This window comes from Staurois parvus, unplaced genomic scaffold (genome assembly GCF_062004578.1).
Source record: "Staurois parvus isolate SC_StPar_1 unplaced genomic scaffold, SC_StPar_1.0 ptg000390l, whole genome shotgun sequence".
In the NCBI taxonomy this organism is placed as follows: domain Eukaryota; kingdom Metazoa; phylum Chordata; class Amphibia; order Anura; family Ranidae; genus Staurois; species Staurois parvus.
Window position 1 is genome coordinate 5,130,827 of NW_028318186.1, and position 60,948 is coordinate 5,191,774.

Here is a 60,948-nt window from a genome sequence, read left to right on the forward strand (position 1 = left end):
CATGCCAACAATTCTGTGTTGCCAAAATTGCAGTTGGAAGATGCTGTGCAAAAAAAGCAGCTGAAGATGGACCATCTGACCATCAGATGTGAGATAGAGAAATAGAAAGGAAAACTAGTATTTTTGTATCTACTCTGCTTCATTTGTTTGCAGATAAAACAGATAAACCTCAATAACTGAACCGGATATCGTATGTACTCTCCAGCGCCTCAGGATATGCATAGCCAAAAGGGAAGCCAAGGGTACCAGGACAGCGACAACCAAAGGAAATGTTCCAGGGGTGCAGCCCACCTCAGATGGCGAAATCAGCCACTGGATAAAGAGAAAACAGTTGGCGCAAACACCTAGTGCATTATCCAAGGTTTATTGTAAGGAGTGAAAAATAAAAACATACTCACAGACGAAGCATGTATCTAAAAAGCATAGAAAAATGAGGATGGCCACAACGCAGGCAAGGTGTTCTCACTGTCAGTGCGTTCAAATTTCTGACGCGTTTCGGGGACAAATCCCTTTCCTCAGAGCTAATGATCAGCCTCTGATGCAGATGTGTAATGAAAGGAAAGTGGGAGCCTTGCTGGGGATGCCTCTCCAGCAAGGCTCCCACTTTCCATTCATTACACATCTGCATCAGAGGCTGGTCATTAGCTCTGAGGAAAGGAATTCGTCCCCGAAACGCGTCAACCATTTGACCGCACTGACAGTGAGAACAACTTGCCTGCCGTTGTGGCCATCGTCATTTTTCTATGCTTTTTAGATACATGCTTCGTCTGTGAGTATGTTTTTATTTTTCACTCCTTACAATAAACCTTGGATAATGCACTAGGTGTGTACGCCACCTGTTTTCTCTTTATTAGATAAACCTCAATATGTGATTCCAGTTGAAGCAATCTGACGAGCAAAAGCAAAAAAATTAAAACTTAATTTTTTTTTTTTATTTTACAGCTATTGACCCTTAGATTACCCTAATCAGCTCTAATTAAAGTGGAAGTAAAGGTTCATATAATTTATGATGCAAATGTTGCTTCCCCCTCCTCGTACCCATTGCTCTACAATGGGATGTCACCTGGCAGATTTCATTGCACTCCCCCCATCCTCTGCAACAGCCGATCACTGACACAGAGCTGGAGCTTACAGATCGCATGACTGCACCAAAGTTGATTTAAAAAAAATATTTACAGTGAACTCTTTTACAAACAGTATGTGGCATGGGTATGAGGAAGGGAATGTAACATTTTTACTAGACTTATATTAGTCATTGCTCTTTGTAAACTGCCAGAAAAAAAAGGACCCATGCAAGCTTAGGTCATAATGTTGTAGTATGTACCACCCACTAGTACATTATGACAGACTTACCTTTGCACGGAGACCTCCAGTGCAGAGCTGTCATGGCTGCCATCTTCACTCGGTCTTCCTTCTGGGTTCACAGTCTCCAGCTGCATGAATGGCAGATCTGGAGCCGCAATTATGTCTCTCTCATGCATGCTCACAGGAGCCCTCGACTTCGGCAAGGGCTCTGAAGGTCCGGCACGGCTAGGCTGTTCCTTCAGAGTACATGCACCTGTGACATCACCAGCTGCATCCAGTGTGAATATCTCCTAAACAGTGCAGGTTTAGGAGATATTCACAGTACCTACAGGTAAGTGTTATTATCGACTTACCTGTAGCTACAATTTAAACAAAAGACTTTGCTACCACTTTAACTCATTCTTCCCCTTCTCTCCTTAACCATTCTTTTCTTGATTTTTTTTGTCTTTCTAACCAATATTTATACTTTTTTTCAGTTCATTTTGTTCATTATTTTGTCAGTGTCACATTAAAAATAAATTAATAAAACAAAAAATACCCCTTTATTTCATTTGTAAATAACGTTTCAATGCTTTGTAGGAGAATCATAATTTTCATGTTGTTTTAAGTGGGAGAAGTTATAGAATAACAGTTATAATTTCTTTCTATAGTAAGACTATTTTTCAAACTAAAACTGATCAAAATAGGAAATAGTGTTTTTTCTCTTTTTAGTATTGTACTTTTTTGTCTGTCGGTTACATACTGTATTAAAAAATAAATTTTAATAATTTTTTTATTAAGACAAGATCACCAAAATTTGACCTAAAAAATATGCAGTGCTTTGTTATTTTAACTAATGACAAAGTTATTGCCAGATCAACAGGTTCATAGCAGAAATGTAAAAATTGCTCTAGTCCATAGGAGGTGTACAGATGTGGGAGCTAAAGTGTTTAACAATTTCACATTGGCAGAAATGGTTACTTCTCCCATTGTTATAGTGCATAACGCAAGAGCTTCCACATGAATAAAAATAATAATAATAAATTGTACCTTCAGAATTTATTAATTTACTGCCTGGCTATACAATGTGAAATTTGGAAGTTAGGCTGCCTTCTACATTAATAAAAAAAAAACACAATGAATAATATTCCAAGATCTAGAAAGTCAATATATTGCATCTCATCTAATTTCTCAAAACAGATATACAGTATAATTTGTTTTATTTTCAAAACTGTTGAACCAATAAAATATTTTGTAAAAAAAACATAAAACTACAGCTGGTGTCTGGCGTCTGTTTTCTGAGACATTTGTAAAAGGTGTCAAAAATGTTTGTTTTGCTCTTACAGGAAAACAATTATTTTCTTATCCACAAACACAATCTGATACTAGATCAAAACGTTATTGAGGTATTTTTTATAAATATTAATAGCCAATTATATTTTGAATTGTAAGAGAGACATCTAGCCCTTTTTTGAAGCAATCTACTGAGCTGGCTTCCAGCAGCTTCTATGGAGGATAGGAGCACATTTTCACAGCATTGGCCTTAGAATATGCAGAGGTTAAACCTCTTTTTCTTCAGCTGAAAAGAATGTCTTTGTGCCTGCTATTGAGCCGCTAGGGAGCTTAGTCCTATTCTCCCAGCTAGTGCACTTACTGCCAGCACACAGCATATTCTTTACTTTTACAATGGCTCAAAGGAACATTCTAGGGGTGTCTTATTAGGGTTTTATTGGAATGTAGAACTTGGACAGGTAGGGGGCATGGGATACCTCAATAAACTGCAGAACTGAATATCTTGGACTGCTTAACTTTCTTTCTGAACTGAGCAAAAGGAATGTCCCACAGAATCTCTATGCTGATGGTGACTAGTACTCTTTCCAAAGATAGTCACTGACTTTCCAAGACTGGGGCCATTTACTCACACAGGCACAAGATAATTGGTTGAATTAATCTGATATCCACCAGGCTCTTCTCAGCAAGGGAGATGAGGACTTACACCACCATAGGATAGCTGGATTCTTTCCCACAACTTCCTCCTGGCTCTCTCTAGTGAGCTTATCCAGACCCAACTTGATTCCAGGTACCAGGAGCAGATCCTCTGCACAGGGTTCTCTTCAAGCCAGACTGAACCCAGGAACTATGCACCTGCTGCCTCAGGCCCCAGACTATTTAATGTCTCTCCAGCCTCCTACTGAGCACACCTCCCCAGGAATTGACTGAAGTCCCATAAAATTCAGACTTCTCACTCTGTTCTTCCTCCCACAATAATTCTAGAATCCTCTAGAATACAGAGGGAAGTGATCAGAGCAGAAGTCTGTGAGACACTGAGCAGACCTAAAATTCAACACCTGCTCTTCAGATTACAGTGGGGCCAACTAAATTTACCTACCAGCCTACACTACACTAAGAGGGTGCTACATGTCTTTTTTACTGAATTTTGAGCAACTTTGCAACATAAGAAGGTATAAACTCTCACCATTATAGGTTATATTATTTGAGTACTGAATTCTCAAAATGTCTTTAAGTCCAATATTTTCATCCTGATCAGCAATGACAAAGGGAATATTCTAAAACCCCTGAATAATGTTGGATTCAGGAATTAAAACCATTGGTGTTCTGCTCATACTGTCTCCAACATCTAGATATTGCTCAAGAAGCTTCTCATGGTACTTCGATGTTTAAGAGCTGTCCAACCACAGCATAGAATCCACTCCAAATTGAACCAACAGTTGATCCTGCACTTCATGTGCACCTGTAGCCAGGGGCGGACTGACAACTCATGGAGCCCCCAGGCAATAGGGGATCATGGGGCCCCTGTGTCCTTGCCCAAACTCAAAAAAACCTATGAAAAAGATACCAGGGGCATCTCATGGGGCCCCCGACTGACCCCGGGCCCTCGGGCAGTGCCCTAGGGAATCATGGGGCCCCTGTGTCCTTGCCCAAACTAAAAAAAGCCTATGAAAAAGGTACCAGGGGCATCTCATGGGGCCCCCTACTGACCCCGGGCCCTCGGGCAGTGCCTGAGTTTCCAAATGGTCAGTCTGCCGCTGCCCGTAGCACACCTTCTTACTTGGTTACTCTATTAGGGATAATGGATGGGGAGAGTAAGTGGGACAAATGGGCATAGTTCAGCTAAATCTTTATTTATTCTAACCCTGCATTGGAGCCCAGCAGTTACAGTAGAATGTGATTTGCTCTCAATCCTTGATAGTTGTTTCTAAGAGACATTCAGGGGATGTAGGGAGTTGCTTTACTTATTCATTTACCAGTGTGTAAACATCAGCTTCAGCTATGGAAGCTATGACACAGCAAGCTTTTTTTTTATAAAAAAAGCAGATAAAAAAGATGTAAAATGTGAGCAGCAGGAAAATAATCTCTCTACTGGCTCCAAAGGAAATGACAAAATATTAACCCCTTCACGCCTACGTAACACAAATATGTGGCCTCACAGAACTGTTTTTTTTTCCATGGGGCAGCATATTTGGGTACCTGTCTTTGTGCTGGGAGCACAAAGATTGGGGTGTCACTGAGAGCCCCGGGTCCTGTTCTAACAATTGGGACCTGGGACTACTGATTCAGTTTCACATGATCGCTGTGATAGCCTCTGATTGGCTATCACAATGATCAGTCACTGTACAGCCCGCCCTCATTGTTTTTTTTCTCTATCTGAATGGAGAAGAGAGATACATTGTATCTATCTATCTCCTTGCATAGAGGTAAAAAACGGTTTGGTAAAAAAAAAGGATAAATAAAAATTTAAAAAAAAATTAAAAATAAAGAAAAAATACCTAGATTAAAGTTTGATCTAGTTCAGTGTCAGGGCTATTGTTTGGGTCAAGGTCATGGTCAAAGATCGTTTTTTTTTGTTTTTTTTAATTGGTGTCAGTATCAGTGTGTTTTAGGTAAAAAAAAAAACAAAAAAAACAAAACAAAATGCGCACTATTGTTTATGGGCTGTACTGTGGGTACAAACAACAAATAACATACACATATATGGTATCGCTGCGATCGTCAAGAGGTGGAAAATATATTTTGGGTTGCTCTTTGGTGGTAGGTTATGGTAGTAACAAGAAACACACAGCTAAATTAAAAAAAAGACTGTTTTTTTTTTTTTTAACTATTTTGGGCCAGTTTTCCTTTGATAAAAAAATCACGAGATATCCATTACTATTTACCACCAAATGAAATCCCAATTTGTCCTAAAAAAAGACAAGGTATAATTCACCTGGATGTACAAAGTAGTTGTGATGATATGTACGGTTTTACTAACACATGCCAATATTGCAAAATTGTGCTTAGGCGTTAAAATTTGTTTTACCGTTGGCGTGAACGGGTTCATCTGCAATATTTAATATTTACTGAGCTAAAAACACTTTTCAGTTCTGATCATAAAAAATAAAGAAAATATTCATAAAACCTCCTTGTTTAAAGTATAAATATAGACAAAACTTTTTTTTTATTTTGGATAGAGTAAAAAAGGGTTATAACCCATCAGACTTTTTTTCACCATCTGTGTCCCATTGTAGAGATTTCCCTTTATGTCCTGTCCCATAGCCAAACAGGAAGTAGGAATAAATTCCCACAAATTAAGGGAATTCCTTGGGAACCCCCAGGTCACTAGAACTAGTGTCCCCATTGGAAGATTTCCTGTTTGGACTTGTGTCATCACTTGGGTCACCTGCTTCCCGGAGTCAAAGGGCGCAGTCCCAGTGGTGACCGGCGAGTATCTCCCAGCAGCCGGGCTGTCCGAGTAATTAATTTGCACCTGACATGGGCTGCTGGAAGGTATATAAACCCGCCCATAACTGAGGTTCAGTGCTTCAGTATTCTTCCTGCAAGCCGTGTCCCTGCCTGAGCCTGATCTTTGTTCATGTACCATACCTGACCTTGAGACCTGTTCCTGTGACCTGGTCTCTGTACTCTGCATCTAGCTCTCCTAGTACCTTGCTCTCCACTCCTCTTCTTTCTTGTCTTAGTCCTGACCTTGCCCTGCTTGTGCGTGCTCCCTCCATTTGTATATACACTGCTCAAAAAAATTAAAGGAACACTTTTTAATCACAGTATAGCATCGAGTCAATTAAACTCCTGGGATATCTATCTGGTCAGTTAAGTAACAGAGGGGGTTGTTAATCAGTTTCAGTGCTTAATGAAATTAACAACAGGTACACTAGATGGGCATCAATGAGACAACCCCCCAAAACATGAATGGTTTTACAGTGGAGGCCACTGACATTTTTTTTTCCAAACTCATCTTTTCTGAGACATTTTCACTAGTTTTGCATTTGGCTAGGGTCAGTGTCACTACTAGTAGCATAGCATGAGTCGATACCTGGACCTTACAGAGGTTGCACAGACAGTCAAACTCCTCCAGGATGGTGCATCAATACATGCCATTGCCAGAAGGTTTTCTAACCCATTGTCACTACTTTTGCATTTGGCTAGGGTAAGTGTCACTACTGGTAGCATGAGTCGATACTTGGACCCTATAGGGGGTCGCACAGACAGTCAAACTCCTCCATGATGACACATCAATACGCCAGAAGGTTTGCTGTATCTCCCAGCACAGTCTCAAGAGCATGGAGGAGATTCCAGGAGACAGGCAGTTACTTACTGGGTAGGGCTGTAGAAGGTCCTTAACCCATCAGCAGGACTGCTTTCTGCTCCTTTGTGGATCACCCCTTGTGTATATATGTGTATATGAAACACATTAAGGAGGAGCCCCACCACCCAGAGACGCCAAGCTGCCGGATCACGGAGGTCCGGCGGTCATTACAACTATAGTACTGGTTAGTAACATTGCCAGGACAGGTCTTTTGCTTTTTAACATTTTCTCCAAATGTGACCACCCTTCACCACATGTATGTGCTTACTTTTTATGCATTCACTTTTTAACTTTAATAAAATCTTCTATCATACTACACTATGAGACCCCCCTTTTTTTCTGGCTCTACTATGAGCACCTAACCCGCAGGATCCAGGTTTCATCCAGCACGGAGGATGGAACATATTGTATGACCAGACCTTTCTTATGATCCTGGAGAGGGACTTTGGGTATTTTATTGCATGATAAAGATTTTCCAGAGCAACTTAGTTGTCTATATTTTTTAATACAGTTTTCAGAGACATTAACTTCTATATATAAATTTTTTCAGCATAGTTCAGTTCCATTTGTTCAAGGGAGCTGCAGGTTTACATTAATCCAATCTTTCCCAGCATACATTTCCATTTTCTCTGCTCCTTCACTGCTCCATCTAGTAGCAGAACCTGCAATAAATACCCAGCACTTTCAGGCATGAAATAGCATATGACTCACTCCGTGTGACAGTGCGGGGCCAATCAATGCTCTCATATGGTGAGTCCATTGCTTCATAAAATCTACGACCCCAGTGATTTAAAATTTACACATGATTTTTATTCCTCCCATGGAGTGGTGTTGGAGTAAAAGGAAAATGTGTGGGCAAATAACAGTTTCACTTTAATCACTTGTCTACCAGCACTTTTACCCCCTTCCTGCCCAGGCCAATTTTCAGCTTTCAGTGCTGTTGCACTTTGAATGACAATTGAGCGGTCATGCAACACTGTACACATATGAAATGTTTATCATTTTTTTTAAAACATATAGAGCTTTCTTTTGGTGGTATTTAATAACCACTGTTTTTTTTTGCTGCTAAACAAATGAAAAAGAACAAACATTTTGAAAAAAATATTTTTTTCATAGTTTCTGTTATATAATTTAGCAAACATGTATTTTTTCTCCTTCACTGATGTGCACTAATGAGGCATTACTGATAGGCTGCACTGATGGGAACTGACGATGAGGCACTGATAGGCAGCACTGGTAGGCAGTCCTTAAAGTCACTGATAGGTGGCACTGACTGGCAGCACTGATGGGCACTGATTGGTGGCACTGATAGAAACTGACTGGCAGGACTGACGATCACTTATTTTTGGCATTAACAATGACTGGTGGCACTGATGGACACTGGCAGCACTGATGGATACCGGCAGCACTGATGAACACTGATGGACACTGACTGGCAGCACTGATGGACATTTTTGGAACTACACTGATAGACACTGTTGCAGCTGGGGGCTACACTGGACTGCCTCTGATTTTTTAAATACACTTGCCGATGACCGTCTCTCCTCTTTCCTCATACTGTGACAGAATGAGGAAAGTGCAGCCGATAAACAGCAAGTGTATTTACATTGTGATCAGCTGTGTCATTTTTACCATGTGGTCAGCTGTGTCCAGATTGCTGTGACTGTCCCTTTATCATGTCATGTGATCAGCTGTATCCGATGAACACAGCGATCACAGAACTCGCCGGGTGCGCAATTGGAGAACGTCATATTACACCCTCCCAGAACTAGACGACCGCGCTGTAGTCGTCATTCGGCTATAGCCCAGTTATCAAGTGGTTAAACTGTCTTTTGGGTGTTATTGATACCATCAGATGAGAGCAGACATCAATATAAAGGAAACATTTAAGGGTAATATTTCCTCATTTTATCTTTTGTCCTCCTACTATAAGGTGTGGATTTAACGTTGGGTGTCTGCTTGCTGCATTGAGGAGGAACATGAATTTATTTCATAGAGAAGAGGTCAGAAGAGTTTTAGTTAATGATTATGTTCTGTAACATTATACGAGTTAAACAAGTTTCCTTTCTGGCTGAGGTGAAGCGAGTTTTCTTGTTGTCAGAGACGAAGTGAGTTTTCTGTCTGACCTCTGTGAAACAATTTTTTTTTTTTTTGGACAGAGGTGAACCAAGTTTTCTGGCTGACTTAGGTGAAGCAAGTTTTTTTCTAGGCAGAGGTGAAGGGAGGTTCTTGGTTTAAAAGAAGGTTGATGGAGTTTATTACAGAAAGGTGATGTTGCTTTGTAACTTTTTTCTACATTAGTTAGGAATGTGACTAAACACATTTTTAGATTAAGCCAGTTTACTCTACATAGCAAAAAGTGTCCACCGGATCAACATATCTACAGTATGTGAACTTGTTGGATATCCTATTCCAAAGCCACAAACATTAAAATAGAGTTACACCCCCTCCCTCTTTGCAGCCTTCACTTTTCTGTGAATAATTTTGCATTGTACCCATTCAGCCAAAAGAGCATTTGAGAGTTCAGGTACTGATGTTAGAGGAATAGACCTTGCCCACAATTGGTGTCCCAGTTCATTCCAAAGAAGTTTAGTAGGGTTGAGAACAAGTATCTATGCAGGCTACTCAAGTTCCCGCACACTAAATTTGTTACAAAATGTCATTATGGAGCTGACTTTTATGCATAGGGGCACAGGAATGCTAAAACAAAAAGAGCCTTCACCAAACCGTTGACACCAGAGTGAAAGCGCAGAAATGGCGAAAATAACATTATATACTGTAGCCATTAGCTAAACTGTTCTGGAGAACAGGTATCAGAGGAAAAAAAACAATATATTGGACTCCTTCACAGGTGAAACAGGAAGTGGCCAAACTACAAAGGTATATCCAATCCTTTCTAAACCACCAAACAAAAAACAGCAAAAAGAAAAAGGTCTGGATGTGACATCACCACGCATGACGGGGAGTGAGCTTAAGGCTTGGAGAAAGTGGATGGAGACAACCCAGCTTTGATGATTATACCTGTTGTGATATTCTGGGGGATTACATTCACACTGGTGCTATGTAAAATGAAAGTCTGTCTTTATATTTACATATAACGATAACAAAAAACAGCTTCCTAGCAGCAAAAAGAAATAAAACTGTCCCAACAGCTCGGTAATAGTCCTCCAGCCTCTACAGGAGCTCAAACACAAGTCTGGAGCAGACAAAAAAAGCAGTCCTTAATCCAAAACAATCTTTGGGGCTTACTGCCATCCACAGAATAGGTCCCTCCATGGAACTATCATTCCATGGCTGTATCGTCGCCTTTCTCTGAAGGTCAAACACAGCGCATAGCAACTCCAGCAAAATGGCTCAGCAGTTTAGGAGCAGACACTGTTTTTCAGCTATATGTCTTCCCACACACAGCTCACACAGCCCCCCTGATAGGTGAGGGCTACAGCCTTAACACACCTCTCCTCCCAGATGAGGCCATTACTCCTTCAGCTCCCGAGGGTTAGAGGTTGGAGACTCACCCCACCTATTAACTCTTATAGTTTTCAGGCTCCAGGGACCCATAACAAACTATAGAAATACAGGGGAAACTGTTAACCAATTTCCCCTCTTGTTAGAATTTCCCTGAAATCTTTCAGCTAGGGCTGAGAACCTCTCCAAAGGAACAAAAATAACACCCGGTCCATGACATATCCTTGGCGCATTCTACACTGTATACCTGTGTCAGTGGCAACACATGCAAATGTATGTTTAACATTTCTTTTATGTAATAAAGATTTTAAATAGTTTTACACTATGGGAGCTTCCCTCTCCCGCCCATGTGATTGATTGAGCTTAAGTAGATACCTATTTAGAGGGTTCTTTTGTGAGGAGGATCTGTGAAGCTGCAGATCATTGCTCCCAGAGTTCATGCGTTATCAGCTGGTTTATAACATTAGCAGCCCGGAGCTCTGGTGAGTTTATTTAATACATTTGGTGGTAGAAGAGCACTTCATGATGAATATTAGGAAGATACATGGATTAATTGATTTTTATGGTGGACATTATTAATGGATTAATTCTGATATGGACGGTGAACATTATATGCACAGGGGATGTACATACTGTATATGTATTTTTTTTTACAGGTATCACATATTATTGGATCACCATTATATGAATTTGATATTTATTTGGAAGTTTTGTATATTGCATTCGGCACTTTGTTACTGTATTGATTTCTGCATGAGATTTTTGTTGTTTTAGAAATTTTTGCACATAGCACTTTCATTATACTTTTAAAAGAAATGGACATAAAACTGGCTAAAAGATTATTTAGAGAGTAGTGGTTAATGATTCATACTCTGAATGGTCTAAGGTAGTTAGTGGTGTACCCCAAGGTTACTTTTTATTATATTTATAAATGATATAGGGTCCAGGATTTAAAGTACCATTTCAGTCTTTGCAGATGACACCAAGCTGTGCAATGGAATAACGTCCTTTCAGGATGTCTCCAACTTACAAGCTGACCTCAATGCACTGTTTATTTGGACAATTATATGAAGTACTTCCATCCTCACCCAGTCTTCCTTCTGGGTTCATGTGCTCCTGCCATCTGAGAGGCCGAGCCGCAATTACATAATTCCTGTGCAATGGAGTTTTGGCGGCAGCATGGAGCTCTGAAGGGATGTCACCAGCTGCATGCAGTGTGAATATCTCATGAACAGTGCAAGTTTAGGAGATATTCACTGTACCTAGAGGTAAGCTTTATTATAGGTTTACCATTTACCTGTAGGTACAAGTTATAAAAAAGATTTTACTTCCACTTTAAGGGGGGCTATGATCAGGTCGACATCGGTGGTCCATACAGTGAACTCGGTGTAGAGTTATTCACTTTAAGGTAATCATAGAGGGCAAGGTGGTATTCTTTATGTCTGGAGGAAAAGAGCTTTATTCTCCAAACACGAAAAGGTTTTTTCTTAGTAAGAGCTGTGAAAGTCTGGAATAGACTCCCTCAAGAGTTGGTTATGACCAGCTCAGTAGATTGCTTTAAATTACCTGGATTTTTTATCCTAGATACACAGACTATAACTGGATACTAACATTTATAGATAAATTTGATCCAGGGAATATCAGATTGCCTCTTGGGGAATCAGAGAGGGATTTTCTTCCCCCGCTAGAGTAAATTGTACCATGCTTTGCTGGGAGAGGGGGGTTGCCTTCCTCTGGATAAACTGTTGGTATAGGATTGTATATAGGATTGTATTGTTTTTTTTTTTCCTTTTTATTGGTTGAACTAGATGGACTTGTGTCTTTTTTCAACCAAACTAACTATGTAACTATGCATACAAATTGGTAGGGATGATTATTGGGGATCATGGGGCCCCTATGTCCTTGCCCAAACTCAAAAAAGCCTATGAAAGAGGTACCAGGGGCATCTCATGGGGCCCCCTACTGACCCCGGGCCCTCGGGCAGTGCCTGAGTTTCCAAATGGTCAGTCCACCACTAATTACATAATGCATTTGGTGTCACCATACTCAAGAGGAGTAGCAGAATGTGTTTCGGGTGTAATTTTATGTATACTTATATTATGTTTGAAATATCTTATTAATTGACAAAGTTGTGTAAAAAATACATTTTCATATTCTTTCTGCTTTTTCCGCCCCCTGCTTGTGCGCGCTCCCTGGGAGCACACACCACCGTGATCCAGTGCCCGCTGTGTCCTCCGGACACAGTGGAACACCGATGGTCGTATGGGACCTCTGTACGAGGTCCCAATCATGTGATCACTGATTGGCCAATCAGTGATCACATGCAGAGTAGTAAGCAAGATTTCACTTGTGACATCATTGCTTACTACGTGTGAAATCTGTGAATGATCACAGAGGTCACATGGTACAAGGCTATTCACAACTGCCTTGTACCATGTGACAAGCTGTGGCCAATCACAGCTCGCACAGTATTTCTCAATGGCTGCAAGAATGCAGCCAGAGAGAAGGAGAATTGATTGCTTTTACAGCCTTTTTGGGTGTAAAAGCAATCAGTGCAAAAGAAAAAAAAAAAATCATCATCAACCCCCACGAGTAGTACAGTGTCACCATGGTGACACTGTACTGCTAGGGTGACAGTATATTAAAAAAAAAACATAAATAATAATATAAAAAATAAAATAAAAATGTAAAATTGTTTAAACTATAATTTTTGGTTATAAACTAATTTGGGTTATTTTTTTTTACTAAAAAGATAGATGAATAAATTTTGGCCAAGATTTATGATGCAATATTTAATTGCAAAATTTTATAAGAAAAACACTTTTTTTAAACATTTTTGGACTTTTGCATTTATATAGCAAAAAAAATAAAAATCCCAGTGGTGAATAAATACCACCAAAATAAAGCTTTATCTGTCTCAAAAAAATGCTAACAAAATTCATATGGGTACAGTGTTGCATGACTGCACAATTGTCATTCAAAGTGTGACAGCGCTGAAAGCTGAAAATTGGCCTGGACAGGAAGGGGGTAAAAGTGTCCGGACTGGAAGTGGTTAATCTTCCAAAAAACTGTGGCAAAAAAATAAACCGTAAAAATACTTTAAAAAAAATACGTAAAAAAGGTTACTATGCCTCTTACTAAATAACTTGTACTGTGTTTTTCCTATTTTCACCAAATACATTTTGGCCTATATTTATGGAGAAAGATTGTTTATTTGAAAAAAATTATAAAAGAAAACTGTTTTGGTCTTTTTTCCGCTTTATAGCAAAAAAAAAGAATCCCAGTGGTAGTCTATTGGGGTGCAATGAGTAATTGTCGTTCAAAATATGACAGTGCTGAAATCTGAAAAATTGCCTGGGCAGGAAGGCGGTAAAAACAGTGTGGTCTTGAAGTGGTGAACTTCATTGTGTGGTAATCAATGGTGTGTTCAGGTGAGGTTCTGTGAATTTCAGAAAAATACAGAGAGTCTATAGTTTTATGCAATGCACTGCACCCCACCTCAAGGCAGCAATATGCTGTGAACAAAGCACATAGAAAACAATTGTTCTCTGTGTGTCTTGGTGATGAGCAGGGGCGGAATGACAACTCATGGGGCCCCCAGGCAATAGGGGATCATGGGGCCCCTGTGTCCTTGCCCACATCCAAAAAAGCCTATGAAAAAGGTACCGGGGGCATCTCATAGGGTCCCCTACTGACTCCGGGCCCTCGGGCAGTGCTGAGTGCTCGAATGGTCAGTCTGCCCCTGGTGATGAGCCTACATAGACCTCTACAGACCAATACAGCTCTATTTACGTGGCGTGAATACTAACCAGTAAGCCACTATTTTTACTGTCACACACTCATGAACCTTTGAACTAAGCTTATACATTTCCCTAGCCATTGCTGGGTGGAGACTGTGGGAAGTTGGAATTCTGCCAGATATGCTGGAAGACAATGTCAGAGAAGGTTGTCACAAAACAGTATAAACACTGACTGAGTGTAAAGGTATATCTGCAGAAGATTGCAACACCAGGTCAGCATACAGCACAGAATTGTGAGTAAAGGGGACATGTTTACCTAGAAAAATTGCTTAGCTTAAAACTGTCTTCATATTAGTAAAACTGTGAGAACAGTAAGGCTAGGTTCACATATATGTGGCTCAGTGAGCTGCATTTGCTTGGGCACGGCAGTCCATTCATTTTAATGGGCTGCGATGCCTGTATTTTTAGGCAGGAAAAAGGTACCTGCACCTTCTTTTAAAATGCATCCACAGGGAAATCTCATGGTGCTTTTGCCTCATGCGATTTTCTGAAACCAAAAATGTGCTGTGCTTTCAGATACGTGGGGGTGCCATTAAGAATGAATAGCAGCCCCTCAAAAGAGCAGCACTGTTTGACTGTGGGTGGCTGCGGGTGTAGAAACAGGTGCTATTTACATGTTCTTCCACACCCACAAAAGTTTGAACCTAGATTGTGGAGAGGTGCAGTGTGTAGAAGCGGAAGTAAAGACACAGAATCAGTTATTACTAGAACGTGGAACTTACAATGAAGAGAATTCAATACTAAAAACACCCTAGGTGGGAGAGCGCTGCTAGGGAAAACACTTTAAATCCAGTTCAAATGCAGAGATACAGCGGGAAGAGATGCACCAACAGTGTCTGTTTCAAAGGGAGACGAGTGGCCTGGCCAGTATTGTCCCAAAGAGAGAAGGCTTCTTGGAAGACTGAATCCCTAACCTGTCCCTACTGATCAGGAACCTTTCCCTGCCACTAGCTGCTTTCCCTGACAAAGTAGTGTATCTCTCCCTACTCTACCCACTTTGCAAAAGTGCACCAAAACCTGGGGCAGTGACTTTTAAAGATCCTGCTGACCCAAGATGGCTGCTAGGGTTCACATGGATGCAGTGCATCCAACCAGCACGCTGCTCCATGACCCAGAAAAGAACAGAGAAACAAGGTTTCCCTTGACTTCCTCCCCAGGCTGTGGCATCACTCGTTTGAACGCCCCCTGCAGTGGAGTAAACAGACTGCACCTGCCTGCACCTGCACAAGACTAATATGCTAACTGTTGTTTTTGTTTCATTTTTTTATAAGAGGCTCTTATTCTCATCCTGGTAAGTCACTGACCTGCAATAAGAATCCCATACAGAAGGTCACACTTTTTAGAATTTAATTTCATATATTCATTGGTCTGGGTGTATTCAAAAACTGTTTCAGTTTTTCGGGAAGATTGTTATATATTTAATATATTATGGAATTGGAAGAATTCAATATTTTAGGATGCTGGTCCCATCCAACAAGAGAAATTACATGAGCTGATTGGACAATATCGACGGGCATCATGTGTATCCAAATTAATGGTGGAACAAAATTAGGATCTATCAGAATCTGAATTATCAAACTATTTTGAAAAGTGGATTAATCTCCCCATGGGCCGACCTAATATTGCATCATATGACGTCATCCGAATGAAAAGAATGCATTTGCTAAATTTGTTATAATTTTTTTTTGGGTTCCTTGACATTCGTTATTGTAACAGAACCAGACCCCGACTGCACTAGGGTATTTCCTTTAGGCTCCCGTTTTTCTTTCCGAACACCAACCACGGACACCACTCGAAGTAAAACCAGGAGATAGACTGCTTTATTTTAACACAGATGCAAGATATATACATTCAAGGGAACAATTCCCCCCTCCCTGCATAAAGACATAGGGTGGGGCAAACCACATCAAGCAACAAGAGACACCCCCCACCAAGCCAATACACAAACACATACATCCCATAATATTTTGCTCCCAAGCCAGACACACAATAGAACAATGGGATAAAAACCACATGGCATTAAACAATGAACAACCCCCACCTATTGTCATGTCTATGGTAGTGAGCTCTATAAACCACAGCTTGGGGTTCCCCAGGGCGCAGAATCTAAGCCCCAGCCTGCTTGTTCACCAGGGCCCCTGATGGTGGGGATGGATTTGGAGCAGGCTGGAACCAGGTCGTGGCCCCCAGGTACACCCAGCTGAGGTAGAGGTGACAGCTAGCGGGAGCAGGGTACAACGGGAGTAGACACAGGAGATCCATTTGGCAAGCCGAGGTCAGGACAGGTGGAAAACTAGCAATGTCAGGAACGAAGCCAGGGTCGGTACACAGATAGACTATAAAGGACTCTCAGTGGAACACAAGGGAGCTCCGACAACAACACGAAGTTGCTCAGGCAATGTGGCCCAGTCTGAGCATATCTTAAATAGACAGGCAGACAAGGAGGCAGGACAGGAAGTGATGGAAGGGAAGGACATAAAACCCAGGGAACAGCAGACGACGCCCACAGGTGAGCACAGACAAACACACATGTGAAGAAATCAAGAGCAGCAAGGAGGTAAGAGTAAACATACAAGAGGCTGCAAGCTAACTTGTGACAGTACCCCCCCTCTTACGAGGTCTCCCCACTTTTTTAGGGCCAGGATTAAGGGGAAACCTCTGATGAAACAATTCCACCAGACGTGGTACAGAAACATCAGTAGAAGGAATCCAACACCTCTCCTCAGGACCATATCCCTTCCAGTCAATAAGATATAAAAGCTTCCCTCTGATGAATTTAGAATCCAAGATTTGCTTGACTTCATACTGATCCGAAGTACTCGCTATTGGGGAAGAATGATAATGAGGACAGGAAAATCTGTTGATGATATACAGTCTCAGAAGAGAAACATGGAAAACATTAGGGATTCTCAGATGTGAAGGGAGGCAGAGTTTGAAAGCAACAGGATTGACCTGGCAAAGGATGGTAAGGGGACCAATGAACCGAGGAGCTAAATTCAATAAGGGGTACCCGTAAACGGATATTCGTGGTAGAGAGCCAAACTTCGTCACCCGAGAAATATTTGGGACTCACCCGATGATGACAATCTGCAGCTACTTTGTACTTAGAAGCTGACCGATGTACGCTCTTGGAAACATTTGCCTCAGAAGGAGTAAGATTAGGAGAACATATGACAGGAAGCCGGGGTGGAGCAGACCCCAATGACCAGGATGAAGGGTCTGGTGAGGAGGCTGCCAGGGAGGGCACAGGAGTAGGCGTGAAGGTTTTGATTTGTACAGTGGGCAAAACAGGCTGTGCAGAACAGGAACCTGGGGTGATACAAGGAACAGAGGGCACTGTAGGATGTATGGGGCAGGACAGGGGACAGAAGGCACGGTAGGGTGTAGGGGGGCAGGACAGGGGACAGAGGGTACAATAGCAACTAATGTGGAAAACACAGCTGGATCCAAAGCAGCTGAAGGGAGTTTTGGGGTCTCAGCATGCAGAGCACATGAATCTTGGAACTCAGATGGTACAGAGGTCACAGATGTTGGGACCTCCACCCAACCAGAAGGTCGCGATATAGGAGCTCTGAGCTGCAACATATGTAAAGGGACCAAAGATTTGGGCAGCAAAGAGGGTAAGGAACTAGAGGTGGACCGCACCGGAAGGGAGCCCGCAATAGAAGTAGGCAGGGGTGCAGCCTTACTACAAGAGATATCTTGTAAGGTATGGCAATGTTGAGGGAGCTTCGGAGAGCTGTGGCCACAGCCACGGGTACAGTGCGAGGTGGGCGGACAGAACAAGACCTAATTAGATGACCTTCAGCCCCACAGTAAAGGCATAGACCGAATCTTAGGCGACGCAATCGCTCTTGTAGAGTAAGGTGTGTTTAGACCATCTGCATGGGCTCTTCAGACGTTGGTACGGTTGCAGAGGTAAGTTGATCAGGGACTTTCTGGAAGACAGGAGCAAAAGAACCCACTGGAGGGTGACGTGGATGAGCTCTTTCCAGATCTTGCTCCTGGAAGCGGATATCGATCTGGATGCTAAGAGCAATCAAGTCATCCAGGGAGGAGGGTATGGTTCTTCCAGCTAGTTCATCCTTAATACGGTCTGCTAGACCCTGCCAAAAGGTTGCAGAGAGGGCTTCATTATCCCATGCCAGTTCCGAGGCTAAGGTGCGAAAAAGAGCTGCATATTGTCCAACAGTCCTGCTACCTTGATGAAGCCGAAGAAGAGCTCCTGCGGCAGATAAAGTCCTGCCTGGTACATTGAATGTCTTATGGAAAGCTTGCAGGAAGGATGGGAGGCTACCAATAGTTGGATCTTGTCGCTCCCACAGTGGCGAGGCCCAAGCCAATGCTTCACCAGATAGGAGGGAAATCATATACGCCACCTTGGAATGATCAGTAGAAAAATGGTGAGCTGATAGCTCAAAGTGAATTGAGCACTGATTGATGAAGCCCTGACAAGCTTTGGGATCACTAGAGAAGGGAGGCGGTGAAGGCAGCTGGAGTCTCAAAGGACAGTGTTCCACTGGGGGAACAGCGGAAGGTGGAGCAGCAGGAACCGGAGCAGGGGCCAAAACAGAGGGTGAGGAAGTGGACGCAACCTGTAGCTGATCCAACCAGGAGGAGAGTTCCCACAGACAGTGTCGGTACACAGATAGACTATAAAGGACTCTCAGTAGAACACAAGGGAGCTCCAACAACAACACGAAGTTGCTCAGGCAATGTGGCCCAGTCTGAGCACATCTTAAATAGACAGGCAGACAAGGAGGCTGGACAGGAAGTGATGGAAGGGAAGGACATAAAACCCAGGGAATAGCAGACAATGCCCACAGGTGAGCACAGACAAACACACATGTGAAGAAATCAAGAACAGCCAGGAGGTAAGAGTAAACGCACAAGAGGCTGCAAACTAACTTGTGACACCTATACATGTCTACACAATCTCAGGACATTTCACCCTGCACCCCTAACTGTGACTTACACATAATAGGGATATGGGGAGCTGAGACAGGAGTCTACCCACCCCTCCAAAGTGAGCTGTGTTCCATAGGCCCCCCACCCAAAGTTACTCCCGTCACAGTTACTATCTCCATTCAGAGATTTCCATACATCCAAATCTCCGAAAATTTAATTTTTATTGGAAAAATGAATCAAAACAAAATGCACATGTGTAGCTGTGGAGGTTATTACTGTGTCTACTAACACCACTGCTGGGGGTTGCTATTGTGGCTACTTACACCAATGCTAAGGATTATCACTGTGGCCACACAAATGCTGCAGATTTTTATTGCATCCACTGACACCAATGATAGAGCTTACTATTTTTCCGACACTAACAATTGGGTTTATTTTACTCCCACATTCTTTTTAGTGTGTGTTGTGGTTAAAATTATAGCCGGACTAATATTTTACAGAGCTAAATGAACTGCCCAAAATGGCGCAATATACCTCAATGTGTGAAAACAGGCCACTATTCTACAGCCATCTGGAAGTGTCCGAAGCGGCACTTCAGACCCTCTGAAATGTTCACCATCTGTCAGGCCAGTGTGGTGTCGGCCCCATCAGGGGGCTGTGCAATGCTCTTTACCAAGCTATTTTTTTTCTTTTTTAACTGTATTTAGAGTGTCACATAGTGACATTTCATTTATGTCACTGCACAGCAGCATTGACTGTTGCACTTCTGTGCAGTAACATGCAGACATGTTGCATTTTTCTGCACTGCAATGTACCACAAACAAAATCAGCATTGTGGTGTGAATGGGATACATAGAAAACTGTTTTTTTTTAATGTGCAGTAACGGTGACCTGTATTAATCCAGTACAGACAAATGCAGGTTGTTATACATAGAGTGAACAAGTCCTTTACATGCAGGCCAAGTTGTCCATCAAACGTGACAGTGGCAGACAGTGGCTGACGAAATGGGACAGTCTGAAACTATTTGGGGGTGCTTTGATAGAGTATGTAAAGTGTATGCATAGCCAAAAAAAATCTGTTTTTTTCTTTAGTTGTAGACAGAGTAGGGAAGTTTTAAAACCCCATCAATTTATTTTTTATTGTCTATGACCTCTTGGGGAGATTTCTCTTCACCTTCCACTCCAGAGATGCTACAAAAAGTGAAAGGAAATCTCTACAATATGAGAATTCCTTTGGTAGATAGATGTAATGGGAATAGGTGCCTTCATTGGAAAACTATCTTTCAGCTCTTCTTGTGACATTTTTAAAATTTTGAATTTTCAATTACTTTCTGTTATAGTGAAAGTGTTCCTCAGGAATAAACAAATAGGGCACATCTACATATGAATACAGACAGCACTAAAAAAAATTTCAGAGGTTCAGATTCTTCCATTAACTATTTACTGGTGTTTTTGTTTTCCTTTCTTTAGATATTATTGTTCATCATGGACCTTATCGTAATCCTTTTATCTGTTGTGGTTGTTCTCTTGTTGGCCAATGTTTACAGCAGTCAGAAGAAACAAAAATATAGGAATTTTCCTCCTGGGCCCAAACCTTTACCCTTCATTGGAAACCTGCACATGATTGACATGAAACAACCTTACAAAACATTTGTGGAGGTAAACAGCCATCTTGCCAAACTCAGAGATGTTCTATTGCTATCAACGCCAACTTTGATATAAGGTTTTTAAAGATAGGTATCTAGATGGAGCATTTCGTTGGCAGTCCTTCCACCTGTCGCACATGCCTTACAGTGCAAAATATAGACATCATGGGCCTTATTTTGAGTTTGTTGCTTTCTATAACTGTAAGCTTACTTGCTTAAGTGCCACATGGACAATTTGTCTTTGCCAGGAATTCACAGGGACCAATACAGTCCTCTAGTACCTGCAAACTTTATCTATGAAGAGTTGCAAATTAAGCCTCATGTTTTCTACCACATGCCAACATTTCAACAATTCAATTTCGCTCCTGTTTGAGCCCTTGTGACATCTTTAATAACATTGGTATCACCTGTTAAATATTTTCAGCTCATATTGGCTCACCAGACTGGACATTGGACAGTTAATGATTCTGATTAGTGGCCTGTCTTTGTACAGAGCATCCGGGACTATTTAAGCATAACTGATCATCTTCATAGTGTTGAGGCTTACTCAGTGATTCTCTTATGGATACGTTTTTCTTCTTGGGCTCTGTGCACCAAACTAAATTCAGTATGTCTGCCAATGGGTCCTGGATAGCAGGACTAAATAGTGGGTAATATAAAAAAATAACATGAAGCAAAGAGATTACCTCACACTGTTTGGTATCATGTCTAGAAAAACATGGATTGAAGGATTTCACTGTTTTTGAAGTATTATATTTTTTTGGTCTTCTTGTAAGTCCAACTGGAGAGAAAGGATTTCACAATGGACAAGAATACTTCCCACCTATTTGGGATGACAAAGAAAGACACCTAATAGCACAAACTACAGTATGTATTCAAAAGACACATCCCCTGATACTTCCCAATTCCCAGTTATAAGAAGAATTAACTGATCAGTTAAACACACAAATGCTGACTTTTTAAAATAACAAGTGTAACAATTTAGACACTGGTTGAAAATCTTAGCATAGTATAACACTTTTGGAAGGTAAAGTGTAAATTTTTACAGATATAAATCAGAGCACAAAGAGGAAAAACTTAGAGCAGTGTTTCTCAATCTTTTTTTCAGTCAATGCACCCTTTAAAATGATGGGCAGTCCTGAGGCACCCTTTAAAATAATGGACAGTCTTGAGGCACACCATTCTAAAATGGGGTGCCTGAAGACTGTCCATCATTTTAAATGGGCACTCCATTCTAAAATGTGAAAAACTATTCTTTTTTTTTTTATTCCATAAAAGTTTATTTAGAAGTGACAACATGTTACAGGAAAATATAAAGAAATGCACATACAGCATCAATCAGGTCATAGATACAGCTTAAACCAAAATACAGGAAGAAACAACATGGTAGAGTGCGACACGACACTGTGGATAACAGAAGCATGGCAAATTACGGCAGAGATAGGCCTGTAGTACTCAAGGTTCAAAAATGTACAATAGAGAAGGTAATAACCGCTTACTTCCACCAAGTGAATATTGGCGTACTGGCCTATGCATGGAGGAAATGAACCTTCAGAGCCTAAACCAAAAGCAGTGCGCTATCATGAGGCCAAATGAGCATCGCAGTCTAAGAGAAGATGTCATGAGTACCATTGACTATCCTAGAAGATATAAGCTAACCATACACCAAGTAATCCTGGATAAAATGAAGACTAAGCCTGATCGAAGACTAAGAGGTTGTCGAGAAAGAAAAGAAAAAAGGGGAATAGAAAGAAAGAAAAGGATAAGAAAAGGAAAAGAATGGGAGTCATAGTAGAGAGAGAGAAGAGAAAGAGGGGGAAAACAAAAACAAAAAAAAAAGGGGGGGGGGAAGAGGGGGGGGGGGGAGAGGAGGGGGAGAGGGAGAAGGGGGGATAAGAGGCAAAAAAAAATAAAATAAATAAATAAATAAAATAAAGGGGAAGCAAGGGAAGCGAAAGGTCCGGGCTGCGAAGTTTGTGTCAACAGAGTTAATGGAGATCATAAATGAAAGTGTCAAGAATATAAACACTCACCAAAGCTAAGCAGGCAAATATAAATTACCGGAAAGGAGGTCATTACAAACTATTCTAATAGTTTTATATAATGCAGTAACATCCACACATGTAGGACAGTGATTTATTCTTCCAAAGCAAATACACATTTGCACACTGGTACTGACTAGTATTCCAATGTTTCTCTTATCCTTCAATTTTTCATCATCACTGAGCTAATGTGACCCCAGCACTGATGGAGAGGGTCAGGGGAGGGTCAAACTAGGATGCTGTGTAGGCACCTAGCATCCTCATTATCAACTAATGATGTAATTGGTTGTCAGGATACAGGCGGCTAGAAGGTCATAATGGTGCACAATGAAAACGTTTGGCTTTGTGTAACTAAAAGGCAGGCTTGTTCCACCCGCTGACTTCTATACAAGGTTTGGGCAATTTTTAGACATTTTGCGAAGGCATCCCTGAAGAAACACCAAGGCACCCTGGTTAAGAAAGGCTGACTTAGAGGAAAGAGGGACATAGGGATTTTGTTCCAAAAGAGGGACAGTCTGTCAGGATTCTAGGTATGACCAGAAGTGTGTGGAGAGACACAGGGAAACGCAGGCTTCAGGTATAGTAAACAATATAATTTATTAAGACTACAATACAAAACGCAGTGCAAAACTAAACATAACACAGTGCAAACAAACCAAACCAAACCTCCCACAGATAACAATACATACAATACAAAGAGTAGTCAGGCAGGCCGGGTCAGTAGCAAATGGGCAAACGGGGTACCAGGAGCAGGCGGGAGAATGGTCAGGGTCACAAGCTGGGTTCAGAAACTCACAGGCAGCACGGTACAGAGGAGCAGGCAATAGGATGGTCAGGCAAGCCAGAGGTTAACAGGAGACGGTCAGCAGGATCAGGAACAATGCAGAGGTCGGCAACAGAAGACAGGCAGGAGGCAGGAGGCAGGAGACAGGATACAGGATACAGGGCACATGGGAAACAAACACCAAGGCCCTGAACACAGGCCTGGCTATTCCTTAAATACACCTGTGTAATGAGCTTCAGGTGATGGCTCATTGTAGGAGTGAGCCTCTGGTTGCTGAGAGCACCCGCTGGCCAGCCCTGGTACTGCAGCCCACAAGGCAGGTGCGTCCCTCCACTATTGGTGAGTCCATTCCTGACACAGTCCCTCCAAATAAGGAACAAATTGAGAGCTATGAACAGTTACATAGAATGGACACCAAACACACTAGATACTATGTCTACCATAACGTAAACAAACCTATGCATACAGGTATCAAAGGTTGAAAGATGTGTTTCCACATAATTGTGGGGGATTTCTTTAATGCTAATTTTATACCACTAATTATAATTCTGCTATATGTTTTTTGCAGCTGTCTAAGAAGTATGGCACAGTATTAACTATTCATTTTGGAATGGAAAAAGTTGTCATCTTGTGCGGCTATGACACTGTTAAAGATGCCCTACTCAACCATGGTGAAGAATTTTCTAACAGACCAAAGTGTGCATTATTTTCTAAATCAACAAAAGACAATGGTAACCATGTTTTTTTTATCTTCAATAAATTATTATTATTATTATTATATAGGAGTTATAAAGTATATACAGTTTATGTAGTGCCTTACAACATGAGGGCAGACAGTACAGTTACAATACTATTCAATACAGGAGGAATCAGAGGGCCCTGCTCCTTAGAGCTTACAATATAAAAAGGAGGGTCAAGTGATACAAAAGGTAATAACTGTGGGGGATGAACTGATGGAGAAAGTAAAGTATAGTTGTTAGGTGGAGGTGGGATAGATTTTTTTGAAGAGAAGAGTTTTCAGGCTAAAATTGGACAGAGTAGGAGATAGTCGGACAGATTGGGGTAGGGAGAGGACCGGGAGAAGTCCTGGGGGTGAGAATGGGAGGAGGTGACAAGGGAGCTAGAGAACAGGAAGTATTGGTTGAAGTGAAGAGAATGATTAGGTTGGTATTTAGAGACTAGGTTAGTGATATAGCTGGGGAAAGTGTTGGGGATGGCTTTGTAAACTGTTGTTAGTATTTTAAATTTAATTTGTTGCGTGAGTGGAAGCCAGTGGAAGGATTAGCATGGCAAACAATATAGTTTATGTAAAAGAGGTTTACTTGTTTTTTTGTTGTACTCTGTTCTAGAAGTGCAAAAAAAGTACCTATTGATTAAGCCAGAAATCCAGTAGGCTAATAACATCCTTTGCTCTTTGCCTGTACTGTACTGTTTGTCAGTTAACATTGCTCTCAGCTGTAACATTGGACTGTAGAACACTGCCCTCTACAATGTAAAGAGGTGGGGAGCTGCAGCCCTTTCCTAGGGTGAAATTGCTTTTTTCACCTTATGAAAAGTTAAGATTCGGAGATAAAACAAAATTAACAATATGCATCAATTCTTTTTTTTTTCAGCATCCTTGGATCTGTATTTTGGGCTGCATTTGTATCTGACAGTTGTATTTGTTATCACAAAAAACATACTGCTTTTCTCCTGTTTAGGTATTATTTTTTCTAATGGTGAAAGCTGGAAGGCAATGAGAAGATTCACTCTTTCAACGCTCCGAGATTACGGGATGGGAAAAAAAGCTATAGAAGACAAGATTTGTGAAGAAGCTGAATGTTTAGTGCAGGCAATTAAGTCTTATGGAGGTAATTGTTTTGAGGAGTTTGTATATTCTTTATCTGCATTTGTTATTGGAATGATCTTACAGGATCTTCCTTTAAGGCCATTTCCATATGTTTCTCTATGGACAAATTGGGCTATCAGTCATTTCTCATTTCTGGGTACCTTGATGATTGTCATTTCTAACACATATGGTGGTTTTTTTGGAAATGTTCATGTCATGTTAGGAACATTAGAAGTGTTGCTGCAAGAACAATATAAATCGTAAATGTCCACATATGAACACAACTCCCATTCATGCCATTAGATAACATCAAGGACTCATTTTTAATGGCCAATAATCAAACTATGTTGTTTCCTGCAGATCTGATGGGGGCCTAAGTCAGGTCTTTATTCTGGTGGTGATGATCTCACATCACCAAGATACTGGCACTGAAAAAAATTACGTGAGACAACATGACCCTTTATACTGCCTAAAGTCCAACTTGGGTGCTTGTGATGTAATAGGGTTTCTAAATAGCATGACTACACTGCTATATAATGTATAAAAAAAATAATCACACAATAATTAATTTTAAAGAGAAACATCAGTTCAAACACTGTAGTTGCTGACGTTTAAAAATCAGGTACTTACCAGTGCTTGGAGTCCAGTGCTCTCTTGATACAGCCAGTTCTTCTTACTGCTGAAAGTCTCTGGCACCACTATAGCATATGGGAGCTGACTGTGGCTTCCTGAGGAACCACAGCCAGCTCTCCACTGCTCAGGCATGAGACATTCTAGGTGCTTAGTGTAACCCTTTGGCTAAATGCAGCGGACAACTGCTAAATACACCTATGTTTAGCTTAACATAGTTCATGCTGACAGGGATCAAGCCATCTAAGCTTGAGAAAGAATGGACAACCCCATTTCTAAATACATGGGTTCCTCTAACATGGTTGTAAACCTCAGACATGAAACACCAACAAAGCATATGCTTCAATAGTGTACTTGTCTCAGTCTAGAGCACTAATTGTCATTCTGCCTGCTGTCTCATTCTTCTGCTGTCAGCTAGAGTCACTACTGACAAGTTTTCATGGCTACCAAGATTAAAAAGGTGACAGGAAAGAGAACTCCAGCACACAACCTGTGGTTTACAGGCTCTATGCTCTATGAAGGCGGATGTGTCCCTTTCCTCCAATCAGCTTTTAGATCTCTTTAGAGAGCTCTACAGAGTGTAACTACAGCTCCCCACCCCTTGATTTCTGGAAGCTCAAACAAGCTGTATAAATTCTGCACTTTGAACTGATGTAGAGAAAAGAAGACTGCTAATAAGCAGGTACAACCTACTGTATGTAGCTGGATTTGTTTCATTTCTGTATATCACCTGATACTAGTCACTTCACTGGATATATGTAAGGGTTGACAACCATTTTAAGGGTCTGCTTATCAATGTTTTACCCAAGACTCACACAACTTTCATCCAAGATTCACAGAGTATAGTCTGTGATACTTTTTTCATTCTCACTAACATCCACATTTTCAGGACAAGCTTTTGATCCAAGAAACACACATTTTTTAAACAGGGTTGAGTGAGAAAAATGTGTGAACCTTGCATGATGTTTTGAGAATCTTGGATGACCACATTGCTAAGTAGACTTAGTCTTTTCTTCATGTATTTTCCTCAGGTGAACTTTGTTTCTTTTTGATATGCAGTCACACTTTTTTTTTTAATTCCAGGTAAACCTTTTGATAATCTGACCATTCTTAATGCTTCAGTGTCCAATATAATCATCTCCATACTGCTTGGTCATCGATTCACTTATGATGACCCCACTATACTAAGACTCATGGGTTTGATTAATGAAAACATACAGCTTATGGGTTCCTCTGTGGTTCGGGTAAGTTGCCTTTTCTGTGTGGGGGTGAGAGGTGTTTTGAATATATTTGCTGTTTGATCACCACTGGACATTTTCTAAAACATAATCAATGATTCAAGGATTCAAAGTAAAAATGCTGCCAAACATATTGAACAGGTTGTGCAAGTGCAGAAATATTCCATTTCATTATTCCTTTTTCAAAGCATTTTTTCTTTTTTTTTATACGGGGGGGGGGGGGGCAGTAGATATTGGTTTGGACCTGGGAATATTTTTCTCAGAGAATAGGTGCAGGAACTGAACCATGCCTCCCCCCCAACACTGTAGGCTGCTCCACCTCACTTGCAGGGATGTCATCCAGCAGTGACACTGGCATCCAGGCACCAGGAAAAATGGAGATCACAGAGGGTGCAGCCTACCATGCACATTCTCCTGCCCATGACTGCACTGCACCCTAAGCACTTGCATTTTCCCTGTCCCTTTCCTGCACACAGTGGGATCTGCTCAGGAGATCTTATCTGTGGGAGCCATGTGGGAGAGAATGTATCACTTGTAAACATAGAAATCCTCTCTGTTTACAAGTGATAGTGATGAGCAGGGATCAGAGGGCCTGAACCAGACATGGCAGAACTGAGTTCCACCAGTTTCCAGCTGAAAAAAAAGCCCTGGTTAAGCTTCAGGGTAATGCTTTCCTGTCATATGCCCACAGTGATGTATTGAAAGCTGGAGTCTAAGTACATTTTTTTTGTCTTTTTTGTCATTTTTTAAAAGAGAAATCTCTTTGGGAGGGTGGAGGACTGACCGTAAGTCAGACCTTTCATTTCTTTATAGAAGGATATGATACTTTTAATATTTGCTAAAATGTTCATCTTCAGGAAAAATAATTCCAGTATCTTCCTTATCTTCCTTCACAGTCTTTTGAATGACAAGTATATTTTCAAATATTTATATACATGTATGTTTTTTGTTTCTTTTTAAAGCTGTACAATGTTTTTCCAACTTTGTTAGACCTGCTTCCTGGACCTCATCATAAACTTTTCGAAAATATGAGGCAGATGCAAAACTTTATAAAAGCAACATTTACTAAACAGAAGAACACTCTAGATGTAAATGACCAGAGGAATCTCATTGATGCCTTCCTGGTGAAGCAGCAAGAGGTAAGGATTGCATTTAATTAAAAAAAGAGTTGACTGATCTGAAGCATTTGAACACCAGAATGGATATTATGACATAAAATGAAAACAATGTTTCTTTAAATCTATCGAATTGAAAGCAGGTATTTGTAAAAAGTGTTTTATATTGTCTTACTGCTGTGTAATAGGTTTACCAGTAGAAGACAAAAGAAGAAGGATGTTTATTATTTCAGTTAACTGTACATTGTTAAATGTCAAACCACTTCTCCCCAAACCTTTGTATTGACTGCAGATAGTAAGGTTATGAGATTTGAGGGCCCGATTGGTGAGTACTGAAAATATGTTCAGGCTCCTCTAGGAGTATGTTCGACATGCAATATATTATTATATAAAAATATTCTTTCCTGGCAGCTGTGCTTTAATACAAAATTTGATTAGAGTTAACAAAAGTATTAAAATGCTTATTAACTTTTGCATATCAGCCACTTGTAAGTCACACTTTAGCACTTACATCTCTGTACTACCCACTTGCCTAGCAGGTCTTGTTCCACATATGCATCAACATACACAGATCCCATATTATCCCCCAATTTTTGTTTTCTTACTTATATATTTGGAAAATAAAATTATTTTCTTCAAGGAAGGCTAGAGTAAGCTGATAAAGGTTTCAATACTAGTACACATTCATAATCTATGATATACTGGTGGCACCATGTCAAGAGCTGAAAATATGGAGGCCCTCATGTCAAGATCTGAAACTATGGAGGCCTTCAAGAGTCTCATAGATACAGTTAAAGAACAGAGTGAAAAGATGGAACAGCTAATTATGACACACACAAACAAAAACTAATGTTATGACAATAGGAGAGACAGGTAACTTAAAAATTGATGGTGAAGACAAAGAAATTATGGATCCAGCAATCAAGGAATACGACACAGACTTGCCTACAAAAGCAAGAATATAGCAAGACCTAAAAGGAACTTTGAAAAGAATTATCTGTAGGTACAAATATCCAAACTGTCCGGTCTATAGAATTTTCTATCATGGATATAAAAGCTAGAAAATGAAGAGGATGACCACTATTAATGTGATTGAATAAAGCTGTAGACACTGAAGGCCAAGACACAGCTTATTTAAGAGAAACTCTATCCATGTGTTTGCCAGGAGTTGACCATGACTTGATGGAACTTTATAAAAAATTATACTTTTTTTGTAAAAGATTGAAAAAAGACTATAGCATGATGTTTGAAGGTTGAAACTATAAATACTGAGAACTTGCTAGTTATTTCACACCACCATAAAAATATACTGTAAATACATGTTAGATAACCCTGGTTCCATTAGTACACACACACATGCCTCATTAACACTCAGCCTATAAATGCACTGTATTCATTATTTATTTTACTTTTTTCTAGAGAAAAACAGAATTATCTCAGTATTTTCACAATGATAACTTAATTGCTTTGGTGTATGATCTTTTTGTTGCTGGAATGGAGACAACCACCACCACTTTGGCATGGGCAATACTGCTAATGATGAAATACCCAGAAATACAGAGTAAGAAATCTTATTTTTAATTAATTGAATGTGTTATTTCATCATAAACAAAGCCTATCGCTGGACAAAATGTACCACCCTTTCTCCCTTCACCCATTCAGTTGTATTTTTTTTCCTACCTTGTAAAGCAAATTTAATTTCACTCACCTAAGTGCAGCATCTGGGTCCTCGAAGTTCTCTTTGTACTGATGTCACCGTTGACTCCTCTTTTGGCTCCTGAGAAGACACTGCCTCTGGCTAGCCAAATGGAAGCGTCCACATCATGGACAACTGCAAGCAAACACCCTGGGAAACTTCTCTCCAAATCTGATTCCTTCTCCGTGTACCTTTAACATGTCCCCTCTGCTCCTCCTTTTCATATTCCTTTCCTGCATTTCCAAAATCTCATTTCTTTATCCCTCTGCTCCACCTCAAAGCTTGTACATCTCATCCTCACTGCTTCCATCTCCCTACTACTGCTCTCATCACCTCCTGCTGATACTTCCCTCTCCTGCTGACCCAAACACCAGGACTGGAAGGCATGTGTGCTCGTGTACATCTTGATACCATGCCACTTTCCTCACCCTTCTTCTTCTCATAACCTCTGGGGATATCTCCCCAAACCCTGGTCCTCCACTACTTCACCCACACACAAGGCATCCTCTTTCTTCCGGGAATGGCCGCAAGCCCCTCAATCTAATATCTGTCCCTGTGCTCCCAAAAACCACCCTCCCTTTTTCATGTGCACTCTGGAATGCCCACTCTGTCTGCAATAAGCTCACCTCTGTCCATGACCCCTTTGTCTCCCTCTCCCTTAACCTACTAGCAATTACAGAAACCTGGCTCCAAGCAGCAGATTCTGCCTCCCTCGCAGCACTTTCCTATGGAGGCCTCATCTGGACCCACTCACCAGGAACCAGTGGTAGGAAAGGTGGTGGGGTTGGTTTGCTTCTATCGCCACTGAGCACCTTTCAAGTTCTGCCTAACCCTCCTTCTCTATCCTTCTCTTCATTCAAGACCCATTGCATCCGGCTGTTCTCTCCTATTTCTCTGAGGATTACAGTGATCTATCGGCCTCCTGGACCCGTGTCCTGCTTTCTTGATTACTTCTCCGCCAGGTTACCCTACTTTCTCTATCTGAACTACCCACTATCATTCTCAGAGACTTTAACATCCTTATTAATGTCAATAACCCGGCTACATCCCAACTCTTCAACATAACCTCATCTTTTGCATTAGCACAGTGTATACAGTCCTCCACTCACTCTGATGGGAATACATTAGACCTTGTTTTCTCCCATCTTTGTACTCCCTACAACCTCACAAACACCCCCTTTCCTCTCCCTGATCACAATCTCATACCTTCACAGTCTTTTCGTCCTCAAACACCTATCCCTCCAAGCCCTCCAGTTCGCTTTCATCCGCACTAGATTCGCTTGCTCCCCTAACAACATGAAGCATCAGGCCCCGACCGTTACAACCTTGGCAGACTGACCACACCAGAAATCTTAAAGGACATAGTTGTGCGCTGGAGCGATTGTGGTGTAAAACCAAATCCCTCCAAGCTAGAGATGAGCGAATCGAAGTATCCGAAGTGGAATTCGAGTCGAATATCGGAAAAATTTCGATTCGTGCCGAATCCGAAAAACAGCCTAATTCGGACGCGCGAATCGAAATTTTTCCGAAAATGGCGGCTGACATGTGCGGCGACGGAGCGGGGATGTCGGGGAAGGCGCGCAGACAAGGCGCGCTGCCCCATAATGCATTCCTCAACGACATGTGATCGCATCAGCCAATCAGCAGCCAGCCAGCCAGCACTGTGTAATGGTCGAGGTATATATAGCGGCCATTTTGGAAATCTTCATTTGCCTGCAGTCATTGAACAGAGGCAGACCGCTCTGTACTAGGGACAGGGACAGAGTTAGGGCCACAGAAACGAGAATTGGGGACAGAGAGAAGTTACTTAGGGACAGAGAACCATTACTCAGGGACACAGACTTGTTAATGAGGGCCACAGAATCGTTATTTAGGGACAAAGAAACGCTAGTTAGGGCCACAGAATTCATACTCAGGGACAGACAGAATTGTTACTCAGTGCCAGAGAATTGTTACTTAGGGCCACAGAAACGTTATTAGGGCCACAGAATTTTTACTCAGGGACAGACAGAATTGTTACTGAGTGCCAGAGAATTGTTACTCAGGGACAGACAGAATTGTTACTGAGTGCCAGAGAATTCTTACTCAGGGCCACAGAATTCATTCTCAGGGACAGACAGAATTGTTACTCAGGGACAGACAGAATTGTTACTGAGTGCCAGAGAATTGTTACTCAGGGACAGACAGAATTGTTACTGAGTGCCAGAGAATTGTTACTCAGGGACAGACAGAATTGTTACTGAGTGCCAGAGAATTGTTACTCAGGGACAGACAGAATTGTTACTGAGTGCCAGAGAATTGTTACTCAGGGACAGACAGAATTGTTACTGAGTGCCAGAGAATTGTTACTCAGGGACAGACAGAATTGTTACTGAGTGCCAGAGAATTGTTACTCAGGGACAGACAGAATTGTTACTGAGTGCCAGAGAATTGTTACTCAGGGACAGACAGAATTGTTACTGAGTGCCAGAGAATTGTTACTCGCACAGACACAAAATTGTTACTTGCACAGACACAGAATTGTTACTCGCGCAGACACAGAATTGTTACTCAGGGCCACAGAATTCATACTCAGGGACAGACAGAATTGTTACTGAGTGCCAGAGAATTGTTACTCAGGGACAGACAGAATTGTTACTGAGTGCCAGAGAATTGTTACTCAGGGACAGACAGAATTGTTACTGAGTGCCAGAGAATTGTTACTCGCACAGACACAAAATTGTTACTTGCACAGACACAGAATTGTTACTCGCACAGACACAGAATTGTTACTCAGGGCCACAGAATTCATACTCAGGGACAGACAGAATTGTTACTGAGCGCCAGAGAATTGTTACTCAGGGACAGACAGAATTGTTACTGAGTGCCAGAGAATTGTTACTCAGGGACAGACAGAATTGTTACTGAGTGCCAGAGAATTGTTACTCAGGGACAGACAGAATTGTTACTGAGTGCCAGAGAATTGTTACTCAGGGACAGACAGAATTGTTACTGAGTGCCAGAGAATTGTTACTCGCACAGACACAAAATTGTTACTTGCACAGACACAGAATTGTTACTCGCACAGACACAGAATTGTTACTCAGGGCCACAGAATTCATACTCAGGGACAGACAGAATTGTTACTGAGTGCCAGAGAATTGTTACTCAGGGACAGACAGAATTGTTACTGAGTGCCAGAGAATTGTTACTCAGGGACAGACAGAATTGTTACTGAGTGCCAGAGAATTGTTACTCGCACAGACACAAAATTGTTACTTGCACAGACACAGAATTGTTACTCGCACAGACACAGAATTGTTACTCAGGGCCACAGAATTCATACTCAGGGACAGACAGAATTGTTACTGAGTGCCAGAGAATTGTTACTCAGGGACAGACAGAATTGTTACTGAGTGCCAGAGAATTGTTACTCAGGGACAGACAGAATTGTTACTGAGTGCCAGAGAATTGTTACTCGCACAGACACAAAATTGTTACTTGCACAGACACAGAATTGTTACTCGCACAGACACAGAATTGTTACTCAGGGCCACAGAATTCATACTCAGGGACAGACAGAATTGTTACTGAGTGCCAGAGAATTGTTACTCAGGGACAGACAGAATTGTTACTGAGTGCCAGAGAATTGTTACTCAGGGACAGACAGAATTGTTACTGAGTGCCAGAGAATTGTTACTCGCACAGACACAAAATTGTTACTTGCACAGACACAGAATTGTTACTCGCACAGACACAGAATTGTTACTCAGGGCCACAGAATTCATACTCAGGGATAGACAGAATTGTTACTGAGTGCCAGAGAATTGTTACTCAGGGACAGACAGAATTGTTACTGAGTGCCAGAGAATTGTTACTCAGGGACAGACAGAATTGTTACTGAGTGCCAGAGAATTGTTACTCAGGGACAGACAGAATTGTTACTGAGTGCCAGAGAATTGTTACTCAGGGACAGACAGAATTGTTACTGAGTGCCAGAGAATTGTTACTCAGGGACAGACAGAATTGTTACTGAGTGCCAGAGAATTGTTACTCAGGGACAGACAGAATTGTTACTGAGTGCCAGAGAATTGTTACTCGCACAGACACAAAATTGTTACTTGCACAGACACAGAATTGTTACTCGCGCAGACACAGAATTGTTACTCAGGGCCACAGAATTCATACTCAGGGACAGACAGAATTGTTACTGAGTGCCAGAGAATTGTTACTCAGGGACAGACAGAATTGTTATTGAGTGCCAGAGAATTGTTACTCAGGGACAGACAGAATTGTTACTGAGTGCCAGAGAATTGTTACTCGCACAGACACAAAATTGTTACTTGCACAGACACAGAATTGTTACTCGCGCAGACACAGAATTGTTACTCAGGGCCACAGAATTCATACTCAGGGACAGACAGAATTGTTACTGAGTGCCAGAGAATTGTTACTCAGGGACAGACAGAATTGTTACTGAGTGCCAGAGAATTGTTACTCAGGGACAGACAGAATTGTTACTGAGTGCCAGAGAATTGTTACTCAGGGACAGACAGAATTGTTACTGAGTGCCAGAGAATTGTTACTCGCACAGACACAAAATTGTTACTTGCACAGACACAGAATTGTTACTCGCACAGACACAGAATTGTTACTCAGGGCCACAGAATTCATACTCAGGGACAGACAGAATTGTTACTGAGCGCCAGAGAATTGTTACTCAGGGACAGACAGAATTGTTACTGAGTGCCAGAGAATTGTTACTCAGGGACAGACAGAATTGTTACTGAGTGCCAGAGAATTGTTACTCAGGGACAGACAGAATTGTTACTGAGTGCCAGAGAATTGTTACTCAGGGACAGACAGAATTGTTACTGAGTGCCAGAGAATTGTTACTCGCACAGACACAAAATTGTTACTTGCACAGACACAGAATTGTTACTCGCGCAGACACAGAATTGTTACTCAGGGCCACAGAATTCATACTCAGGGACAGACAGAATTGTTACTGAGTGCCAGAGAATTGTTACTCAGGGACAGACAGAATTGTTACTGAGTGCCAGAGAATTGTTACTCAGGGACAGACAGAATTGTTACTGAGTGCCAGAGAATTGTTACTCAGGGACAGACAGAATTGTTACTGAGTGCCAGAGAATTGTTACTCGCACAGACACAAAATTGTTACTTGCACAGACACAGAATTGTTACTCGCACAGACACAGAATTGTTACTCAGGGCCACAGAATTCATACTCAGGGACAGACAGAATTGTTACTGAGCGCCAGAGAATTGTTACTCAGGGACAGACAGAATTGTTACTGAGTGCCAGAGAATTGTTACTCAGGGACAGACAGAATTGTTACTGAGTGCCAGAGAATTGTTACTCAGGGACAGACAGAATTGTTACTGAGTGCCAGAGAATTGTTACTCAGGGACAGACAGAATTGTTACTGAGTGCCAGAGAATTGTTACTCGCACAGACACAAAATTGTTACTTGCACAGACACAGAATTGTTACTCGCGCAGACACAGAATTGTTACTCAGGGCCACAGAATTCATACTCAGGGACAGACAGAATTGTTACTGAGTGCCAGAGAATTGTTACTCAGGGACAGACAGAATTGTTACTGAGTGCCAGAGAATTGTTACTCAGGGACAGACAGAATTGTTACTGAGTGCCAGATAATTGTTACTTAGGGCCACAGAAACGTTATTAGGGCCACAGAATTGTTACTCAGGGACAGACAGAATTGTTACTGAGTGCCAGAGAATTGTTACTTAGGGCCACAGAAACTTTAGTTAGGGCCACAGAATTGTTACTCAGGGACAGACACAGAATTGTTACTGAGGGCCACAGAACTGTTACTTAGGGCCACAGAATTGTTACTCGCACAGACACAGAATTGTTACTCAGGGACACAGAATTGTTACTCAGGGACACATAATCGTTGAATTAAATAGTATGTCAGACAACATGCAGAGGAGTGGCAGAGGAGGCAATGTTTTAGGAGCGAGCAGACGTGGCAGCAGAGGAAGGGGTCGAGGCAGCACTATTCGCAGCCAGAGGCCAGTGCTCCCGGTGTCATCCAGCGGTCGTGTCTCCACCGACAACCCTGCCGTTATCGATTGGTTGGCTCGGTCGTCTTCCTCTTTCCAGGTCACCTCTGACACCTACAGCCAACGGTCGGTGGGTACGTCAGACACAAACGTTAGTTGGCATGGCCCGGGACCTAGCCCACTGAAATCACGTGTCCTCTACCTGCCCCTGTCCTTTGGTGTTCCCTCACCAAGCGAAGTATCGCATGCTGTGGGCTCAGCCCCACTGTACAGTGAGGAAGAGCTAACAGAGGGCGGTCAGGAACGGGGGGAGACATCCGCCTTTTCAGCAGCTAGGCGAAGAAGTAGTGGCGAGGAGAGTGGCCCGGTAGCCGGTCTGGAGACAGGTCTGTCTCCTGACCCAGACGCAGCCGAGGGGGCTAGTAGTGAGGCGGAGACCCTACTTGATGATGAGGAGGTTGATCGCACTTGGCAGCCTCGTCGTCATCAGGCAATTTCTTCCGCATCATCAGGAGAAGAGGGTGGCAGCTTGGCAGTGAGCGAAACAGTCGGTGGGTTGCCCAGGAGACAGCAGCAGGGTCGCAGCAGTGTCAGTGGAAGCAGTGTCAGTGGAGCCAAACGGCCACGGAGTAGAGCACCAGCTCCACTGCAGCCTACCACCACGGCCAGTAGTGGTGCCGGTGTGCACGGAGGAAGCAGCAGTCAGCCAGTGAGGAGTATCGGGGGCAAAGTTTCCTACTCGGCGGTGTGGCAATATTTCGTCAAGCCGCCCGAGGAAGTAAACGTAGCCGTATGTCGACTATGTGGCCAGAAAGTCAAGCGTGGCCAGGGGGCCCATGTTGGGACTATTTGGGCCATGTTGGGACAATGGGAGACCTCCCATTGCTGCTGTCTCCATCGCCACACTCTGCCATGTGCCACTTTCAGGTCTCCTCACACACTGCTGGTGTGTTCAGTTTTTTGACATAGGGTGCTGGCAGATTACGGGCCTCCCATAGCTGCTGCCAGGCCCCTAATCTGCCATGGGCCCCTATATACCGCCTCCTCATGCTGCTGCCAGGTCCACAGTGTCTCATGCCATGTGCCACTTTCAGGTCTCCTCACACTGCTGGTGTGTTGAATTTTTTGACATAGGGTGCTGGCAGATTATGGGCCTCCTATAGCTGCTGCCAGGCCCCTAATCTGCCATAGGCCCCTATATACCGCCTCCTCATGCTGCTGCCAGGTCCAGAGTCTCTCATGGGTCCCTGTACGGCCTCCCATTGCTGCTGTCTCCATCGCCACACTCTGCCATGTGCCACTTTCAGGTCTCCTCACACACTGCTGGTGTGTTCAGTTTTTTGACATAGGGTGCTGGCAGATTACGGGCCTCCCATAGCTGCTGCCAGGCCCCTAATCTGCCATAGGCCCCTATATACCGCCTCCTCATGCTGCTGCCAGGTCCAGAGTCTCTCATGGGTCCCTGTACGGCCTCCCATTGCTGCTGTCTCCATCGCCACACTCTGCCATGTGCCACTTTCAGGTCTCCTCACACACTACTGGTGTGTTCAGTTTTTTGACATAGGGTGCTGGCAGATTACGGGCCCCTAATCTGCCATAGGCCCCTATATACCGCCTCCTCATGCTGCTGCCAGGTCCAGAGTCTGTCATGGGTCCCTGTACGGCCTCCCATTGCTGCTGTCTCCATCGCCACACTCTGCCATGTGCCACTTTCAGGTCTCCTCACACTGCTGGTGTGTTGAATTTTTTGACATAGGGTGCTGGCAGATTACGGGCCTCCCATAGCTGCTGCCAGGCCCCTAATCTGCCATAGGCCCCTATATACCGCCTCCTCATGCTGCTGCCAGTGCCAGAGTCTCTCATGGGTCCCTGTACGGCCTCCCATTGCTGCTGTCTCCATCGCCACACTCTGCCATGTGCCACTTTCAGGTCTCCTCACACACTGCTGGTGTGTTCAGTTTTTTGACATAGGGTGCTGGCAGATTACGGGCCTCCCATAGCTGCTGCCAGGCCCCTAATCTGCCATAGGCCCCTATATACCGCCTCCTCATGCTGCTGCCAGGTCCAGAGTCTCTCATGGGTCCCTGTACGGCCTCCCATTGCTGCTGTCTCCATCGCCACACTCTGCCATGTGCCACTTTCAGGTCTCCTCACACACTACTGGTGTGTTCAGTTTTTTGACATAGGGTGCTGGCAGATTACGGGCCCCTAATCTGCCATAGGCCCCTATATACCGCCTCCTCATGCTGCTGCCAGGTCCAGAGTCTGTCATGGGTCCCTGTACGGCCTCCCATTGCTGCTGTCTCCATCGCCACACTCTGCCATGTGCCACTTTCAGGTCTCCTCACACTGCTGGTGTGTTCAGTTTTTTGACATAGGGTGCTGGCAGATTACGGGCCTCCCATAGCTGCTGCCAGGCCCCTAATCTGCCATAGGCCCCTATATACCGCCTCCTCATGCTGCTGCCAGTGCCAGAGTCTCTCATGGGTCCCTGTACGGCCTCCCATTGCTGCTGTCTCCATCGCCACACTCTGCCATGTGCCACTTTCAGGTCTCCTCACACACTGCTGGTGTGTTAAATTTTTTGACATAGGGTGCAGGCAGATTACGGGCCTCACATAGCTGCTGCCAGGCCCCTAATCTGCCATGGGCCCCTATATACCGCCTCCTCATGCTGCTGCCAAGTCTAGAGTCTCTCATGGGTCCCTGTAAGGCCTCCCATTGCTGCTGTCTCCATCGCCACACTCTGCTGCCATGTGCCACTTTCAGGTCTCTTCACACTGCTGGTGTGTTAAATTTTTTGACATAGGGTGCAGGCAGATTACGGGCCTCACATAGCTGCTGCCAGGCCCCTAATCTGCCATGGGCCCCTATATACCGCCTCCTCATGCTGCTGCCAAGTCTAGAGTCTCTCATGGGTCCCTGTACGGCCTCCCATTGCTGCTGTCTCCATCGCCACACTCTGCTGCCATGTGCCACTTTCAGGTCTCTTCACACTGCTGGTGTGTTAAATTTTTTGACATAGGGTGCAGGCAGATTACGGGCCTCACATAGCTGCTGCCAGGCCCCTAATCTGCCATGGGCCCCTATATACCGCCTCCTCATGCTGCTGCCAAGTCCAGAGTCTGTCATGGTCCCTGTACGGCCTCCCATTGCTGCTGTCTCCATCGCCACACTCTGCTGCCATGTGCCACTTTCAGGTCTCTTCACACTGCTGGTGTGTTTAATTTTTTGACATAGGGTGCAGGCAGATTACGGGCCTCACATAGCTGCTGCCAGGCCCCTAATCTGCCATGGGCCCCTATATACCGCCTCCTCATGCTGCTGCCAAGTCCAGAGTCTGTCATGGTCCCTGTACGGCCTCCCATTGCTGCTGTCTCCATCGCCACACTCTGCTGCCATGTGCCACTTTCAGGTCTCTTCACACTGCTGGTGTGTTAAATTTTTTGACATAGGGTGCAGGCAGATTACGGGCCTCACATAGCTGCTGCCAGGCCCCTAATCTGCCATGGGCCCCTATATACCGCCTCCTCATGCTGCTGCCAAGTCCAGAGTCTGTCATGGTCCCTGTACGGCCTCCCATTGCTGCTGTCTCCATCGCCACACTCTGCTGCCATGTGCCACTTTCAGGTCTCTTCACACTGCTGGTGTGTTTAATTTTTTGACATAGGGTGCAGGCAGATTACGGGCCTCACATAGCTGCTGCCAGGCCCCTAATCTGCCATGGGCCCCTATATACCGCCTCCTCATGCTGCTGCCAAGTCTAGAGTCTCTCATGGGTCCCTGTACGGCCTCCCATTGCTGCTGTCTCCATCGCCACACTCTGCTGCCATGTGCCACTTTCAGGTCTCTTCACACTGCTGGTGTGTTAAATTTTTTGACATAGGGTGCAGGCAGATTACGGGCCTCACATAGCTGCTGCCAGGCCCCTAATCTGCCATGGGCCCCTATATACCGCCTCCTCATGCTGCTGCCAAGTCCAGAGTCTGTCATGGTCCCTGTACGGCCTCCCATTGCTGCTGTCTCCATCGCCACACTCTGCTGCCATGTGCCACTTTCAGGTCTCTTCACACTGCTGGTGTGTTTAATTTTTTGACATAGGGTGCAGGCAGATTACGGGCCTCACATAGCTGCTGCCAGGCCCCTAATCTGCCATGGGCCCCTATATACCGCCTCCTCATGCTGCTGCCAAGTCCAGAGTCTGTCATGGTCCCTGTACGGCCTCCCATTGCTGCTGTCTCCATCGCCACACTCTGCTGCCATGTGCCACTTTCAGGTCTCTTCACACTGCTGGTGTGTTAAATTTTTTGACATAGGGTGCAGGCAGATTACGGGCCTCACATAGCTGCTGCCAGGCCCCTAATCTGCCATGGGCCCCTATATACCGCCTCCTCATGCTGCTGCCAAGTCCAGAGTCTGTCATGGTCCCTGTACGGCCTCCCATTGCTGCTGTCTCCATCGCCACACTCTGCTGCCATGTGCCACTTTCAGGTCTCTTCACACTGCTGGTGTGTTTAATTTTTTGACATAGGGTGCAGGCAGATTACGGGCCTCACATAGCTGCTGCCAGGCCCCTAATCTGCCATGGGCCCCTATATACCGCCTCCTCATGCTGCTGCCAAGTCCAGAGTCTGTCATGGTCCCTGTACGGCCTCCCATTGCTGCTGTCTCCATCGCCACACTCTGCTGCCATGTGCCACTTTCAGGTCTCTTCACACTGCTGGTGTGTTAAATTTTTTGACATAGGGTGCAGGCAGATTACGGGCCTCACATAGCTGCTGCCAGGCCCCTAATCTGCCATGGGCCCCTATATACCGCCTCCTCATGCTGCTGCCAAGTCCAGAGTCTGTCATGGGTCCCTGTACGGCCTCCCATTGCTGCTGTCTCCATCGCCACACTCTGCCATGTGCCACTTTCAGGTCTCCTCACACACTGCTGGTGTGTAGAATTTTTTGACATAGGGTGCTGGCAGATTACGGGCCTCCCATAGCTGCTGCCAGGCCCCTAATCTGCCATGGGCCCCTATATACCGCCTCCTCATGCTGCTGCCAAGTTCAGAGTCTGTCATGGGTCCCTGTACGGCCTCCCATTGCTGCTGTCTCCATCGCCACACTCTGCCATGTGCCACTTTCAGGTCTCCTCACACTGCTGGTGTGTTGAATTTTTTGACATAGGGTGCTGGCAGATTACGGGCCTCCTATAGCTGCTGCCAGGCCCCTAATCTGCCATGGGCCCCTATATACCGCCTCCTCATGCTGCTGCCAAGTCCAGAGTCTGTCATGGGTCCCTGTACGGCCTCCCATTGCTGCTGTCTCCATCGCCACACTCTGCCATGTGCCACTTTCATTTCTCCTCACACACTGCTGGTGTGTTGAATTTTTTGACATAGGGTGCTGGCAGATTACGGGCCTCCTATAGCTGCTGCCAGGCCCCTAATCTGCCATGGGCCCCTATATACCGCCTCCTCATGCTGCTGCCAAGTCCAGAGTCTGTCATGGGTCCCTGTACGGCCTCCCATTGCTGCTGTCTCCATCGCCACACTCTGCTGCCATGTGCCACTTTCAGGTCTCTTCACACTGCTGGTGTGTTAAATTTTTTGACATAGGGTGCAGGCAGATTACGGGCCTCACATAGCTGCTGGCAGGCCCCTAATCTGCCATGGGCCCCTATATACCGCCTCCTCATGCTGCTGCCAAGTCCAGAGTCTGTCATGGTCCCTGTACGGCCTCCCATTGCTGCTGTCTCCATCGCCACAGTCTGCTGCCATGTGCCACTTTCAGGTCTCTTCACACTGCTGGTGTGTTAAATTTTTTGACATAGGGTGCAGGCAGATTACGGGCCTCACATAGCTGCTGCCAGGCCCCTAATCTGCCATGGGCCCCTATATACCGCCTCCTCATGCTGCTGCCAAGTTCAGAGTCTGTCATGGGTCCCTGTACGGCCTCCCATTGCTGCTGTCTCCATCGCCACACTCTGCCATGTGCCACTTTCAGGTCTCCTCACACTGCTGGTGTGTTGAATTTTTTGACATAGGGTGCTGGCAGATTACGGGCCTCCTATAGCTGCTGCCAGGCCCCTAATCTGCCATGGGCCCCTATATACCGCCTCCTCATGCTGCTGCCAAGTCCAGAGTCTGTCATGGGTCCCTGTACGGCCTCCCATTGCTGCTGTCTCCATCGCCACACTCTGCTGCCATGTGCCACTTTCAGGTCTCTTCACACTGCTGGTGTGTTAAATTTTTTGACATAGGGTGCAGGCAGATTACGGGCCTCACATAGCTGCTGCCAGGCCCCTAATCTGCCATGGGCCCCTATATACCGCCTCCTCATGCTGCTGCCAAGTCCAGAGTCTGTCATGGTCCCTGTACGGCCTCCCATTGCTGCTGTCTCCATCGCCACACTCTGCTGCCATGTGCCACTTTCAGGTCTCTTCACACTGCTGGTGTGTTAAATTTTTTGACATAGGGTGCAGGCAGATTACGGGCCTCACATAGCTGCTGCCAGGCCCCTAATCTGCCATGGGCCCCTATATACCGCCTCCTCATGCTGCTGCCAAGTCCAGAGTCTGTCATGGTCCCTGTACGGCCTCCCATTGCTGCTGTCTCCATCGCCACAGTCTGCTGCCATGTGCCACTTTCAGGTCTCTTCACACTGCTGGTGTGTTAAATTTTTTGACATAGGGTGCAGGCAGATTACGGGCCTCACATAGCTGCTGGCAGGCCCCTAATCTGCCATGGGCCCCTATATACCGCCTCCTCATGCTGCTGCCAAGTCCAGAGTCTGTCATGGTCCCTGTACGGCCTCCCATTGCTGCTGTCTCCATCGCCACAGTCTGCTGCCATGTGCCACTTTCAGGTCTCTTCACACTGCTGGTGTGTTAAATTTTTTGACATAGGGTGCAGGCAGATTACGGGCCTCACATAGCTGCTGCCAGGCCCCTAATCTGCCATGGGCCCCTATATACCGCCTCCTCATGCTGCTGCCAAGTCCAGAGTCTGTCATGGTCCCTGTACGGCCTCCCATTGCTGCTGTCTCCATCGCCACACTCTGCTGCCATGTGCCACTTTCAGGTCTCTTCACACTGCTGGTGTGTTAAATTTTTTGACATAGGGTGCTGGCAGATTACGGGCCTCCTATCGCTGCTGCCAGGCCCCTAATCTGCCATGGGCCCCTATATACCGCCTCCTCATGCTGCTGCCAAGTTCAGAGTCTGTCATGGGTCCCTGTACGGCCTCCCATTGCTGCTGTCTCCATCGCCACACTCTGCTGCCATGTGCCACTTTCATTTCTCCTCACACACTGCTGGTGTGTTGAATTTTTTGACATAGGGTGCTGGCAGATTACGGGCCTCCTATAGCTGCTGCCAGGCCCCTAATCTGCCATGGGCCCCTATATACCGCCTCCTCATGCTGCTGCCAAGTTCAGAGTCTGTCATGGGTCCCTGTACGGCCTCCCATTGCTGCTGTCTCCATCGCCACACTCTGCTGCCATGTGCCACTTTCAGGTCTCCTCACACTGCTGGTGTGTTGAATTTTTTGACATAGGGTGCTGGCAGATTACGGGCCTCCTATAGCTGCTGCCAGGCCCCTAATCTGCCATAAGCCCCTATATACCGCCTCCTCATGCTGCTGCCAAGTCCAGAGTCTGTCATGGGTCCCTGTACGGCCTCCCATTGCTGCTGTCTCCATCGCCACACTCTGCCATGTGCCACTTTCAGGTCTCCTCACACACTGCTGGTGTGTTGAATTTTTTGACATAGGGTGCTGGCAGATTACGGGCCTCCTATAGCTGCTGCCAGGCCCCTAATCTGCCGTAGGCCCCTATATACCGCCTCCTCATGCTGCTGCCAGGTCCAGAGTCTCTCATGGGTCCCTGTACGGCCTCCCATTGCTGCTGTCTCCATCGCCACACTCTGCCATGTGCCACTTTCAGGTCTCCTCACACTGCTGGTGTGTTCCATTTTTTGTCATAGGGTGCTGGCAGATTATGGGCCTCCCATAACTGCTGCCAGGCCCCTAATCTGCCATGGGCCCCTATACCGACTCCTCATGCTGTGACGTTGCAACAACGTGGAATTCAACCCTACATATGTTAGACCGCCTTTACGAACAGCAAAAGGCCATCACAGATTTCCTGATGTTAAAAGCAGATAAAGGTACTCCCTGTGTAACTTAGATGTCAGCCATTGGCAGCTCATGCGTGACACCTGCGCTTGCTCAGGCCCTTTGAGGAGGCCACGCTATTCGTGAGTCGGCAGGACTATGGGATGAACGACGTCATTCCTCTGTTGCACGTCCTGGAACAAATGCTGTTAACAATGGCTGGTCAGGGTGCGGTAGACGTGGCGCACAGATCTCAACGCCACATGGCCCCTGTGGGGGCAGGACTGGAAGAAGAGGAGGAGGTAGAGGAGGACATTGGTGCTCAGGAATTATTGAGTGAAATGGGTGGTTTTTCCACTCAGCGGACAGGAGTGGAGGAGCAGGAGCATCTGGTAGAGGAGGAGGAAGAGGAGACAGAGGACCTAGACGCACCGTGGCAGTATGCTGTGGAGATGGAGGCAGGGAGTCCCTCGCATTCCTTGGCACAAATGGCCCATAGCATGCTCGGTTGCTTGCGTAGCGACAGCCGAATAATAACCATCAGACAGAGGGATGACTTTTGGCTGTCCACCTTGTTGGACCCTCGCTACCGTTCAAAAATGGTGGCCTTTTTCACACCTGCTGAGAGGGAGGCCAAAATAACGTACTATAAAAAACACCTATGTAGTCAGCTGGTCTCTGCCTGTCTGCGCCAACGTCCATCCTCAGACACTGTGGGCCCTGTGCGCTCGTGTTCCGCTGCCATGGCAGCAGGGGAGGGGTGGGGTGGTAGGAGCAGTGGCAGCTCCACCAGCAGCGGCTGCCTCAGTCTGCAGTCGATGATGAGTAGCTTTCTTCACCAGCGCAGTGAGGAAACTACTAACCAGCCGCAGCAGCAGCAGCAGCATCAGGTGGACCTGGAGCAGGACCTCAAACAACAGGCTTAGGCCTACTTGGACAGCACCCTGCCAACCGAGGTAGACAATCCCCTTGACTACTGGGCAACGAAACTTGACCTTTGGCCCCAACTAGCTGAATTTGCCCTTGAAAGGCTGTCCTGCCCGGCCAGTAGCGTGGCATCGGAGCGCGTGTTTAGTGCGGCAGGAGGTATTGCAACTCCGCGGAGGACACGACTGTCCACCCAAAGTGTGGAGAGACTCACGTTTGTGAAAATGAATCAGGCGTGGATTAGTCTGGATTTCAAACCACCAGTTCCTGACACAACTGACTAAATCCGCCATGAATCATGCCCCAAACATGTGCCACTTTCAGGTCTCCTCACACTGCTGGTGTGTTCCATTTTTTGTCATAGGGTGCTGGCAGATTACGGGCCTCCCATAGCTGCTGCCAGGCCCCTAATCTGCCATGGGCCCCTATACCGCCTCCTCATGCTGCTGCCAAGTCCAGAGTCTCTCATGGGTCCCTGTACGGCCTCCCATTGCTGCTGCCTCCATCGCCACACTCTGCCATGTGCCACTTTCAGGTCTCCTCACACTGCTGGTGTGTTCCATTTTTTGTCATAGGGTGCTGGCAGATTACGGGCCTCCCATAGCTGCTGCCAGGCCCCTAATCTGCCATGGGCCCCTATACCGCCTCCTCATGCTGCTGCCAGGTCCAGAGTCTCTCATGGGTCCCTGTACGGCCTCCCATTGCTGCTGTCTCCATCGCCACACTCTGCTGCCATGTGCCACTTTCAGGTCTCCTCACACTGCTGGTGGGTTCCATTTTTTGTCATAGGGTGCTGGCAGATTACGGGCCTCCCATAGCTGCTGCCAGGCCCGTAATCTGCCATGGGCCCCCGTACCGACTCCTCATGCTGCTGCCAGGCCCGTAATCTGTCATGGGCCCCTGTTGTCGCTTGTTGGCATATTCCGCTCGTTCAGATGCTCCTTCTCCTGCTACTCATCTTCACGGATTCCGTCAGCAGTCTTTCTTGGAATCCGTTTCCAAGAGACAACAGTTTGCGAGCACGCACCCGACGGTGCAGAAGCTGAACGTCCTCCTGTCCAAGTTGCTGCTGCCAGGCTCGTAATCTGTCATGCGCCCCTGTACCGCCTCCTCATGCTGCTGCCAGGTCCAGAGTGTGTCATGGGCCCCCGTACCGACTCCTCATGCTGCTGCCAGGCCCGTAATCTGTCATGGGCCCCTGTACCGCCTCCCCATGCTGCTGCCAGGTCCAGAGTGTGTCATGGGTCCCTGTACGGCCTCCCATTGCTGCTGCCAGGCCCGTAATCTGCCATGGGCCCCTGTACCGACTCCTCATGCTGCTGCCAGGCCCGTAATCTGTCATGGGCCCCTGTACCGCCTCCTCATGCTGCTGCCAGGTCCAGAGTGTGTCATGGGTCCCTGTACGGCCTCCCATTGCTGCTGTCTCTATCGCCACACTCTGCCATGTGCCACTTTCAGGTCTCCTCACACTGCTGGTGGTTTCCATTTTTGTCATAGGGTGCTGTATGGCCTCCCATTGCTGCTGCCTCCACCGCCACACTGTGGCTCCACACTCTGGTTTTGGCCCCGTGACTGCCCAAATGAGTGAAGTGTGCGGTGATTCTAAGATCGACGGCACTCATCTGCATGTCATACTGACTGACAGTATTATTTCTCTTCCCCAGCAGACTCCAAGGGCATTTAAATTAAAGGTACAGTGTTCTGCACTAATATTAAGTCTCTCTGAAGCCTAGAAACACCCTTTTTTAAGTTAAATTCACAGCGAATTTATTCGACTCGAATCGAATATTGTCCACGAATTCGCCGAATCAGTCGAATCGAATTTTTCATTTCTTCGCTCATCTCTACTCCAAGCATTCACCCTATATAAATCTGCTTTCTTAACATACACTTCCTCCCTTCCTGCTGCCAAACAAGCCTACTTTGTCAAACCTATTAATTCCTTCTCTTCCAGTCCTCGTCATCTCTTCTCTACTTTTAACTTTCTACTTTCTCCGCCTCCACCTAGTACCTCACTCACTGCTCACAAGATTGAAAACCACTTCAAAAACAAGATTGACGCAATTTGTAGGGACATCGCCACTGCACAGACATCCACCCCACTTAGCATTCCTTATACTAAACCTCCCTCAACACTTTCCTCTTTTGACCTCGGTACTACCGAAGAGGTCACTAAGGTTTTCTCAGAAACCCGCCTCACTACCTGCCCCCTGGATCCTGTCCCCTCACAACTACTACGGTCACCCTCTTCTTCCATACTATGCTCCCTCACTTACATCTTCAATCTTTCCCTCTCTACTGGTGCCTTCTCCTCCCCTCTAAAGCATGCACACATCGCTCCCATACTTAAAAAGTCCTCCCTGTACCCTACCAACCTGAACAACTTAAGACAAAACATCTCCCTGCTGCCACTTACCTCTAAACTCCTAGAATGCTTAGTCTAAGCTCCCTAATCGCCTAAGCTCCCACCTCACCGACAACAACCTTCTCAACCCTTTACAGTCTGGCTTTCGCTCTCTACACTCCACTGAAACTGACCTAATAAAACTCACTAATGATCTACTAAATGCTAAAACCAATGGCCACTACTCCATACTCTTACTACTCTACCTCTCTGCTGCTTTTGATACGGTTGACCATCCCCTCCTCCTCAAAAAACTCCACTCTCTTGGCCTCAGAGACTCCGCTCTCTCTTGGTTCTCCTCCTACCTATCGCAACATTCCTTCAGTGTTACCTATAACGCTGCCACTTCCTCTTCACTCCCTCTCTCCATAGGGGTCCCTCAAGGTTCTGTCCTTGGACCCCTTCTCTTCTCCATCTACACCTCCTCCCTTGGTCAATTGATAAACACCCACAGCTTCAATTACCATCTCTATACTGATGAATCTATCTTTCTACCCCTCACCTCACCCCTTCAGTCTCCACTCGCATTACTAGCCTACTAAGTGACATATCGGCATGGATGTCACTCCACTTCCTCAAACTCAATCTTTCCAAAACTGAGCTCTTAGTATTCCCCCCAGCCCGTGCTCCCTCCGCTGACTTCTCCATCAAGATCGATAACACAATCATCAGTTCCTCCTCTCATGCCAGGGTACTAGGTGTAATCCTAGACTCCCACCTGTCCTTTCAGCCCCAGATCCAATCACTGACAAAATCGTGTAGACTTCACATCTGCAACATCTCCAAGATAAGACCATTCCTAACCTTAGAAACCACTAAGCAACTTATTCACTCCCTTGTTCTATCTCGCCTCAACTATTGTAACTCCCTCCTCATTGGTCTACCTCATCGCAGGCTATCCCCGCTTCAGTCTATCATGAATGCTGCTGCCAGACTCATCCACCTTACTAACCGTTCTGTATCTGCCACCCCTCTCTGCCAATCCTTATAATGACGTATAAAGCCATTTATAACACTGCCCCAAATTACATCACCGATCTTGTCTCTAAATATCACCCAAACCGTACTCTCCGCTCCTCGCAAGTCCTCCTACTCTCTAGCTCCCTTGTCTCCTCCTCCCATGCTCGTCTCCAGGACTTCTCCAGGGCTTCCCCTATCCTCTGGAACTCTCTACCCCAATTTATCAGATTATCGCCTACTCTGCTCAATTTTAGGCGATCTCTGAAAACCTATCTCTTCAGGGAAGCCTATCCTGCCCTCAGCTAATACTGGAATCTTCTACTTTTCCAACCATTCCATCCCCCACAGTTACTACCTTTTGTACCACTAACCCCTCCCTCCTAGATTGTAAGCTCCAAGGAGCAGGGCCCTCCTATCCCTCTTGTATTGAACTGTATTGTTACTGTATTGTCTCCCGTTATATTGTAAAGTGCTGAGCAAACTGTTGGCGCTATATAAATCCTGTATAATAATAAATAACATCATGCAGACAGTGACTTGGACACTCAATGAAGGATACCACCTCCTGTAAACAGAAGATAAATGTTTTCTGTTGTGAACTCAGGACTAACCCCCTTCACATTTCATCCTTTTGTCTAACAAAAGTACACATTTCAGTGAAAAGGAGAAAGCAGTTAAGGTCAGGTACCTAGTAACAAAGTAAAAATAGTTTCTCAGATGTACAAATAAGATGCTTTCTAGGCTAATAAAGATAACAACAGGCATTTATCCACTTCAATACTGGGCACTTTTACCCCCTTCCTGCCCAGGCCTATTTTTAGATTTTAGCACTGTCACACTTTGAATGACAATTGCACGATCATGCAACACTGTACCATAACGACATTTTTCCATTTTTTTCACACAAATAGAGCTTTCTTTTGGTGGTATTTAATCACCACCGAGTTTATTATTGCCAAAGAAATTAAAAAAGACAGAAAATGTTGAAAAAAACGTGTTTTTTCTGCGTTCCTGTTATAAAACTTTACAAATTAATAATTGTTCTTCATAAATGTAGGCCAAAATTTATTCTGCTACCTTTTTGGAGAAAATACTGGAAATCAGTGTTTAGTATTTAGTCTGTAGAAAAGTTATAATGTCCGCAAACTATATCTGAATATCTATCGATCCTGAAAATGTCAGGACAGTACAAATACCCCCCCAAATCACCAGTGCAGTACAGTGTCATTATATAACTGGTGTTGTGGAGATCAGGGGCACTGACTGGTGACAGCATAAAAAAAAGTTGGTTTTTTTTTCAAATTTTCTTTAATTGTTTTTCTTTTTTATTATTTTTTTTTGTAACAATACGGCCAAAATTGTACTATTTCAAATATACGTTAATATATTTGGGAAGAATATTTTAAAAATATATTTCAAATATATTTTTCTTCCATGTGGGTTGGTTTACAGGATAAAGGTCTTCGGATGTCCACATCACTGTGTGCATGGTTTAGAGACTTCCTATTGACTGTGTAGTGGTGGGGTCCTCTTAGGATCCAGAATAGAAATCTTAGTTGTGAAATCAGAGTGAGGGGACTGTTAGGGACTGGCCAGCATGGGCACAGTCTCAAAGGTGGATTACCAATCTCCAAAACCTCGAAATGTTGCAGCAAGGGACCTGGACTGTTGACTTAAAACATGCTTTTGAAGGTAAGAAAAGTGTGCAAGGCGTGCTTGAGCCTGTGGTAAGGAGGTATATTTTTGTCTAGAAACAAGAGATGGGCTGAAATGTGCCTAAATAGAGAACATATACATGTCTAAATTTGTCAAAGAAATTATCATTTAAATATAATGTAAACAGTATCTATTCCTTGGCAGAGAAAGTTCAAAATGAAATCGATAGCATTTTCGGTACTGCTCAACCTCGAGCAGAGTATAGGAAGAAAATGCCGTATACTGATGCCGTAATTCATGAGATCCAGCGGTTTGGTGATATTGCACCAGATGGGGTTCCACGTGAAACTATTCAAGATGTCACATTTAGAGGATATTTCATTCCAAAGGTGACCAATTTTTATTTTAGATGTGCATGATGGAAAAATTTGTTTTGTTTTATTTCGGATTTGTTCGTTAAGTTAAAAATTTTGTTTCATTATTTTCATTATGTTAGAATAATTTGATTTCAGAATTCATTTCGTATATTCCGATTTGTTTTGTATATTCGTTATTTTCAAATCGATTTTACATTCAAATTGGAAATTCAAATTTCAAAATTTAGAATTTCAGAAGACAGCTATATTCATTTTTTTATTTTCTCTTCTTTCCTTTCCTTTCTCTTTCTTTTCCTTTTTTTGTTCTTTTCTTTTTTATTCTTTTTCATTTTATTCTATTTTATAAAGCAGCCTAAGTAAGAACCATCATCTTATTTCACTTTTATACCTTACTGTATTTATAGCAATATGTTTCTATTTCAAATTCATGCTGAAATTCAAATTAATTTCAAGTTCAAATTCTGATAATTTGTTTTGTTATAATTTATTGTGGATTTGTTGAAATTCATTACTATTGTGATTTAGAAATTTGGATACATTCGAATCTCTGAAAAATGTGTCTGAATTTTGATTCGCAACAAAAGAAATCAATAGCTGTTGGTGTAGCAGTGTTGTACAAGTTATATTTACAGCAACTCTTAGATTTTAAAATGTCAAAAATTGCAAATTAATGGCTATTTCACTATATACCCAGATTTCTTAAAATCTGGTCCCAATGGATAGCCTATGCACAACTTAACTCTGGAGCTTTGCAAGTATAGCTAAAAATTGATGATTGGCTGACCCCCAGGGATGGAAAACTTTCCCAATTCCTCCTCACCCCCCCCCCATCCCATGTCCTCCATACCCCTCTTCCCGCTCTCTATTCATGCCTTCAGTGTTCTTTCCTGCTCTTTTCTTCTCTTAGTTCTTCTTACAGTATAGACCATGGTCAATTTTAACTCTAGCTCTATCCCTTTACAATTCATACCTTGATTGGTTCTGGTGGGTACATATGGATGTCTTCCACTTTGGAATGGCCTGTGCTAGGAATTTCATGGTTGGGATGGTGCTTGATCATTGAAACTGTTATATCCTAATCGGTTGTGTAGCAAAAGATCCAGAGCCACTAATGGTTTTGATGACTTTGAGTTGAAACTGCACTTCCATACTAAACGTGTAAACATGTACTTGTCTGCATAATTTTTTTTGTGCTTGCTGAAACGTCAACAAAAAAACATTGAACAAGAAAAGTTAGTTATGAAAGCCTCATAACGTCTTTCTTGTGTGATCAGGTCACATGACCCTCGTCATCTACTTCAATAGTTACATAATTAGTCTGGCTGAAAAAAGACAAAAATCCATCTAGTTCAACATAAATAAATAAATAAATAAATAAATAAATAAATGTTACAATCCTACCCCTACCGTTGATCCAGAGGGAGGGAAAAAAACCCCAGCAAAGCATGGTCCAATTCGCTCCTTTAGGGAAAAAAAATTCCTTCCCGATCCCCCAAGAGGCAATTGGATATTCCCTGGATCAACTTTACCTATAACTGTAAATAACCAGTTATATTGTGTGTAGGAAGGAATCCAGGCCTTTTTGTAAAGCAATCTACTGAGCTGGCCATAACCAACTCTTGAGGGAGTCTATTCCACCTTTTCACAGCTCTTACTATGAAGAAGCCTTTCCTATACTATTATCCTCCAGACATAAAGAGTGCCCCCTCAGTTTGGTTGCCCTTCTCTGTACTTTCTCCAGTTCCCCAATATTGTTTTGTGCATTGATGCCCAAAACTGAACTGCATATTCCAGATGAGGTCTTACTAATGATTTGTATCGGGGTAATATGATATCTCTCTCTCTCTGGAGACTATACTTTTTCTAATACAAGAGAGGATTTTGCTCGCTTTGGAAACTGCAGCTTGGCATTGCATGCCATTATTAAGCTTGTGATCTACCAGAACTCCCAGATCCTTCTCCACCATTGATTCCCCCAGTTGTACCCCCCTAGTATGTATGATGCTTGCATGTTCTTAGCCCCCAAGTGCAGAACCTTACATTTATCAACATTAAACCTCATTTGCCACATAGTTGCCCAATTAAACAGTGCATTGAGGTCGGCTTGTAAGGCGGAGACATCCTGTAAGGACGTTATTCCACTGCACAGCTTGGTGTCATCTGCAAAGACTGAAATGGGATTTTTAATCCCAGACCCTATATCATTTATAAATATATTAAAAAGTAAGGGTCCCACCACTGAACCTTGGGGTACACCACTAACAATCCTACACCATTCAGAGTATGAATCATTAACCACTACTTTCTGAATATGATCTTTCAGACAGTTTTCCAGCCATCTACATATGGATTTTTCCAAGCCTGTAGACTTTACATTACACATTAGCCATGTGTGGGGAACTGTGTCAAACGCTTTAGCAAAATCCAAGTATACCACATCCACCACCAACCCTCTGTCCAAAGTTTTGCTCATCTGAGAAATCAGATTTGTTTGACAACTTCTGTCTTTCACGAATATGTAAACATTATATTATGGTTATGAGTAAATGCTGATGGGATTTAACATCTTTTCCCAGTACTAAAAGTTACCAGTCCGCCCCTCAGCCTAGAAACCCAATGGATTCAGGTTAACCAATGGAGCACTACTATATCAGAAAGCCCAGTTGAAGCCTTTGTATTTATTATTGTAATTATTATTAGTGCATCAAGCTGCATGTGCAGTAATAAATACACTGTCTTTGATTTGTATTTTACATATTCAGTGCCGCAGCAAGAGTTTAAATACCCCGTGCTATTTAGTAGACGCATCATGCTGCAAAGTCGAGACTCGATCGTCACACATATGCAGCGGCCCAGATCTCCAGCTTTCCACCACTACCTCTACCCCCAATCATTGCTCCAATCAACTCCACTCTAGGTCCCTAAGTAGTGCTGTTGATTAGAGCAGTGAGTAGTACTGCCTTACATTGAAGTAATATACATAGAGAGTGCAACAGATTTTCACAGACCTGAAAATGCAGAATGTTGTTTTTCAACTTCAATCCTCAGACCATGTTTTCAGGATTTCCTTACCCTTAGAGTGACATATAGACTCAACGGCCACTTTATTAGGTACACCTTGCTAGTACCGGGTTGGACCTCCTTTTGCCATCATGGCATAGATTCACCAAGGTATTGGAAACATTCCTCAGAGATTTTGGTCCATATTGACATGATAGCATCATGCAGTTGCTGCAGATTTGTTGGCTGCACATCCATGAACCATTGATACAAGGCAGGATGGATCCATGCGTTCATGTTGTTTATGCCAAATTCTGACCCTACCATCTGAAATTAGCAATTGAAATTGAGACTCATCAAACCATACAACATTTTTCCAATCTTCTGCTATCAAATTTTGGTGAGCCTGTGCAGACTGTAGCCTCCATTTCCTGTTCTTAGCTGACAAGTTTGGCACCCGGTGTGGTCTTCTGCTGATGTAGCCCATCTGCTTCAAGGTTTGACGTGTTGTGCTCTCAGAGATGGTATTCTGCATACCTTGGTTGTACCGAGTGGTTATTTGAGTTACTGTTGTCTGTATCATCTCAAACCAATCTGCCCATTCTCCACTAACCTCTGACATCAACAAGGCATTTTTGTCCCCGCATCTCGCTGGATACTTTCTCATTTTCGGACCATTCTCTGTAAACCCTAAAGATATCTGTGCATGAAAATCCCAGTAGAACAGCAGTTTTTTATATAGTCAGACCAGTCTGTCTGGCACCAACAACCATGGTGCGTTCAAAGTCACTTAAATCCCTCTTGTTACCCATTCTGATGATCATTTTGACGTTTGCACAGCAAGTCATCTTCACCATGTCTAGATGCCTAAATGCACTGAGTTGCTGCCATATGATTGGCTTTTTAGCAATTTGTGTTACTACACAATTGAACAGGTGTACCTAATAAAGTGGACAATGTGTGTATATTAGGTATATAGTCTTAACTAAAAAAAAGTCCTTTATTTTGCTCTTATCCTCCTCTAAATCTTGAAATTCCATTTTTTTTGTTGTTGCTGTGATCTGACTTCCTGTTAGAAGGTAGCTACATTCGTTCTTTATGGTCCTATTGTATACATAGCAACTCTCTCCTGCTCATTCCCAAGATGGACTAGGCACTATAGACTATGGGATTTGTAGTGTGAAAAGAAAGAAGTGCACATGATCGCAACTAATCTGCAATGCTCTTTCCAAACAAAAGAATGTGAGGGAGGAAACTATGACTATTTTGCATCCTTATGCTGTTAGCATCAGTAAATAGATAGGAAATTATATCATATTTACTTGTTTTAAATAGTTATTTACATTTTTTTAATTACTTCCTAGTTTCCAGGCCTAAGCAAATGATGTCATACATCCCAAGAGTCTTCAGCACACCCTCCTGCTTGTATGCCTGAGTTAGGGACAGATCAATTCCAGGAAGTAAATGCTACATGATTCATTTGCCCTTACTCAAGATGGCCTCAGCCAGAAATGCTAGGGGATGTTTTTCAAAGTGATTTCTCAACAAAATAAAGCAAAAAGAAATAGATGGATGGGGGAGTTTGCTCTTAATATTAAAATTAAATTAAATTGTGTTTTTGGTGCTCAGATACACTGTAGTTCTGCTTCAAGTAGTGCATGTATATGGATTAATTTTGGAGAATAAGGTTTCACTTTCAACAGATGCTTATAGAAAAAATATGTTCAGTTTTAATTGACTTTTATCCTTGCAGGGCACTGCTGTTATGCCATTGCTGTACTCTGTATTGAATGATGAAGCCTATTTTAAAAAACCCTTTGAGTTCTATCCAGAGCATTTTCTTGATGCAGAAGGAAATTTTAAAAAGAATGAAGCCTTCATTCCATTTTCTATAGGTAAATCTAAACAGAACATGATGATGAGAATTTCAATCACTGGATAAGGTATACAGTAAAATGATAGTTATGATTGATCATTTTTATGGGAAAGGGATGTTAGAGACTAAACCGGTCTTTTTGTCTTTGGGTCACTTTTAGGTGAAACATTGTTGTAAACAATTAAATCTATGATAGATTGCTTATCAGCAATCTCCAAGTGAAAAGCAATTCCCCAATGAAAAGTGCATATGCAGTCATACATATACAAATGAAAAATATCGCATTTGACTATTAGATGGCACTAAGTATCATTAGAAATTCCTAAGATACTTTTTGCTCTCTTGTGGCAGAATGTGGCATATTTTGATTTAACCAACACAGGAAATTATGTAATAAGGCCTCTTTCACACAGACGTTCCGATGGCAGACCCGATCAGAACCTCCATTCTCCTTTATGGAGCGGCAGGTGTAAACGAACATGTGTCTATTTGTATCTGCCGACATCCAATCCGATCCGACCTGCGAAAAAGGGACGGATGGGAATCCAATTCTCCTTCCATCCGTTAGATCGGGTCGGATGGAAATGGACTGGCAGTCTGTTTCCATCCGACAGCCCATTGAAGAGAGCGAGCTACTCTGTGTCTGTTCTGCATCAGTGGAGTGGGCACAGACCTGTCATCCGCTTGCTCAACGGGGATCAGCAGAGAGATCCCCGCTGAGCAAGGGAATCCACTAAACGGGTCCGCCCATGTGAAAGGACCCTAACATTCATCTTTTTGTTCTCTTCGCACAGAACAAATATACATATATAAAACCATAGAAAAGTGACAGCAGAAAAAGGCAGAGTGGTCCATTGAATCTGCCTGTTTTTTTTTGGTTTGTTTTCTTCACTTTCACTGGGCGAATTACTATGGAATTTTCTTTTTCTTCATAAATACAAAGAAGATGAATAGCACAAAATTATGACTACATCCTATTGCTGTGTAACCCAATGTGAAGGCTTGTTGCAATAGGATTACTGGTATTTATCTATGTATTTTTTATAGTAATCAGGTAATCAGTAATTTTAGGCTTTTTTTTGGTGACCTTTATTTTCATATATGCCTATTTGGTCACAATAGGTGTCCAGACAAGAATGAAAAATGCAGTTTAAGTTGATTGCACTCTAAAATACACTTACAATGTCTTTCTCTAGGCAAAAGAAGTTGTGCTGGTGAAACCTTGGCCAAAATGGAGCTTTTCCTCTTCTTTACATGCCTATTGCAGAACTTCACCTTCCAGGCGCCCCCTGGAGCTGAGATAGACCTTGAACCAGGAAAAGCAGCAACTCATGGACCAAAACCTTACCAAGTTTGTGCAATACCTCGCATCTAATCAGTTTATTTAACTACTTAACCTCTTCACACAGGCCGCACACAAATGTGCAGCCTTGGCATCTGGGCCTAGATGCCGAGCGGCCGCACATTTGCATTCTATTAAGAAAAAACATATGTGCTGAGAGCGCACGCCCTGCGCGCTCCCAGCGCACATGTCAAGGAAAGGTCCCAGTCTCCTCTTTTGATCGGGACCTTTCCCGATCATGTGACCGCCGTGACAACGCGTCACGGCGGTCACATGATCCCTAAACCCCGCCCCGCCTGTCCCATCTCCCGGCTTCTGAAACTCTTAAAGGGCTGGGAGGCACCAGCGAGAAGGGGTTAAGGACCACCCATTTGCAATGTACTGCAGGCAGGCGGCCTGTGCAGACAAAGCGATGTACTGGTATGTCACTGCCTTCTTACGGGTAATGGCGCTAACACTTGCTGTGATTGTACACAGCAGGAGTCTGTCAGCAAGTCCCGGTCAATGATTCCTGGCTGGGACCTTCTGATCAGCTGTGTCCAATCACAACCTAGAGTCCTGTATTGATAATCAACACATGACTCTGTACAGAGAGAACAATCTCTCTGTTTCAAAGAGATCTGTTAGTAAAAGCAGCACACATTACACAGTGTTAAGCATACATTTAACCCCTTGATTGCCCTAGATGTTATCTCCTTCCCAGCCAGTGTCATTAGTACAGTGTATAGTATTATCACTGATCACTGTATTATTGTCACTGGTAATGTCAGTGGCAGTTAGTATCTTCCCACTCAGTGTCAGTTAGTGTCAGATTGCCCGCCGCACTATAACAGTCCCTTTATAAGTCGCTGATCACTGTCATTAGTAGTATAAAAAAAAATCCTATATATATACCATAGTTTGTGGATGCTATAACTTTCATGCAAACCAATATACACTCACTGGCATTTTTTTTTGTTACCAAAAACATGTATCAGAATACATTTTGGCATAAATTTATGAAGGAATTTCATTTTTTTTATTGGATATGTTTTATAGCAGGAAGTTAAAAATATTGTTTTTTTTCAAACATTTTTTTTTTTTCATTTATATTGCAAAAAAAAATCCAATGGTGATCAATAACCACCAAAAGAAAGCTCTACTTGTGTGTAAAAAATGATATTAATTTTGTTTGGGTACAGCTTTGCATGACTGAGCAGCTGCCAGTTAAAGTAGCACAGTGCTACATAGCAAAAAATGTCCTGGTCATAAACCTTGCGGCACTGAAGTGGTTTAACCACAACAGTTTAACATATTAGCTATAGCTACAGTATGTCAATTTACAACATCTCACCTACCAAAAAGAAAAGATCATAAGAAAACATATTAGATCTGTACAAGAATATTTTTCAAGCATTGCTTTATTCATGTTTGTTTCCTTTACATTCTTTAACCTGTAGTGGACATTGGACACTGGATGTATTAAACATGGAACTAATAGAGTTAAAACATTGCTGTTCCACTTCACGTGTTAATAACATCACTAAAGATGAAATGTTAGCTCTACAGTAGCTAAAGAATTCCAAACATTTGGTAATTAGAGAAGCAGACAAGGGGGGAGTTGTTGTGGTATTGACAGAGGAACTGAACAAATCCGAAGCTATCCAACAATTGAGTGATGCTGCAACTTATCGCCCCCTGTCTAATGATCCTACTAGAATTTTTCAGTTGGCTCTTATTAAACATCTTCAGTTGGGTAAAGATATTCGGAGTTTTGTCTCCCAAAACAGCTGAATACTTGTGTGTAGACAATCCGGTGATACCGGTTTTTCACCACCTTCACAAGATCCATAAATTGTACTTTCCCGTACAGGACCGTCCAATTGTTGCTGGAATTGGTTCCCTTTTGGAGAGATTGGGGGAGTGGGTAGATAGACATCGACAACCATTCGTTTCTAGATTGCCAGGTTACATCCAAGACACCTGTACAGTTTTATACAATTTCCAGCAGATCAAATGGTCATCTACATATTTATGGGTTACTTTGGATGTTAGGGCTCTTTATTCTTTGATTCCCAATGACGCTGGATTGCAGGCTGTCATATATCATTTGCAATGTTATAGCTCTTGTTCTATTGAGCTTCAGGAGTTTATCGTGTTGAGTGTGGAATACCTAATCACATACAATTACTTCTTATTTGATTTATTTTTACGTCCAATGCTGTGGTGCGTTGATGGGGGCCAGATTTTCTCCCTCCATGGCGAACCTTTATATGGGATGGTGGGAGGAGTTGTTTCTCCTCTCTTCAGACAATCAGTTTGCTCCCTGTATTATGGTGGCATGGTCCCTACATATATGATCTCCTGATGATGTGGGATGGTGATGTTTCTGGATAAAATAAGTTCATAGAGTATATTACTAACCATCTGAATTTATGTTTTTCTATGCAATCTGGTGATTACCTTGTGTGGGGATTCATTTTCAGGTACAGTTACTTCCCACACTTACAGGAAATCTTGTTCAGGTAACATCACCTTATGTGCTACCAGCGGTCACCCATCCCACACCATCAGTGCCATTCCCTATGGTGAATTTATTCAAGCTAGATGCAACTGCTTTTGAGAAGGAATGTATTAACATCATATAACGTTTGTCTGATAGCGGTATGATAGGAATGTTATATCACGAGGCTTGAATAGAGCCAGATCTAGGAACAGAAAGGACCTTTTGATTGATACAGTAAAACAAAAGGCAGTAAAACGGTGGTGACAATGGTTTGGTTACTTTTGTCAACACTTTTTCGAAAAGAATATTATAGAATAATAAAAGTTATTTTAAAAAACTTAGCCATTCTATATTCAGCTAAAAGTTTGCATACAGTATTACAAAAAGGTTGTTGTTTTTCTAGCTGATGGGCACCTACCTTAGGCACCCATTTATCACCCAGTCTTTTTCTTTCTTCCTCTAAGAGGCATCAACCCACCTGGTTAACTTACACAAGCAATCATCCTTGTAATAAAAACACTTGCAAATATTGCCATTTAAGTGTAATAGGGAAATCCTTCTCTTCTCTGACATCTGGGGGAGAGTTTCCCATACAACAATATATAAATGGTGGCACTAGTTTTGTGATTTATCTAATCATCTGTATCTCTTGTAAATTACAGTATGTAGAATGTACCACACATTTTTTACAAACCAGAATTGGAGAGCACTTCTGTGACACTGACAACCTTAATGCCAAGTATATTTTGAATGTATCCCACCATTTTAGATTGTCACGGAGGTGATCTCTCGGATTTTAGGTTCAGAGGCATAGAGAGGCTGTCTCATTCATTTAGAGGGGGCGATTCTCAATAGAGAGGCTTGGTGGATTTTTAAGTTACAGACTAGATCCCCTCAAGGGTTAAATGTGAGATGGGATCAGGATCTACGTTTGTATTAAAGTTTCCTTTGGTATTTTGTGGTCTTATACTGTATAATTGGGTAATAGTTTCAGGTGCCCCCTTTTTTTTCTTTTCTCTCCCTCTCTGCCCTCTGACCTACATATAAAATGTGAAATTTTCCCTTTTTTCTTTAAATGTATTGATATGCATGAACTTGTTTGTTCAGTTTTTGCTTATTTTGGTGGTTCAGACATGATATGGGAGGTCTACTTCAGCTGTTGTCGAAAATATGCATTTTCTATGTTCCATGTCACAGTATGGATTATGACTAAGGCTTTTTAAGCCAAAACACCTCAATTTTTGTACCTGGGATGTTTTTACTGTGGTCGATTTAATAAAATGAAGATTTTAAAGCAATGGTGGTAGTGCGGATCGATTTCATTTAATTCTGGACTGGATGTATTAAACATGGCCTAAAATTCTTCATCAAAATTCACAAGCCATCTGTAGTCCAACCTGACCTTCTGCAGCTCAATCAGCCCCCCTGTCTACACACTTGCCATGAAATCCCCACTGTCGAAATTGCAGTTGGCAGTTATTCTGTAGATTCAGCAGCTGGAAATTAACTGTCTGAAACAGAAATACAGTTGCGAGATACAGAAATACAAAGTGACATTGTTACTTTGGTATTCACTCTGTTTCGTTCATTTGCAGATCAAACAGAAGAGCTTTGATCTACTTATGATCTCAGCTGAAGCAACCAGACAGGTAAAAAAAAGTTTATTATTCCTTAATTTACCCCAATCAGCCCTGATTAAAGTTAGGTAATATTATTTAGGTTAAAATAACCCCCCCTTTTTATAC

The 60,948-nt window shown here is 43.5% G+C and overlaps 1 protein-coding gene across 1 annotated transcript; it reads left to right on the forward strand.

Moving 5' to 3' along the window:
• The first annotated feature begins 20,535 nt into the window (after positions 1 to 20,535).
• Positions 20,536 to 60,501, forward strand: LOC149455635 (cytochrome P450 2B19-like). The gene is made up of 9 exons (XM_089686025.1): positions 20,536 to 20,718; positions 24,100 to 24,262; positions 25,232 to 25,381; positions 27,073 to 27,233; positions 28,190 to 28,366; positions 29,762 to 29,903; positions 50,328 to 50,512; positions 55,254 to 55,395; positions 56,573 to 60,501. The coding sequence occupies exons 1-9, from the start codon at positions 20,545 to 20,547 to the stop codon at positions 56,749 to 56,751; spliced, it is 1,473 nt and encodes a 490-aa protein (XP_089542151.1). The 5' UTR covers positions 20,536 to 20,544; the 3' UTR covers positions 56,752 to 60,501.
• The last annotated feature ends 447 nt before the right edge of the window (positions 60,502 to 60,948 follow it).

What these genes read in the sequence shown, in the direction of transcription:
- LOC149455635 (XM_089686025.1), top strand. Translation starts at nt 20,545, where the DNA reads ATGGACCTTATCGTAATCCTTTTATCTGTTGTGGTTGTTCTCTTGTTG. An exon ending in TGGGTTCCTCTGTGGTTCGG is followed by an intron (nt 27,234 to 28,189) that starts GTAAGTTGCCTT and finishes TTCTTTTTAAAG; the next exon opens with CTGTACAATGTTTTTCCAAC. An exon ending in TCCTGGTGAAGCAGCAAGAG is followed by an intron (nt 28,367 to 29,761) that starts GTAAGGATTGCA and finishes ACTTTTTTCTAG; the next exon opens with AGAAAAACAGAATTATCTCA.